Source organism: Amblyomma maculatum, chromosome 3 (assembly GCF_055883805.1).
Source record: "Amblyomma maculatum isolate TAMU_Amacu chromosome 3, ASM5588380v1, whole genome shotgun sequence".
NCBI lineage: Eukaryota > Metazoa > Arthropoda > Arachnida > Ixodida > Ixodidae > Amblyomma > Amblyomma maculatum.
Genome location: NC_139346.1, coordinates 148,209,015 through 148,281,103, shown reverse-complemented (window position 1 = coordinate 148,281,103; position 72,089 = coordinate 148,209,015). Strand labels below are relative to the sequence as shown.

Genomic DNA, 72,089 nt, shown 5'->3' with positions numbered 1-72,089 from the left:
CCAATCGGGCATCCGGTTGGCTAAAGCCAGACACGCTAACAAAGGCACAGAAGCTGAATGCGTGGATAAATTAAAGCAAATGTACATTGGAGACACCACCTCCTGTGCCCTCCCAGTGCAAACGGGAGCGGCGAACGATTTACTCGATATACGGAGGCTGAGGTAAGGGCAGAACATTTCAGCTTAAAAACTAAATCTTCCCCGGGCCCCGATGGTATCACAAACAACATCCTCAGGAACTTAGATGATGATTCCATCATCGCTCTTACAGAGTACATGAAGGAAGTTTGGACCAACGGGAAACTACCCCAGCAATGGAAGCAGGCGAACGTTGTACTAATCCCAAAGCCGGGCAAGCCCCCCAAACTTGAAAATCTCAGTCCAATGTCCCTAACTTCAAGGGTAGGGAAACTCATGGAGCGAGTTGTGCAGGCTAGGCTCACAAAGTACATAGAAAAAAATGACTTGTGGCCTCACGAAACGTTCAGCTTTGAGCCTGGACTGAGCACACAGGACGTGATGATCTGATTAAAACACGATATCTTGGACGCAAAGTCAAAAGATTGTAAAGTTATCTTGGGCGTTCGATAACGTTAAGCACGATATCCAGGGCTTAATCGACATAGGTGTAGGCAAGAAAACTTACAATTGCGTAAAAGACTTTTTGTCAGACAGAAACGTCTGTATAATATTGCAAGACATCGAGTCCCCCGCCGTGGAGCTAGGGAGCAAGGGCACGCCGCAAGGCTCTGTTCTATCGCCTTTCCTCTTCAACGTGGCCATCAGAGAACTCCCCATGACCCTCAAGAAAATTGAGGGTCTAAACTTCAGCATATACGCGGGTGGCGTAAACCACTAGATTAACCAGGGGAACGACGCGAGCATAGAAGAGCGTTTGCAGGAGGCAGCGAAAACGGTGGTTGCCTACGCCGCCGATAGGGGTTCTCGTGCTCACAGGAAAAATCTGAACTATTCGTCTACAATCCAAGATACCTTAGGAGAAACATAGACTCAAAATTCGAAATTCAGGTCGAGGGTAAAACCGTTTCTAAAGTAGAACAAATCAGAATCCTGGGCTTCTTTATCCTGGAAAGCGGATACAATGACGACGTCATAAAAAAGCTAGACGACTACGCATCGCAAGTTCTAGGAATCTTTAGGAGAATCTCCCTTAGGGGCAGAGGCCTTAAAGAGAGAAGCCTATTGAAGCTAGTACAGGCTTACATCTTTAGCTGAGTGTGCTACGCTACACCCTTCCTAAATCTTAGAGCGGATGAAAAGAGGAAATTAGACTCTCTCATCCGGATGTATCAAGAGAGCCCTAAGACTCCCGATGTGCACCTTTACGTAGAAACGCCTCTCCATGGGGGTGCATAATAACTGGGAAGAATACGAAAAGGTAGTTCGCATGTCTCAGCTAGAAAGACGTAGCAGCACCACCACTGGCAGAGCCATCTTGCAGGTGGCAGGCTTGCAGTATGGCCGCGGGCTGCACCCTAAACCTAACGTTCCCCCTAAATGTAGAGAGAAAATAGTGAAACCCCCACTCCTGAGAAATATGCATTCGGAGCATAATACCGAGAGGAAGAAGAAGAGAGCCGACGCGCGAACAAAACGCTTCGGAAAAATTGATCCTGAAGAGGTTACCTGCATGGAAGCAGCTCGTGGGAAGTCTGGCGCGGCAGTTGCCTCAGTAGTCAACGGACTAGGAGCCGCCAAGTCGGCAGCCACTATTTACAGCTGCAACAGAGACGGCCGAAGAAGTAGCTATAGCGCTCGCTTGCTTTGGAACGGAAGCAAAATATGTAGTCAGCGATAGTAAAACTGCTATCTGGAATTTCATGAAAGGCAGAATCTCGCCAGAAGCGGCGATGATACTGGCCGGCAAAGAGTTGACCCACAAAGTCAACCTAATATGGACCCCAGCGCTCGCGTCAGTTCCTGGCGATGAAGCGGCACACGAGTTAGCCCGAGCTATCTGCTTCCGGGCAACCGTAGAATCGCCGGATTGCCAGAACCTAGATGAACGTGAAAAAACATATTGCGAAATCGTTGAGAATTATAGATTAAACAGAAAACTGCTGCCACCACCGGATAAGACACTAAGCAATAGACAGGCGACCGCATGGCGGCGACTGCAAGCTGGACATTTCGTTAACCCAGTATTGGCCTTTCACATACTACCAGGGGAGCAGGAAAATGATCTTTGTAAAGCATGTGGGGAGAGGGGTACTCTCGATCACATTATATGAGGATGCGTCGACTCCCCTGGAGTTGAGGAAAATATCAATAGCAGAGAGAGCTGGGAAGCCCTGCTGCGGAGCGATGACCCCGCTCGGCAACAACAAGCCGTCCGCCTGGGGGCCGAGGCTGCGAAGAGACAAAATCTTTCTGTTGGTCTTTAGTCGCGGAGGCTCCAGCCCCCATCCCCTAGGGCCGCGTGCAGGGGTGGGGAGTAAGGGGCCTGTATTTAAGGTGGACAAAAGAAGTTGTCATCCATCCATCCACGCATTTACAAAGTTGCCCCGCCGGGCGTTCGATCCAAGCATCCGTTCATCATCATCATCAGCCTGATTATACCCACTGCAGGGCGAAGGCCTCTCCCATATCTCTCCACTTAACCCGGTTCTGTGCTAGCTGCATCCACTTGACCCCTGCGAACTTCTTAATCTCATCCGCCCACCTAACTTTCTGCCGCCCCCTGCTACGCTTTCCTTCCCTTGGAATCCAGTTTGTTACCCTCAGCGACCATCGGTTATCCTCTCTTCGCACTACATGTCCTGCCCATGTCCATTTCTTCTTCTTAATTTCCACTAGAATGTCGTTAACTTGAGTTATTTCTCTGACCCACTCTGCACGCTTTCTATCTCTTAATGTTACCCCTACCATTTTTCGTTCCATAGCCCTCTGGGTTGTCCTCAACTTCCGCATCCGTTCAGCGCCCTTAATTTCGCGCTTCCTCAAACGCCGCACCAAACATCATACAGAAGCAGACTCAGTGCAACAGGCATCAGCGGCGTTTCAAATTGGTTTACCGGAAAGAAAAGGCGAAGTCTGTCACAATTTGCCGCGGACGCCGGAACCGTACCATAAGGAAAAGAAGGAAGGTGGAAGTGAAAATATAGATAAAGAGCTGCCATAGTGGAAGGCTTCAGACCACCGCACAACAGACCCTTTCGCCTCACCGCAATTTAATAGTCGAAAGGGCCCCTATGACATTAATAAAGCTGCCTGGTTGCTAAACATGAATCACCATAACATGCTCAGCCAGGACACCGCAGCTCTCGCTACGTATATCCTGCATAGCTGAGCAAAGCCATTACCAATTTTTATAACTCACTAGGGTTTGATGTTTATCAAGGATTCTCTGGACAGCTTCAAGAGCACTGAAAACTTATGATGAACCTGTTTTAACGGAGTAGTGTCGTTTTGAGAACTTGATGCATACGAGTTTCAGCGAACTGTTCCTAAGATCAAATTTTGCGCTGCATGGCTCCATTTCATGTATTACAGGCACTTTATAAGACTCCTTCCCTTTTCCAGGCTTGATTTTGAATTTTGTAAACTGAGAAATTAGACAAATCACCAAATAATGTGGACAAGCTGCTGCTGATCGTATGGTATGCTACTGGCTATTATTACATTGTATCGCATCTCACTGCATGTCGTACCTTGTATAACGTGGCAGTGGATGGCAATTTTTCGAGGCGGCAGGTAGCCGTTTACACAGTCACTGCTGCAAGTGGCCAGGAAAGGGCGACAATGCACCCTGCGCAAATACGAAAGGCTAGAACTTCCCCTGTTGATCTACGGTTATCAATCAACACCAATGAATGTTATTGATTGCTTTCGCGCAGCGCCTGCGTCTCTTTCTCCCTTATCTTTCTTCCCCTCCCCCTTCTCCTACTATCTGCACTCGGCAGTGGCGGTGTCGACACCGTCGGCAGTCAACCGGCCAGTGCACTCCCCCCTTCCTCTTCCGAACAACCACCACCACCACCCATTCACTGACAGTATTCGTACTACATCCAAAACGCTATAAAATAAGACCCACTTTTCTGTGACCATTCAGCCTAATTTTCACAAGGCAGTATTCGCCGCGAGATCGACCTAGAGATGGCATCACCGTCGCTCCAATAGTGTTGATTGGCAACAGGGAGCGCTCGCAAAAACGCGTGCGGCGTAAGTCTGATTCGAAGTTTCAGACGGGTTTGTTGGCGTAGAAAACGTGCCTTCCGCAATGCATTAGCGATTTACTGCTTAGAGTGTTTCAACATTGCAGAACAAAATCCATAGATTTGGCCAATGCAGCAAAAGAAGCCGGTTTTTAGAAAAACAAGGCACGCAACCACCCGTATTTGAGCTTTACTGGCGTCGTTTTGCACGCTTTTGCATTGTACCGCGCTCATGGACCTGATTTTTTTTGTACCACTTGCGTAATGACAGCTTTGTTTTTCTTATCGTCTTTCAAACAGTGTGCGCGTGTCATACATGAGTTTCAGGCAGGCAGATTTAGTATGAAGCACACGTTGATGCAAGGTTCGTGCTCTGACTTGCAGTACTTTAGAACGAATCGTAACACAGCCTGGTTCATTATATCGTACATGACTCGAGGATTAAGCTGTTCAAATGTAGCAGTGACGGCTTACTGCCCGGCGGGTTGCTGATGCGTTCACTTCAATTCTGGAGAGAAAATCAAGCAGAAGTATTCCCCAAAAATGAGATTACCTCGACACTGTACAGGAAACCGCACCGCACAGTAAAGCTGACTGTTCACATGTACAGCGCTGAGTGGATTGTTTGCCAAGCTCACAACGAGGCCGATGCTTCTGGCGGCAAATGTCAGAAAATCTGATAGTGTATCACTATCCAATTACTCATTTCTGATGTGTGTGATGTTGAAGAATGGCAAATTAGTAATGCAAAATTATTTTTTGTACTGACAGTAAATTTCACTGTCTGAGAGAAGCTTCACACACTTTAAAAATTTAGGGCTATCAGCGATTAATTCGTAAGAACGTTAAAGTGCAAGCTACAAATAGGTCGGTGCGCCATCTTAAAGAACTGCACAAGGGCGCTGTCATGATCTGGAAAAGACTTTTGAGGACCGGGTGTTTCTTTATCAGTGTAATTATTGAGCAGTGACTCAACATTAGGCGAAAATATTAGGGTTACTTCTGAAATAGGAGCCGGATATAAAACTATCAAGAAAATAATTGAGTTTATCTAATCGTGCGACTATAAAGACTTATTTATTCCCGAAATGAACACAGATAATTAGCGCCTTGCGAAGCACCCGTGATTGAACCTCCCTTCTCGAGCTCAGCAGTCAAGCGTCCTACCACTGAGACAACACGACTCCGGCTTAATATCAAAGGAAAAAAAGAGTACTCAGACAAATCTATTGTGCAAGAGAAGGCAAAAACTTCCCTTTTCAAACTGCACTGCCAGTATGCTCCAATTGTAGCGCCTTTTCTTTACATCACGTTAGTTTGCTAACTAGTTGAGATGAAAGAAATAAAGTCATCGCGCCACTGTGCCAGTATGCTCCAATTGTAGCGCCATTTCTTCACATCACGTTAGTTTGTCAACTAGTTTAGATGAAAGAAATAAATTCATCGCGCCACTGAAGCACCACATCCTCTGTAGAGACAGAATTCCGCCCTACTGCCCCCCATCCCCTCCAAAAACAAACGAATGTGCTTGCCAACCAAGCAATGGGGTTTAACGCTCCATTACTCTCAGTTACTGAGATTATGCACCTAGCGTTTTTATGCAGCCTTTGTGAATTCGTGTTGAGCTCTGAGCTACGATGCTTCAATTTTTTTGTTCTTGAAAGAGATCAGCAATTCATTAAATTTTCCATTGGTATACAGGCCACTGCATCAAGTTATCTTTGCGTACGAGCAGCAGTACAGCAGCCTTAGCCATAAACATGGTTTCCCCCCCCCCCCCTTGTTGCATTAACGAGTTTTATCCTGGTGCACAAAACGTGGCACTGCTACATTTGGAAACTGTAATCAAAATAACATCTTAGAGCGGCACTAATAATAATGGATATCAGAAATTGTCACCCTGTAATCATGTGTGCCGTTCTATACTTCCCTTCCGGCTCACTTCCGAGTGCTTGTTGCCGGAATCACTGACAGATAAGGTCAGCGCCCGGTTCCCATCTATCAGCCAATCGCAGCTGAAAAAAAAGGGTGAAGGTAGGGCAAACCGCGCGGAAACCAGCTTACAAGCATCGCCTGGTCATTCTGTGCTTCAGCTCCGTTCGAGTAAGACGTTCTTTCACAGGCGACGACTTGTTGAACCTCGTGAGTAGAGTCTTTATTTTCGCTATGGAAATGAATACTAGGGTCTTTTTTCCGCAGCTGTCAGGAAGATCACGGCGATCGACTCGAGCCCGCGGGGTGAGGGGATGCTCAGGCGACTGCTGATGGTAAGGCTGGTGCGGCAGTGGGCATGGCTGCGGGACGCATCCAGCGATGACGACAGTAGCAGTAGTAGCGATGACGCCACAAGTAGCAGCCATGACGACACAAGTAGCAGCGATGACGACAGCTGCAGCAACACTAACGACGGCGGCAGCACCACGAACGACGGCGGCAGCACCACGAACGACGGCGGCAGCACCACGAACGACGGCGACAGCAACTCGAACGACGGCGACAGCACCTGGAACGACGGCGACAGCAACTCGAACGACGGCGACAGCAACACGAACGACGGCGACAGCAACTCGAACGACGGCGGCAGCAACACGAACGACGGCGGCAGGAACTCGAATGACGGCGACAGCAACTGGAACGACGGCGGCAGCAACTCGAACGACGACGACAGCAACACGAACGACGGCGACAGCAACACGAACGACGGCGACAGCAACACGAACGACGGCGACTGCAACACGAACGACGGCGACAGCAACTCGAACGACGGCGACAGCAACTCGAACGACGGCGACAGCAACTCGAACGACGGCGACAGCAGCTCGAACGACGGCGACAGCAACACGAACGACGGCGACAGCAACACGAACGACGGCGACAGCAACTGGAACGACGGCGACAGCAACTCGAACGACGGCGACAGCACCTGGAACGACGGCGGCCGCAACTCGAACGACGGCGGCAGCAACTGGAACGACGGCGACAGCAACTGGAACGACGGCGACAGCAACTGGAACGACGGCGACAGCAACTCGAACGACGGCGACAGCACCTGGAACGACGGCGACAGCAACTCGAACGACGGCGACAGCAACACGAACGACGGCGGCAGCAACACGAACGACGGCGACAGCAACTCGAATGACGGCGACCGCAACTGGAACGACGGCGACAGCAACTGGAACGACGGCGACAGCAACTCGAACGACGGCGACAGCAACACGAACGACGGCGACAGCAACACGAACGACGGCGACTGCAACACGAACGACGGCGACAGCAACTCGAACGACGGCGACAGCAATTCGAACGACGGCGACAGCAACACGAACGACGGCGACAGCAACTGGAACGACGGCGACAGCAACTGGAACGACGGCGACAGCAACTGGAACGACGGCGACAGCAACTCGAACGACGGCGACAGCAACTCGAACGACGGCGACAGCAACTCGAACGACGGCGACAGCAACACGAACGACGGCGACAGCAACTCCAACGACGGCAAAAGCAACACGAACGACGGCGACAGCAACACGAACGACGGCGACAGCAACACGAACGACGGCGGCAGCAACACGAACGACGGCGACAGCAACTCGAATGACGGCGACCGCAACTGGAACGACGGCGACAGCAACTGGAACGACGGCGACAGCAACTCGAGCGATGGCGACAGCACCTGGAACGACGGCGACAGCACCTGGAACGACGGCGACAGCAAAACGAACGACGGCGGCAGCAACACGAACAACGGCGACAGCAACTCGAACGACGGCGGCAGCAACTCGAACGACGGCGACAGCAACTCGAACGACGGCGACAGCAACTCGAACGACGGCGACAGGAACTCGAACGACGGCGACAGCAACTCGAACGACGGCGGCAGCAACTGGAACGACGGCGGCAGCAACTGGAACGACGGCGACAGCAACTGGAACGACGGCGACAGCAACTGGAACGACGGCGACAGCAACTGGAACGACGGCGACAGCAACTGGAACGACGGCGACAGCAACTGGAACGACGGCGACAGCAACTGGAACGACGGCGACAGCAACTGGAACGACGGCGGCAGCAACACGAACGACGGCGGCAGCAACACGAACGACGGCGGCAGCAACACGAACGACGGCGGCAGCAACACGAACGACGGCGGCAGCAACACGAACGACGGCGACAGCAACTCGAACGACGGCGACAGCAACTCGAACGACGGCGACAGCAACTCGAACGACGGCGACAGCAACTCGAACGACGGCGACAGCAACTCGAACGACGGCGACAGCAACTCGAACGACGGCGACAGCAACTCGAACGACGGCGACAGCAACTCGAACGACGGCGACAGCAACTCGAACGACGGCGACAGCAACTCGAACGACGGCGACAGCAACTCGAACGACGGCGACAGCAACTCGAACGACGGCGACAGCAACTCGAACGACGGCGACAGCAACTCGAACGACGGCGACAGCAACTCGAACGACGGCGACAGCAACTCGAACGACCGCGACAGCAGCTGGAATGACAGCGACCTGTCCGAAGGCACATCTAGGCCTGGCTGCGCCAATAAGCTGAAGCGATGATCTGCTGTTGCGGGACCCAACAGGTTCAGTCTGACACTCGAAAGAGGTAAGCCGCCATGCATGAATAGAATATGGAATTTCGGAATAGCAGGACCATGTTGGTTAAGGGCATGCGGGTTGACAATGCGCCTGCACAAAATTCTGCGCTGCAAGGGCGAGATGTGCGTCTTCAACGCCCCGCTATTCCGATGCTCTCCTAACCAACAGGAATCTCTCGCCTTGTCCTTGGACAAAATTAAAAGATTACGTGAATAACTAAATGACCGAATTTTTATTCCCGTGACTTTAATATCCCGAATATGCTCCGGTCTATGCTCTCGGTAAAAATAAGGATGGATCCTCGAAGTAATGCTCAATATTTCGTTCTAATATGATTTGTTACAAATTGTAAAAGCCTGTACAAGAATTGCAGGTTCCTCGCAATCAGATCTCGACCTTTCCTTTATAATAGAAAACCATTTGCAAAGCCTACTTGTCGGGTAATATCAAGAATATTTGACCATCAGGCTGCTTTGCTTGCTCTGCCGGATGTTTATGTTGATAACCTAAATCAAGGGAGTAATTACTCATCGATGGTAGGAATATAAGTGCGTCCCTTTTGAAACGTGTCGGTAGCTGTTGCTTGCCACAGTGCTCGAAATTTTTTTTCTGTCTTTACAACTTAATCATTGTTATTCGACAACTGCTTCATAATTTCGGTTGCGGTTTTTGTTTTAGTTCGACTCTTGTAACCTTATGTCATCTTGCTACTTTTCGTCTACCCATCTTCCAACCACTTTTTGCTAACTGGGGCTTTCAACTCTAGAGCCCCATGAAGGGTGACTGCGCTGGAATCCATATCCGGATGGTTACAGTCACATACAGTATAGATGTTAGATTCTTTATTCGGATCTACCGCATACTGAAAATCTGTCCTTTTCATCGAATTTCATTTTTACTGCGTGTTCTAAGGTAACCAGATGTAGCCTCAACAAGTAGAAGGAAGAAAGATACCTTCCAGACCTGCCTTGTCTAGTTCAAATACATTTCTACTCTGCTTATTTTGCATAGAAGTTGTCCATTTTTTATATTCTCTGTTTGTTACCTGCTGCTTAACGCTCTTTATTCCTCCTTCATTGAAACCCATTGCACTCGACTTAATTGCGCTAAACGTGAAGCCTTGAGTGTCTCTACAAGTATTAATAATGTTTGCACGTCTTCCTGGCTATCTGCATTATCTTTCCCTTAAATAAAACCGAAAGCACTGATCTACGACCTTTCCACCTAATCTCTAAGACGGATTAAATTCTAGATTACTCGCTTGTAGCCCCCTTTCTATCCTCTCCATATTAATCATGAACAGCAGTAGTCACAGAAGGCAAACTTGTCTTAATCATTTACATACCTCGACAGTTTCCGTACTCTTATTAATTCCCGTGTATTATCTACTTTATTATCCCTATATATTTCTAGAAGAAGCCTGTTACCTCATAAACTAAACCTTCCTCTTTTAGTCATTTCCTTAGGAGCTACGCAGCCTCTCTCTCTCTCTCTCTCTCTCTCTCTCATGCTATATATATATATATATATATATATATATATATATATATATATATATATATATATATATATATATATAGCATAAGTAAATACACGTACTTGGTTGCTAGAGGTTACATACAAGTGAAAAATTGCTTCATACTGTTTTCAAGTTTATTTGGAGTCGACGTTTCGGCAGGAGCCCTGCCTTTCTCAAGACTATTTATATATATATATATATATATATATATATATATATATAACAGATGTTATCGTAATTATCGTAATCGGCCTGTAGGATTTTATGTGCGTCGTATCTTCTTTCCATTTATAAATTAAATTCATTTTACTCTGCCACCAGCTTTGTGGAATTTGCTTATTTGTTAGGTTGGTATCCGAAGTCTTTAACATTTCCTGTACCCAGTTCCTTAATTGGCGTGTTTGGGATTTCGTCCATCCTGGAGGATATACATTTAGGGTGATTTGCTTCTGCCTTTTTCCTGTTAAAAATTTGTGAGTTCTACGCTTCGTTCTATTTCGTTGCTCTTCGTTGTTTCTTCATGTTAGGACATTGCTTTGCATTTTACACATAAATAACTCGGCTATAACTGATGTAATGAAGCTCAAAGTGTCTTCTCACTCTAAAAATTTTCCTTGGCATCTTGAATTCATCACTGATTTTGTTAGGTCCTTTTACTTGGTAAGCTTACATTGATTCAGAATTTTCTTCGTCCACCTTTAGTTGCACTGCAAAGATTTTTCATCCCACAATCGGTGGAGTACTTTGTTTTGCTTTGGACGACGACCATGCAAAGCCAATTTCTTCTCTCGATACGAATTTCATTTTGGTTCATTTTATTCTGAGATGGCTGCTCCTTTTTCACCTCTTGCTGTTCCTTTGAATCTACCCGTCGTTGTTCGATTTCTGCACAACTTATCTTATTCCACCGGCTTCGTGGCTTTATTTTTCCATACCAGCGGTTTGCTAAGTTTAAGTCCTTATTTTTTTACTTAAGTCTAGTTTTCGCGGGCGTTTTTCTATTGCTTCCTATATACGAGCTGCTATTAGCGTTAATTGTGTCTGGCTTAATTGTGTGCTTGCTTTATCTCTCTATCTCTCATGCATTTTGTTTTTCAACAGGGCGCCCAACTGCGTGCAGGCTAATTCGCTTATCTCTTTGGAGGCTGAACTCTCTTCATTAGTCTATTTCGGGAGCTTGGTATAAATTTGCCTGCGACATTACGCCGTAATCAATTATTGTCTGTTTGTTCTCGAATTCCAATGTATTTTGTCCATCAAATTAGCTGCAACAAATAGGTTTTGCCGCTCACATAAATCTATCCTTAAATTTCCATTACAATCAGTCTACCCATCCAGATCTATGATGTAGAAGTTGAAGTCTGCCAATAGTATAATATCGCTTCGCCTCCTATATCGACACAGAGGCACTTAAAGAGATCCTTATTTTCCTGCCTGCATTTCTCGCCTTCTCTAAATAAACTACCCCTAGACATGTCCGCCTGCCTGCAATTGTTTCCTAGACCCAGATATGTTCTTTTTCAGAACTATTTTATTACTTGCATTTTTTCCCCTTTGGTGTATACACACATACTGACACCTTCCTATTTCTTGTCGGTTGTTTTATTTCGCGCGCTTCCCAATGGTAGCTGTCAATAATAGTAGGTCCCTGAGATGTGTCTCTTTGGAGCGTACATACCTATTTCTTCGTCGTTTAACAGATGTTATATTTCTAACCACTCTCTATGTCATTTTACTATCGCTCACTCCCTACCCCCTTGAATATTTGTGCGTTTAAATTTCTTTTTGTACGTTTCTCTGCCCGGCCCGCCAGGCGCCAGCCGATTTCTACTTCCACCCTTTTATTGAAATTGATGCCATCTCATTAACCCTTTGTCAAATTCTGATCTACACACTTCCCTGTTTATATCCGCAACTTCGAAGCTTTCCTCAAGCCTTAGTTTCCTTATCTTTTGAGTGACCATCACTACACCCTGTTGAACCTGCCTGCTCTGTTCTAGCCCTTCTTGTACTGTGCGTACAGCAATTTACAGCTGCTTTGCTATCGCCCTAGAGTCATTCACTCCCTGAGACAACTTCTATTCGACTTGCGCGGCGTCAGCAGATAGGACAACATTTAGTCTCGGTGCTATTATCACTAGATTGCGCCCTGTAAGATTCTTCAAAAGCCTTGTCTTGTTTTCTTCAATACCGCGTTCATTGTTCTCCCCGGGAAAAATTCCCCAGACTCGCTCATCAACTTTTACGCGTTCGAATGTGGCTCGACTGCACTTTCTCATGTTAGAATCCCCGGCGATAAGCTTCCGGGCACTCTTTCCTTTCCTCCTAAATTGCTGTCCTCTTAATCCAGTTTTTCGTGGTCTCCTCTATAAGAAAATTATTGCTCATTTCTTTCAACTCCTTTCCCGACTTAAAACCCGGAGGGTCATCTACTCAAGCGCATGCCATGCGGCCACAAAGCAACGCTATCCACCTTTCTAATCAGCTTCGAGTTATTGATCAATTCGCTTTTGCCCAACCATCTGGTTGGATGACTGTCCTGGTTAGCTCTACTGGTAGAGAGACAGCACCGGTAAAGCAGTGGTTCCGGTTTTTTTCAGATCACGGTAGATGTTCTGGTGAGTTGGTTTATCGTCATGGAAATGCAGCGCTTTTGAGTAAAGGACAAAACGACAGCACGTGCGTTAACTTTCAACTAAGTTTTTATTCAGTGCAATACAGGCTTTTATACTCTGTAGGAGCAGTAAACAAACATGATACTAGCATGCCATACCGCGATGCACGTCACCACATTTGGCACATCATGTTTATAGTTTTCCAAGAACTCTATCTCCTTCTTCGAGAGTGATATTGCCGCGAAACCTTCAAAACTGTATGTGTTGTTTTTTTAACAGCCGCCGCCATACGGCCTTATCACTCTTATTCTGTATCGCGTATCAGTTCTGTATTCTATGTTTGTTAATGCTCGATGTCGCGAGTCACACCTTTATCAGTTTCTTTGTAGCGCAAGATGCACCGAGATCTGTCCCGAAGATTCCGGCCACTCGTGTGTGTCTACAATGTTCCAGCTTGTGCTGGTAGCTGTTTGCGACGTTATCTAGATTGTTCTGAGCAGCCTTTAAATTGAGCGTTGACGTGTGACGGGCATTCTTTGTTCGACGACCGGCGAGCGCGTTTGTTGCTATTGCCGCCGCCGAGATGCTTAGTTCTTTTGCGGGCGCAAGTCAGCCCCAATAAAGAGTTATTTCAGTGCCATCACCCCTGTGTCCTATTTTGGAGTGTACGGCCTTGTCACCACTACGTGACACCTGGTGGAGGTGCTGCCTTTCTTCAAGCGAAGACCCAAACCGTGTTCCTGTCGCCCTGGAAGACCAGCCTACAGGTCACCGAGCCAGCCGCCGACTTCAAGGCCTACAACCCGAACACGGTCTGCTGCCTGACCCCATTCGATCTCGGAAGGCAGCGACGCTGACAATGGCCCAGCCTACAGCACCGGTTGTTTTTGTCATACCCCGTGAGCCCCCCTGCTTCCATGGACGACCGGATGAAGATGCTGGAAACTGGATCGACCTTTTCGACCGTGTGGCAGAATACAACGGCTGGAACGACGCTGCGAAACTCAGGCAGGTCTACTTTGTTTTTCAAGGACATGCCCGAGTTTGGTTCAAAAATCATGAAGCAGCTATGAAGGATTGGGACATTTTCATGGAGGCGTTTTTGACTGCCTTTTCAAGCGTCGTCCGAAAGGAAAGAGCCCAGGCCCCCCTTCAGTCAAGAATTCAACTTACTAACGAGCCTGTCCTGGCGTACGTAGAGGAGATGAAGCGCCTCTTTCGCCGCGCCGACCCTAACATGACCGAAGCTGAGAGAGTCAAATTTTTAATGCGATGCGTTAAATAATCGCTTTTTTCAAGTCTTGTCCGAAATCCGCCAGAAACCGTGGCGGAATTTGAAACGGAGGCGTCTACTATCGAGAAGACGTTGGTCACCCGGATGCGCCACTACGAGCGACCACTTCAGCCGGACTGCTCAACCCAATACCCCAGCGCATCTGCAAGCGGAGAGAACCTTCGGGACCTCATCAGGGAGATCGGGCGAGAGGAGCTCCACTGATTGATGCCATCATCGCAACAACCCCAGGTGGCAACGCTCGCGGACGTCGTCCGTGAAGAAGTCCAGCAGGCGCTGGGCGTTCCTCAAGCGACGGCTGCGACTGTTCCAGCACAAGAGGTAACAGCGATGAACTACGCTGGTGCATTACGTCGCCCTGCGCCCCGACGTGAGGACTTTCCGAACCCTTCCCGCTACCATCCTGTTCCTGAAAACCGCCCCTTGGCCCCCGCCCGCCAATCCTACCAACGACCAAGAAGCCCCAGGAAGTGCGACGCATGGAAGACAGCGAACAACCGGCCAGTATGCTTCCACTGCGGTGAGGCCCGTCACATTCTGCGGCACTGCCCGTACCAATGAATCGGTCTCCGCGGATTTGCAGTCGACGCTCCACGACCACGCCCAGGTGAACGACCATAAGAAATCGACAGCTATCTGCGTAGCGGTGAGATTGCGCCACCAAGCCGTCGGTTCAGATCTCCATCGCCGTACAGGGCCCGCTTTGCGTCGCCAGGCCGTAACTATGATGGCAGTATGCGCGGAAGGTCCCCAAACCCGCGCAGGGGAAACTAAAGAAACAACCTTTGGAGGTGAGGTTGCTCAACGGCGAAAAGACGAAGATCATCCGTCGCCTACGACCACTAACGACGACGCAGCTATTTCATTGCCGCTACACACGACGACATCGACGACAACACGACCAGAGTGCAAGCCGAAACCGTCGCCCAGCGAAGTAACAACCGTATGCCCCGGCCATGACCTGAAGAAACGACGGAGCCGAGATCGGACACCAAGGCCCACGTTCAATGTGATGACGCGAACAAGTGATCTTGACGTTGATGTTGACGGCCGCAGAGTCACTGCCCTAGTAGACACTAGAGCTAACTATTCAGTCATCAGTGGACCGTTAGCCTCTCAGCTCAGGAAAGTTACCACCGCTTGGGATGGCCCGCTGATTCGCACCGCAGGTGGCAACCTGATACTCCATCGGGTCGATGCACTGCAAGAATAACCGTAAATGGGCGTACTTACCAGACCAGCTTTGTGGTCTTTCAGCAGTGCTCCCGCGAAGTGATTTTAGGCATGGATTTCCTAAATGAACATAGGGCTATCATCGACCTGCGATCCAAGCTCATCAAGCTCTCTGCAGACAAAGCCATTCCTGCTGCGATGACTTCGACGCTACACATCGCTCTAAACGTCCTCGATGGAGAACTGACCGTGCCGCCCCGATCAAGCGTCGCAGTCTGCGTAGGTAGCGCAAATATTGAAACCGCTGAAGGCATCATCGAAGGAAATATCCAATTGCTCTTAGAACGAGGTATCGGCATCGCAAGAGGCATCGCGAAATTCCGGAGAGGTCAAGCTCAGGTGCTGGTAACAAACTTCAGCGAAGAATACCGGCATCTCAACAAAGGCACGATGGTTGCTTTTCTCGACGAATTAGCCGACCTGAAAGATGTATTCGCCCTCCACGACCAAACGCTGGAAGACGCACCGGACCAATTACGTCAGCCCAAATTTGACATCAACCCGGCATTGACCCACAGCAGGAAATACCAGATTCTCAGTCTTCTTCGAAGCTACGGGGAGTGCTTCTCGTCATCATCGAAGGTACGACAAACACCGCTGGCCAAACACCGCATTATAACGAACGAACACGCCCGACCTCTGCGCCAAAGCCCCTATCGTGTATCGCCGCGAGAAAGCCAGGCCATACGAGATCAAGTTGAGGCAATGCTGCGTGATGACGTAATCCAGCCATCGAGGAGCCCCTGGGCGGCACCTGTCGTTTTGGTGAAGAAGACTGCACACTTCGCTTCTTCGTTGATTACCGCCGCTTGAATAGCTTTAGTAAGAAGGATGTCTACCCGCTTCCCCGCATCGACGACACTCTCGACCGGCTCTGCAATGCAAGGTACTTCTCATCGATGGACCTGAAGAGCGGATATTGGCAAATTGATGTCGACGATAGAGATCGCGAGAAAGCCGCATTCATCACACCGGACGGCCTTTATAAGTTCAAGGTGATGCCATTTGGCCTCTGCTCCGCACTTGCCACATTTTAACGAGTGATGGACACAGTCCTGGCCGGCTTGAAGTGGCAAATTTGTTTGGTATAATTTGGACGACGTTGTTGTCTTCTCGTCAAACTTTGAAGACCACCTAAAACGACTACAGACAGTGCTGGAAGCCATCAAGTCACCGGGACTAACGCTAAAAGCAGAGAAGTGTCACTTCGCCTACGCTGGCTAATTTGAAAGATCCATCCGGCCGCCTTGCCAGATGGACTTCAAGAATTCGACTTGACTGTAGTCTATAAGTCGGGCCGGAAGCATTGCGACGCAGGCTGCTTATTACGCGCTCCCGTCGACGCCCCCCCCCCCCCCCCGAAGGACGATGACGACGATGCCTTTTTGGGACCGATAAGCGCCAGCAGTTTCGCAGACCAACAGCGATCAGACCCCGAGCTGAAAGCGCTAGCCGATTACTTAGAAGGAAAGACCGCTTCCCCTCCTGGTGTGTTCAGGCGACATTTATCATCCTTCACGTTAAGCAATGGCCTCCTCGTGAAGAAGAACTTCGCACCCAACAAGACCGCGCAACTTCTTGTAGTGCCTAAAAACCTCCGGCAGGAAATTATGCAGGCGTTGCATGATGAGCCCACAGCAGGCCATCTCGGATTTGCACGCACGTTGCGTCGAATCCAAGAGTACTACTGGCCGCGACTGCCTGCCGAAGTTTCCCACAACGTGAAGACATGTCGTGAGTGCCAACGACGCAAGACGCCGCCTATCGGACCAGCAGGACTACTAAACCCGATTCCGCCCCCAGACCTGTCCTTTCAACAAATTGGAATGGATCTCCTCGGCCCCTTTCCAGCTTCGTCTATGGGTAACAAGTGGATCATCGTGGCGACTGACTACCTTACCCGTTACGCCGAAGCAAAAGCACTACCAAATGGTACCGCGGCAGAAGTCGCCAAATTTTTTGTCGAACAAATTCTTTTGCGACACGGCGCCCCAAACGTGCTCATCACGGACAGGGGAACGGCGTTTACGGCCGAGTTGACGCAAGCCATCCTTGAATACAGTCATACAAGCCATCCACGAACAACTGCGTACCATCCCGAGACCAATGGCCTTACGGGGCGCCTAAACAAAATGATCGCGGACATGATCGCCATGTACGTCGACGCTGAACACAAGACCTGGGACGCCATCTTGCCGTGCGTGATCTTCGCGTATAACACGGCAGTCCAGGAGACGACCAGAGCGACCCCGTTCAAGCTTGTGTACGGCAGGGAGCCCACTACAACGCTAGACGCAATGCTGCCGCACGTAACCAACGAGGACAACCTTGACGTCGCCGCCTACCTGCAACGTGCAGAGGAAGCCCGACGACTCGCACGTCTGCGTATTAAAGACCAACAGCGCACCTACAGCCGACGATACAACTTACGACGACGCCACGCAGAGTATAACCCAGGAGACCAAGTGTGGATTTGGACACCAATTCGCCGTCGCGGACTAAGTGAAAAGTTGTTTCGTCGATACTCCGGGCCATACAAAATCACTCGCCGCGTCGGACCACTGGATTATGAAGTCATTCCCGTCGGAACGTCAGCATCACAACGGCGACGCGCACGCCCAGAAATTGTACATGTTGTGCGAATGAAGCCATATCAAGGTCAATGTACAACTGGTCGCGCAACTCGGAAGAAAACGCGTGCAGCTGCCTACTGCCAGCGGCATCAACTCGATGATGAGGGCTCCTGCGAACTGTGAGGCAAATTACTAACACACAGAAAATAAGATCTGCCAGAACTCCAAAGAACTAGAAAGTAAACATAATATTTGCGCTCAGGAATGAATGCAGTTTTTGTTTCTTGCGTAAGAAAAACGTGTCACGTTTTTAATAATATTTTAACTTGTTTCTAACGGCCTCTCACGGCCACTTATTATCCGCTGCGTAGTTGCCCAAAGCTCAGATATGGTTCAGACTGTTCAGACCAAAGCTTTTTTCATCCGCGGAATGGGTACGTCGTCGGCCCCGGTTCAACGTTCATCGTTGCGTGCTGCGTACAGAGTGGGTTATCTGTAACAAACAGTCAGTATTTCATTCTGCTGGTTTTGGTAGAGCTTTACTGCAAGGCGAAGACTGTCTGTGCTCGAAGAGAAACTGATTGCCGCTGCATGTGCGCATTTCCGGACGATGGGACAATGCTGCGTCACAGCAGTCACAGCTCGGCGGCTCGGCTCGGCCTCCCAGGCACGTCGCAAAAGTGGTGGCTTGTTTTACGGATACACGTCTGCATGAGCGGCGTATCGCTGCATGTTTTAATTGAGCGGTGAAGGTGAGATTTTATTGCCCCCAAGAAGCGTGTCGCATTGCTCAAAGCCTTCCGTTCCGCTCCCCTTGCTGCGTGTTTTGCTTACTGCGTCGTATTACCGCACCAACGTTCGCTGAACGTGCTTTAGCTGTTATTACAGTGATGTTCCTATTGTCAATGGGATCTTTCTCATGAACTGTTAAATGCTTAAGTTGTAAATTTGTAACCTCACATTGACTCCTTTCAGTGGCAAATGAAGCGCGAGTAAAATATGGGAATCATGAACAGGGCAAGATTTATTGGAGCGAAGCTATATCGTAGATATTTTCACTTCTCAGACGCATTAACTTCTAAATACTAGCAATCCCAATTTGAATTGCTTACCTAAGCTCTCACAGGTTGGCGTTCTAGCGCTAGCGTTAGTTATTCCGTTCGTTTGTTTTTGTTGTTCTTTGACGCTGATATGTATACTTTGTTTGTTAGCAAGATCTTTTGCCCTTTTATAATCTCACCGCGTCTCGTTTGGAGACCTACGCTCAGGTCATTTTGTTATCACGAGGATTTCATGAAGACCGTGACGAATGAGCGGTGGTCGCTCTCCTACATTTAGATTTCATTGTCGTGAAGCGTCTATGTAAGTAATCGTGAATTAATAAAGCCTGGCTTTCTGTGCAGCGCAGCTTCACTCATTTATGCCCTTAGTGAAATGCCTCAAGCCATGTGGTTCTATCCATGTGCTTGCTGAATTCACTTGAAGGCCCTTGTTCACAAACGTGCCCGAAGAAATAAGCCCCAGAATGCGTTTACATGACGCGCGACGAAAGACTAGGCTAACGACGACGGAGGCAGAACGATGCTATGATAAGGTGGTTAAAGATGCCGTAACATTTCAGTTAACGTAAAACTTGACAGTAGTAATCCATGTTAAGTAAAGTTGGCTGAACAGTTACGGTGTCCATTTTTCTGCCTTATCCGAGCATCGTTCTGCCTCCGTCGTTGTTGGCCTTGTTTTTCGTTCATAAGTAAAAAGGCAATCAAATTCCCCGCCAAAAGTACGTCACTGTGACGTCACAAGCAACGTCACGCGTTTGTTGTGCCTCACAGTTCGCAGGGGGCGCTGGGAAACTAAAGCCTCGCTCAGAGTCGACACGCAGGCTTCTATGGGAGTTACGCTACCATTTGTTCTTCTACCATGACCATATTACGCGCGTTAAAGAATCTGTGGTGTTTAAACTTCGCAGTGTTTATGTCTATGTTGCTTTGTTTTTTTAAGGGGGGAGTAATGCCGCAAAATCTTCAAAACTGTATTTGTTGTTTTTTTAACAGCCGCCGCCACACGGCCTTATTACTCTTATTCTGGATCGCGTATCAGTTCTGTATTCTTTGTTTGCTAATGCTCGATGTCGCGAGTCACACCTTTATCAGTTTCGTTGTAGCGCAAGATGCACCGAGATCTGTCCCGAAGATTCCGGCCACTCGTGTGTCTTTCTACAATGTTCCAGCTTGTGCTGATAGCTGTTTGTGACGTTATCTAGATTGTTCTGAGCAGCCTTTAAATTGAGCGTTGACGAGTCTGACGGGCATTCTTTGTTCGACGACCGACGAGCGCGTTTGTTGCTATCGCCGCCGCCGAGTTGCTTAGTTCTTTTGCGGGCGCAAGTCAACCCCAATAAGGAGTTATTTCAGTACCATCCCGCCTGTGTCTTCTTTTGGCGTGTACGGCCTTGTCACCACTACGTGACGATATCGATGGATGGGCCTTAAACATTCTTCATCTCTCTTATTTGTCTGGCTTCTACGATCCAGAATGTCAGTTATTTATTTCTGGCTATGATTTTGCGGTATTTGAAAATGGGATGGCATCCACATTGCCGGCATTGTTTAACAGTGCTCGCCAATATTACCTTTCTTGTTCGCAACGTTTTTGTTGTGTTCACGAAGTCTTTCAATTAGGCACCTCCCGATCTGCCCTACGTACACCTTAGCACAAGACAACGGTAAGGAATACACAGCGCCCTTCGCACACCGAACATGCTATGTTGTGCAACCCTGTTTCCTGAGAGCAAACGCATCGGTCATATTACATAGTTTATCTAGTTTATTAGGTGCTGAAAACACAACTTGTACATCTGCTCGCTGACAAATTTTATTTTCTTTTTCAGATAGTGCGATATCCTCTGAAGATAGGGTAGTACTGCTACTTTTTGTACTTTTCTGCATGGCTTTTAACTCGCGATTGTTTTTTTTTTTTTTTCGCGAGCAGTGTTAAAAGTTCATTGGGATGTCCGGTTTCGTGCAATCGCTTGACCTGACTGACGACCACTTTGTGCTCACAGAACTTGTTTAATGCATTATTTAAACTCTTTTTTAAGATGCTTCGCATTGCCAGTTTGAATGCGAATAATTATACGCACGCGGAGGTTAGTTTGCTTGAGGGGCATAGCCCCAGCATGTGCGTTCTTCTAATGTTTTGGTGGTGTCAAGGAAGGAAATTTCCGTTTTTTTTTTTTAAATTTCAAACGTCCCCTGCAGTGGAAGAAGACATTCTTTAAAAATGGGTATGGCTTCTGAGCATGCTTCCTGTAAGCCTTTCTCGGGGGTGTTAACAATGATAACAGTTATCCACGTATCAAAAGGCTGTTTTTATACTTGAGCACATTATCCGCTCCTTGAGCTTCCTGTCGACTTGCGAAGTGGTCATAAGAATGATTTGACGGTGCTTTCGTCCTGCAGGTGCGAGAAAGGTATTTATTTTCTTTTTATGGCTGCTTTTCTCTGAATAAAATTGATTTGGTAGCCTGCGCCTGTTGTTCTCTAAACTGAGGTAAAACGCCCACAGAGGGGGATTGGCCTGATTAATGTTGTACCGCCTATCTGGGTTGAACAGCGAACCAACGTGACGCTAACACTTCCCATAAAATACTATAGGTTGAAATTAATATTTCCACTAAGACTGTAGTATATCAGCTCTATAAATTTGGGGATTGTGGCGCTAGTCGACAGTAACCTTAGGCACTTCTTTCTTTTTACACATGTGCTCATGCATCCCGCCCTATGTATCCCAAAATTCTTTGTTGCCTGAGCGGAGGCGGCTTGTGCCATTCATCATCCATGTTTGCACATATCCTGGAGTTGCCTGAGGTGAGCTCACACAGCTCGCTGCCCGTACTACCTTCGCACTTGTGTGCATTCGGCCACCTTATTCCTTGCTTCATCTTTGACACCGCATGCGCATTTATGTAAGTATTTCTGCTGTTTTGCTTCATATCCTACTTTATTTAGGTTGGTGTTGTGTGTGTTTTACCGGCATTTTGTCGCGTACCTTACGGTTTGTGTTAGTGGGAGTAGCTGTGAGAAAAATGAGAATGATTGTCGCGGGCTCCTCAAAACTTACATGACGGGAACATTATCACTTCCGCATTCAGATAGAAGAGTAAAAGCCAAAATAAAATACGACGCGCGTTACAGCCACCCGCCGAGAGCGCTGAAGCGATAGGTGGGTTCCAAGCCTCCTGGAACCCAAAACCTTGTTTCCAACTGAAGCTCAAGTCTACGCACTTTTATAATGTTGCGTTGTTTCGGGACCGAAAATGCAGTTGGAGCGATTTTGTGTACGCGACTGTAGTTGCCACGTGAAAAGTGGCGTTGTCCTATTTTATTCAATATTTTTCGTTTTTTTTTGCTGCATTAAGCATAATTCCGCCAATATTCACGTGCCTAGTGCTCATTATTAGACAAGTACTTTCGGAGCGCTCAGCTGCGTGAATGTTTGCAATGACCACGTGTGGAGTGGAGTGTTGAAAGGTTGCATGTGTGAAATTTTCTTCCGTGCTGTCCTCCTTGAAATTTATTTTTCTGTGCAGCATGCCGAAGAAATTTGCTATTGTCAGATTTCCGGATGCGAACAGTGTGGCAGCCGTGCCAGTCACATGGCTGTCCAGTCACCAGACGGAATGTCAGTGGCCACTGACTTGTGGCACTGATGTTCTTGCCTTGGCAGAGGTGGAGGCTAACCCAACCTCGGCTGGTGGGCAGTGACAATACGTCCCTGTCTGCATTGTCGCTAGGAGTTGTAATTTCGTTCATTACATTATGTAATGTAGGTATAACTGCCGATTTGCTGCTGTGAGAGGCGCAATGCCTACCAAAAAGTTGGATACCCTGCTGCCGCTTTGCCACATATCTAAAAAAGCAAGAGGATAACGCATTCACTAATTGCATATCTTATCTGATGACCTAGCATTATTTGCATTAACTATACACAGGGTGCGCAGATGTTGCATCTGCAAACCAGGCTGTAGAAAGCTGCTTAAGAGCAGTGGTGCTGAAGATCGTGATCTGGAAGTTTGAGACTATGAGATCTAAACACGTCGTAGGCTTCAGTATGGCTTTAGAGCTATTTTGGTTGTGGAATAAGAATAAAACCATCTGATAAAGACAAGGTAGAGTCAAACCTTGAAGTGTTTACTTTTCTTGCAATTTTCACATACCAGTGCACGCATAACCATGCTTTTGTACAGAATGCGGCAGAGTGTTTAGTAGTCTTTTATTTTTTCGGTCTATCACAGGAAAGGGTATTTTCAAGTTATGACAATATTTAACTCAATTACTAATGCATTTAAGCCATTTCTCCCATCTGATGTTATTGTTTACACACTGAAGTTCAGAAGATCTTCCATAGTTTCCAATTGTGAACTGTGCCTAACAATGCAATGAAAGTGTGCATGTCCTCTTTCAAAGGCAAGCATTCGCAGGTAATAGAACAAAAATTGGAGTATAATGCGGTCAGTAACGCAGCACCACCAGAAAATGTCGAACAGGGCACGGGTACCTAAGGGGGAAGCAAGTCTGGGAAGAATACAATTTTGAATCATACACGCAGCCAAGTTTTTCTGGCTATGGAGCCACGGCTACGGGGGGCGGAGCTTTCATCATGATGTTACTACACCATGTAGTTCTGGCATATCTGGCCTCAGTAACGGTTTCGGTTTCAGTTCCATCTTTGGTTGAAATAATGGCTTCTGAGCCTACAACGACGTAAAATGTCTTTCTTTACACTACTTAAAGGTCTAAGCGAACGTATATTCGTGGTTAATAAATATCACGGGCTACGTATGTTGCCGAAACAAGCGCATTACGCAAGCACACAGAAACCGACGGATAGACGCCGCACCAGCAGCCAACGTACGCTTGGGAGATTCCCGGCAGATGGCGTGGCCATCCTGTTTACATGGTGCGGAGTACTGATTTTAAAGTGCGTTACACTAACATTGTACAGGATTATGTGATACTACAAACTACATGTAATAACAACATAGGCATTTCTGTAATTAGATTATATTCCAGAGCACAATTGGCGTAATTTATTAAGGAACTATATTCTACATTGGAGTGAGCTGGTGCATTTCGGCTCGGCTGCTTTGGCTTCATAGCCACAAAAACTTGTCCGGGAGTGTACACATTTTCAAAATCTTCGAGAACATGTAGTTATGTGTGCTGATATCAAATCTAATTTAATTAGGCATAGTGTTTAAGGCGCTCGACTGCTATGCCCAAGGATTCAAGATTAAATTCTGCCATGGTGGCTACTCTTTATGGAGGCGAAAAGCAAGGTGCCTGTGTGCTGGGTGGTCAGAGTGCACGTTAAAGCATCTCAGGTGGTTCAAGTTTCTAGCGCCCTCGACTACAGTGTCTCTATCCTGAGTCACTTTGAACCTTCTTAAGCAAATGAATTTTGCATGACATCAGTTCTTGCACGGCCGCTCGATGGAAGCGCGCACTAGGTGCGGCCTGCTACATCGCCCGAAACCCGCGGGAGGCGCCTACTTCCCGTCGCCACCGCCGCGGCGCCACCGTTCAGGGACAGCCGCGCGCGGAGAGCTGCGCCTGGCTTCGCTTTGAGCGAGGCGTCGGTATGGTCGGAGCTTACCGTTTTAAGGATTTAAGAGCTCCGTTTCACACAATTTTGAAACATGAATTCCTATATACTGTCATGTCTAGTGTGAATATGTCAGCACTACCGCGTTTTCTTCGCAAGGATGTATATACCGGCGTGTACACCAAAAACTTATTGTGACGGTAGTTCAAAGCCGCTCGATAGTTCGCGCTTTACCTTGATGTGCATTCGGGTCAAATTGTTTGTCAGATGAAAATTTCACTCGTCTGTCAGCAATTGGAAGCTGTTCAGCGGCCAAGGTAGCACAATGCATTATCCTTTACATCACAATGTCGCGAATTCCTTGCGTGTCATTTTCACACCGTTTACTCATTCTTGCATAAAACGCGTATACAAAAGATTGATGTCAACCTGTTCTATGCTGCCAGCGCAATCCAATAAGAAAATGTGATCCTATTGTGACTGGGCGACTGTACTCTACTGTGCAACTTACAGCTAGCGTTCAACAATTTCTAGTCTCAAGATTGCGCATCCAGTCTGCCAGTTTGAAACTAACTTACCCGCGATCAGAAAAATTGCTTAATGCTTCGCTAATATTCAGCACATTTCTGTGGAACACCAAGGTTGTAAACTGTTGTAATTTAGAAAAACAAATACATTTAGTATAGTGAAGTTGTGAATTTTTCTAAGCGCAACTGGAGCCGAGGAAACCACAAACTTCTTCAGCGAGACTAGATACATTTATTGCACAGTTACACAAAAAGAGGAAGAAGACGTTCACAAACGGAGAACCTTCCTGGAGAGAGGTTTATGGCATAGCCTTAAAAGTCGCTCCACTGTTGCGCTGAGATTCCCGGCCCAGTTCGCTATCAGTGGGCGCAGCAACTTACTTAGGAATATCTTGCAAAGCTCCTCAGTGTGGGCACGGTTGTTTTTTTCGCAGATTAGCTGCGGGTACTGCGCAAAGTGCGGAAGCAATACTGAAATGAACAGTTCACACAGCTTGCTGCTTCGCCGGACCTCTTGAGACTTCATTATCCGGTTAATGAAGACGCACGTAAGCTGACAAAGCTTGATTGCTTCCATTTTGGGGTATACCAAGCCTTCGTTGTCCATGTTTTTCATTAGCCCGTAAACAGGGTCGGTTGGCTCTGGTTCCTGCAACAGGGTCTTGCACGACTCGCATGTCACCTGAAAACCATCAGAAAATATCACATAAACCAACAACTTGGTATAGTGGTAGACAAATTTGGAGCTTTCTCCCCTTACGGATCCTCGTTAGCATACATGCACTTGCTACCCGCTTATTAAACACATATCCCTTAATTACCGCCTCTATCCCTTTCATGCATACTCTTTAGCATACAGTCGGAGGCAATCACATTATGTTAAATATACCACCCGACACAGATATAAAGCCCCGCTTTAACTAAGTCATACGAACGTCCCTGTGTAGTCTCGGTGTAGCGTGCCTGACTCATGATCCAAGGATCCCGGTTTCCATTCCCATCTCACCCTCTCATCTTAATGAAGCTGCAGAGTTCGCAGCTCCTGCCAACTTTATCATGTCATGTGGTCTCGTTGCACCACACATCCCGCCGAACAATCAGGGTCCGGCCACATCACCTGTAAAAAACCTCCTGCCACAGACATTCTCACGGCGTTTTGCCGACAAGGCGGTCGCCATTGTTTCTGCGGATCGGGGCTTTTAACGCTATCGCATTGGCTCCTACTCAGACAATCTCAAGAGTATAAACAAATATTGTATGCACAGGTTTCTTTGCTTCCAAGGCCGTTCAGACAAGAGTAAAATTTATAACAATGTGTATGTTTATGCAAAAAAAGATCAGTTCATACCTTTTCCTGACATGTTCTCGCAACATAACCAGCGAGGAACGCTACTGGTGCCACCTCAAAGTGTTCCTCTGCTTCAGAACACAGCGTTAAAAATCCGAGTTCGCTGGCCAGCTCCCTGGTAGCAAATTCAATGGCAGTTGGCAGAGCATATGTTTCAGCATCTGGACTTGTTGCCCTCAGCGCTGCTTTCATTTCAGAAGAAGTGGGTGCATTGCCACTTCTCGCTGCTTGAAGGATGCCAACCTGAAGAAAAAAAAGAGAGGAATGTGACCTTGCATATTGTACCAGGGAAAGACACGGGGACACAAGAACTGGCCCAAGTGATCACCATGTTAATGTGACCTTGATGAGCACACTTTGAAATATTTTTAAGCAGTACCTTTAGCAGTTTCTCCGCTGTCAAAAGTGCAGTCCTGGCATCCACCCGGTCGTTGCCGCCGTTGAACTGCCGAAGACAGCTAAACAGCGATTCCACAGGGTCACTGTTTAGCCGTTTAGCCCGCGTGTTAAGACATAGTGGAAGCTGCAATTATGAAATTCATTTGAGTAACCTGTTGCAAACAACGTAAAACTGAGCCGAGAAAAAAAGAACCTACTTTAGGTGGTCAAGAAGATATTCAATCAGTGCCACTGTTGACCGTGTTGTCAGGAGTGTTGCTTCGTAGGTCTCTTTTGTGATTCGCCTCGACCGCCCAGCATTCATTTGGAGGTCTTCCAAGTAACAGATGAAATCTAGCTCCAGCCAGGAGAGTCGTTCATCATCTGTTAAAAAGAATGCTTTCTCATGCGTCCCGCTTGCCTTCACTGCACCGATATCATGTAGGGCATACCATTTCGCAACCATTCGCATGAAATATATTGTAGCCGAGCTGTCTTTGAAGTGGCATGCTTCTGGATGACATTCCGGGTTCTCTTGAAGAAATTGTAGCGTTGCTATTACTGCCGGAGAAAAGATTTGAGTGGCCCTGCAAACTTTCATTTTCTCCAGGTTGTTTGGTTCAACGTGTGCACGAGTAAGGAACCTGACTGGCTTAACCAGTAGCTGTGACTGAATTTCGAAGAGCTTCTTCAAGTAGAGACCACCTTGGATGAGTGCTTCGCCGTCCATCATCTCCCGCTCAAGAAAGTTAGTGCGAAGGTTCTTTATGAGGTGATTCGGGTCGAATGACAAGAACAGTGGGTGGTCTTTTCGCAGAGGGTGAGGCACTGCATGAATAAGCGTGCCATCTTCTGAAAGACCTTTGAAAAAAGCAACATTTGTCTGGTGGTTGTCGGTGACGATCCTTACTACACGAAAGCCCACATCTTCGACTGCTTTCATCACTTCCATAGCCATTATAGAAAGCTTGTCGTTCTTGAGGCACCGCGTGAAGAAATAACCAACAGGTATAACATAGGCTGTTGATAGTCCTCGCAAAACGAAGCACAACAAGCGGTTGGCCACTCTGGGCACTGTGCTTGACTCTTCCTCGGGGCCCATATCAACAAGACCAAATATCTTATCCACCTGACGGTCGTATATAACTTTCTGGGCAATAGCCATCTCATCGATGATAAGAGAACAGTACACCTCCTGCTCCACACTTAATCCTGCGTGTTCCACACGGAGCCGCTCCTTTATCAGTGAAGTCACACCAACTTCCCCGGCTGATTGTCCTACGTAGTTCTGGAGCGTAGCACGACATGGAAGCTTTAAAAGGCCCCTGCTTCGAACATGCTCATATCCTTTGTTTGAGCAGGCCTTCCACAAAACGCATTCCCGCAGGATGCCTTCACTGTAGGCTGGTCTTTTCTTGCTGAAACTTTGCACTTGGTTGCTGATAAAAAGAGCCGCTTTGTCACCCTTTTCCGCTGCTTCCAATACCTTTTCAAATGCCTGCAAATCTTTGTTGTCTTCGTAGATTTGGAGACGTTCTTTCAATTCATCACGATCCGTTTGTAATTTTTGGCGCTCGTTTCCTTGGCGTGCAACCTTTTTTTTCAGTCTGTTTTCCGTTTTCTTCGCCTTTTCCAACACATGCAAAATATCCAGTGTAGTTTGGCAGGCTTGATCAACCGGAAAACTACATTCCGCGTATGTCTCTACGGCATCCTGTGAAGAAAGGGCATCTGCAGCGTGGCTAGGAGAGTGCAGATGAATTTCACTATCGTGAAGGTTTTCTCCTGAGCCTCCACGCTCATCATCGTCTATCCCAACTACTATGCCATCAGTAGAGCTTATTCGACGGCGTTTTCTAGACAGGACATTGTTCTTTTGCATGTACTGGGGATATCTATGAAACACAAGTCGGGACTGCAGTGGGAAGCAGGAGCCTCACCTTGGTATTCTTTTTGTAGTCATTCTCTGTGAAATGTAAGGAACATACCAGAGACCTGTCACTAGGCGCCCAATTGCTGCTTTTTCCCGCTTTTCCTTGGCGGGAGATATTCTTGAGCCACGCTTCCCTACGCTGGAGGTCGCATGGGAACTCATGATAGCTCAAGGTAGGGTATTTTCTCGCGTTTGTGTCGCAGAGCGGCACACAGCAGTTTCACGGCATTGCGCCGCACGCGTGAGACTGACCACCGCACGTGCGCACAGCAAAAAGCACGAAGCGAGCCCAGCACACAACGTAAACGCGTCCCGTCTAGACGTGAACAAGCTCACACACGCGCACACAATAAAACTTGAGTTGATTACGCCGACCTGAGGCGAACGCGTCCAGAGACGAACAAAACCGCGCGCCCCGAGCCCGCAATCCCGACGGTGACGTGTCCCTGAACAGTGGCGCCCTCAGCAGAAACAGCGGGCGCAACTGTAAACTCCCCAAGGACACGCTCGCCCATTGACGGCGGCGCGAAGCAGCAGGCCGCACCTGCGCTTCCATCGAGCGGCCGTGGTTCTTGTATACTTTGTATAGTAAAACATTTCGTGCAGACAAACTTGCTAAAATGCATGACATTGGTTTCTCTTGATATCGAGGTATGGAGTAAGAGTTAAAAAATTGTTCTACCTATATTGTAGGATCTTAAACAGTCATAGTAGAAAAGGGGATAAAGTGTATTCCTCTTCCATAAGCTACAACTTTAAAAGCAGTAAATCAACGTATATGAAAGACAGAACTTTTTGAACTCAGATGAAAACACTGGGATGTATATTCACAAGTTCCCCCTGCAAAGTTTCTACAACACTCTGGGCAAAAGGTTATATAAGATACTACATAAATGCATACTACTTGTTTTCTCTTAAGTAACATATTTGGAATTCACTTGCAAAAGTACACATCTTTAAGATCCCATAAGTGTGATTTCTGAATGGGTTTCGCTAAGACCTTCTTTTGCCTTTAATATGGCGTGTGCGTGACCAGTGGATTAACGTTCTGCCCCAGTGTTGCCCAATTTTAACGTTCGTGCGTCGCTGCCTCATATTCTGCAGTTTTATGTGAAGTGCTGCTTCTGATATTGTCTGACACATCTGAGTCGTTTTCCTTTTCAGGCACTGTCCATAATGCAGAGAAGGTGCACAATCATCACTATAACTCCGCCGTGGAAAGTTCCGCAGTTTCTGGTATTTACAAGGATTTAAATTTATTACTAAAAGCAGGAATTTCGTCTAAGTGGATAAGAAAGTCTTCGTAGAGCTTCTGATGGTCACCTGAGCCTCGTCAAGCTGCCTCGAGCAGCTTTTAGCCCAGGTGATCCAACCAGCAAGCACCTGGTGAAAATAAACGATTTGATGTGATTTTGTATGATGGCCTGTTCCAATTATGCTATTTGTATTATGTAAAAAGTCCCTGTGGTATGTTCTGAGTTTTTATGGAGGGACCTCGATAAATGTTTTTGCTGCAAAGTAGCTAAAATGCACGCCACTGATTTGTTTTGTCATCAAAAAATGCAATACAGATGTCAATGTACAAAACATTAGTTACTTGGTTTTAAAGTTATGATTTCAGAAACGAGCGAAACCTTTTTTCCCACTTACTACTAGCCTTTTGAAACATGGCTTTAAATCTATGACAAGACAGCATGGTAATTTTACTTTCCTACATTCCTGGAGAGTGGTGTGCATTTCGACAAATTTTGTAAGCATATTTCTTTGAGGTCATTACAGAACACTGCATAACAATTAAGTGTGGAATGACACTTTTCATAAAGTGAATCACATCTTTTGAATTGGATCAAAAAATATATGTATCTTAAGATTTCCTAACTGTGACATAAGGTAAAAATTCATCCCCCCTCCACACTAATGATTGTGACATGCAGGCTTTTCTCTCCTCCTTCCTTTAGACAGTGAATCACCTGCCCATGCCCACACAACACCTCCCATGCAACTGCCTTCACCATTTGAGTATCGAAAATTGCTGTTTATTCATGACCCGACTTAAGAAGCGGCAGCTGCACAAGGGGGGTACCTCCTATCGCAATTCCGAGTTCCTGACATTGCTTGTGACTCAGTTGTCCTGCAATTTAGGAGAAGCAAGGCGCAGACCTCTTCGAGGCCATGGGGTTTATTCGGAGGTGGCTGCCGGGTTCAGTTGATCGAGGAGGTAGCAGGAAGAAATGTGCAGAACCATTTAGGCAGCAGTCTATTCAATGAGCTGTTCTGGCAGCCGTCGGCAATCCTGGAGCTTGCTCTCCCCCCTGCTCACCACGCACGGACCTTGCTGTGCACTCCACCCTGCCCCGGCCCACCTGGACTGGCATCCTATCTCAAGCCCTTCCCTGCACCGAATATTTCTTCTGCGGTACCCATAAACTGCCCTGCATCCCACCTAAATCCCTGCACCACACTACCTCAAGCCATGCACCGCCCCCCACCTACAATCCTGTCCCGAGCATTGTCCTGCACCTAAACTCAAGCGTCCCACAGAGCCATGCTTCGGTCCCGACTTTACGCTGTAGTGAAAGGAAATAAAAAAAAATTTATTTGAGTACTTTTGGTTGCCTCATTTGTTTACCCACACCTTGCTGGGTATACAGGTATATTCATGCCAGTTGGCTAGTGGATTGCCTTGTTGCATGTGCCAATATTTAAAGCATGGAGGCCAATTTTCAAAACTTGGGTAATGAATGCGTAAAAGCTGGATAACCCGTATACAAATGCTGAATACTCAATTCTTGAAAGCTGGGTGCCAATGCTTGAAATTTTTTGATGGAGGGCCAGTCTAAGACTTTAATGGCCCATGTCACTCAAACAATGCAAGACCAGTGCTGGCATCTCAAAAGACTGAACACTAGCCTAGCATTGGAACGGACGCTGGACAAATTTTAAAAACTTTTTCCTTAAATGCCAACGAAGTTCGGCCATTGGCGGTCCAGTGTTGGTGTGCTCCTTGGGTTGGGACGAAGAGTTCCAACCAAAGCAGTCCACATAGTGCATGATGCGCCTGTTAGGATCAAGCTTTGTGCTTATGTTCGATTAGATATAGCCGTGAGCCATTCAAAACTTTCTTTCTTGTTTTGAACAGACTATAGCATGTCGCCTTATCACTTAGAGCAAGGAAAACTTTTCCTCTCTTTGTTCATGTTCTTTGTCGTGTGAAGGGGTGTTGTCATTTTCTTTTTGCTCAAGATGTATCGAGAATGGTCCCAGCCAGGCGCATATGTGTCTACTATGTTCTTAGTTGTACTAGTCACATTTTGCCTTTTTATCAAGCTGTTTCATTAACGACTTTAATTTGAGCCCTGACCAGTGCACCGGGCATAGATCGACGACCGGCAAGCATGCTTGCTGCTATCGCCGCGGCTGGCTGTTATAGATCTTTTTCGGGCGCCACTCAACCCAATAAAGAGCTAATCTTTTCATTCGTTGCAAAAAGCATTGCTATCACTACGTGACATCTGGAGGAGGGGCTGAGCCGTTGTATATAAGTACAATGCGTAAAAAAATCAAAACAACGATCATTCATATGCCCATTGTTACCCTTCGTACTTCGAACAGCATTGCAGACAATTGGAGCAGTTAAAACCAAGACTTAACATTGATTTTTAGAGCCTTCAGTTGCGTATTATATTGCATCCCTAAGATAGAAATATTGTTGTTTAGTTAATTTTACTTAAATGATTACCTAATCTTCAATCTCTATGGGCCATCCACAAAACTGTGAAACTTAATTTATTTTAAATGTAGAAAGCTTTAACCGTAGCAGAAAAAAGTATTTTGGGGATAGAAATTAGGTACAACGCTGGAGACGTCCATTGTGAAAAAATGACGCACCTATTCCTATTAGTTTTGTGCCTCGGGATGCGGTCGCAATTAACGGATCAAGGGCAGCTCTGCCAAACCACTGTTCCGTGGGACGATTCACCCTCCCCTTCAGTGGCGTCACAACGATCTGTGGCAATTGGTGTTTTTGGGCAGTGCAACCCCCCTCACTTACCCCCTTACTACTGGCGCCAAGCCATTCCTTTCTTACTCTTCAAGGCTTGCTTCAAAGCGAGAGGCGAGTGTGCACATCCTACGACATGGTGCAAGACGAGGCAATTTTTTCTTTTTTGAGATCTGCATATAACCATACCTACGAATTATAGATGAGCAACACCTAATATCAGAAGAACAAAGTTACATATTTCCTAAAAAACGGACCCAAAATAAGGTGCTGTCAATTTGGTTCTGTAAAGAAAGATGCACTTTTGAAGAAATAAACATAGCAGGGGATTTTCGAGAGAATAATTTCTGGATCACAACCGCAAAACGAAAAGGGAACGTATAAACACTACACGTTCAAACATTTAGCGTGTAGAAGCGTTTGGACCAATATGGGCTCAAATGATAAAATTGTAAGTGGCAGATACCGCCATAATTATAACGTGGTGAAAATGTGTACTAATTTGTATACGTCTGGCATAGTATAACGAGTGAAAACTGTGATTAGTGACAGATGATTCCTGCCGTCGTTCATGTTATATTGATTGGTTGCACCATCTCAGCATTAAGATCACTTAATGTTTTGAACACGCATAGAACAACTGCACTTGCATTCGCAGGAATCAAAAAGAATGAGCAAATAGGGAACAACAACAGTGTCAGACCATTTGATCCAGCACGCAAGGTTATGTATGATAATGGTAGTTGCTAAACAGATAGGTAAATAGAATAAGAACAACTCGTACACACGTAAAAGTGCTGAAGTTAAGAAAGAAACAAGCACTCATTTGAAGCCTTGAATGGCCACCGCACAAAAAAAGAAATCTTGCTAAAGGGGCAAGCGCATAATTAGGTCCGCCGCAATATGTAATAATCCTTCCGCTTGATGCAACCATTAAAGGATCAAGCAGTGGCCGATGTGGGAGTGGGAAAGCACTAATGCCATTTTGCTTCGTGTAATTTATATACAGAAGATATCCGGCACCTTTTTGACGCAACGAGCGTACAGCAAAGATGAAACAACCCCAAACGTTCAAAATTTTCCTATTCTGGCCTTGAGAGTTGTAAAGCTGCTGGTTGTTTGATTCAAATTTATGCTTTCTGGTACCTCAAATATGATCAGAAAACATAGATTGAAAACATAGAAACATAGATAGAAAACAGTAGATGTCAAGTAATTTTTGATAAGCTTCAATTTGGAAGGTAGTGCTCCCACACGATGCCAAAGACACACTAATCCTTAGGAATAGCAGTCGCTTGGGAACGGACTCTAGAAAATACTTCTTCGTAATGAGTGTCAGGAAGTCCGATCATACTCAGCTGATTGTCTCTTTCAGGCGAAATCGGCCGCTTTGAGAAGTGTTCTCAAACTTAGGATTTCGATAATAAGTACGCTAGATATTGCAGAGCTTGTCGTTGGAGCATACCAGTTTCTGAATAGATATTTTTTACCTCCTCCTCGCTAGAATAAAAAGCATTTTCGTTTCAAAAAGCAAAAAATGGTTTTGCGGGTTCTAGATTCGCTTTTGGTATGACGCAGAGTACGGCATAATATCTACAAGTGCAGTCCAGCATCATTTTGTTATTTCCTTCCTCCAATGAAAATCCAGAGTTTTTGGCTAGTTTATTCCCAACTTGTTCTTTAACATGTGGCGCCTGTCTGGGCAATTTCGAGTTCATTTCATTTGGTCAGCTACTGCTCGGTATCGTCGTGAACTAGGTGTTCACGTTTTTCTTCAAAGAAGAGTTTTTGTGGTTACCAACTTTGTCACGCCTTTGCCAAAGGACAGGCTATTTCTCTGCAAATAAAGTTGTGCATAATTTACGGAGAAATTACGCCTTCGATGTCACTTCCTTAATAAGTGTTTCTATCTGAATTATGTGAATAATAAGGAAATGAAAAACAAATTTTCTTAAGTTAAAAGAAAATGACCTGTTCTTTTTTTTTTTTGAGGGTGAGGGAGGATCGGGGGAATAGAGGCTGTTTTATGCAACGGAACAAGTCACATTCACTGTCTTTGCCAAACATTAGCCCAATTCTACCATTTAAAGTATCGCATCCATCTAGCTCGTAATGCGCCATCCTAACAGCACCATACAGCGGAAAGAGTTCAATGAAAAAGCTGTGTTGCAGCAGCCGGTTTCGAATCGATTTTTTCCCTGTTTGCGACACCTCTGGGGTCTGTCCGTTACAGTCGCGTTTTTGGAATAAAAGTCGCCGTGGACTGACTTAATTCTTTTTAGCGACGAGATTGGGCGAACGTGCAGCAGAAAGCAAGTGCTTTTTTTATGAAGCGCATGAGTAGTCATCCCACTGCAGATGAACTGTACAGGTTATACCTGTTTTTCTTGCTTTTCATTGAGAGGTACTGCCGGCAGTAAATTTTATGGGTGGAGGTGCGTGAACAGAGGGCAGCTCAACTGCCCTTTTCGGTGATCAGATAGAATACCCTACAGCAATATCACTTCTTTTGCAAGGACCTCAAGATCTTTTTACTCGATCTTGCCTTTCAGTTTAAAATCGGATTGAAACGGCACATCCCTCGAATTCTCTCTCTGAGTAGCCGAGAAGCATCAATGGGGAGCGGCGTTTTATTCTTTTGGCCCAATACGCTAGGCTTACCGTTACGCGCACTCACGCGTTGATTAAATATATCAGATGTTATTGGGAATATATTTTATGTGTTGTGGTAAAACGTTTTCGAATTACGTTTTTATTGGGAACTCAATATTTCACGAGAGGTAAGCTGTCTTAATAGCCATAAAAACTATATGCTGCCGTTTTCATCACAAAACTGCACTCATTCGTATGACATGGATAATTTTGTTTGTTTATTATTGCTTAACTTCAGCCCAATCCATGTTTTATTCAGGATATATTATCACATATTCGAGTCTAGGGTTAGTTGTGTATCGAATATGTTCCTATGATCAAGAAAACATCGCTTCATTCAAACGGAAATATACGCATTTTATTTGAGCATGAAAGTATGCTGACGTTTTTCGTTTAAGATCCGCGCCTGCTTCCTCCTGGGTATTGCCACTGACGCCTTCGCCACCGCCTACGTCGGCAATGTCGGCTACGGCCTGGGCTTGGCTGCCGCTCCAGCTGTGGCCACAATCGACCACTCTGCTCTCATCGCCACCGTCATCCACGTCGCTCCAGTCGCCACCTACTCCCTCGATATCCACGCTGCACCAGCCGTCGTCACCTAGCCGCAGCCACAACTGTAGCCACCGTTCCCAATACCGCTCCAGTTGCCACTGTCGCCGCCATCAATGCTGATACAGCTGTTTCCACCCCCACACTACATCACGCCTCAGCTGTGGCCACCATTGCCCACGATGCCTCATGTCTTTGCTTCCTACCTCGCCGCCCCAGACTACGGCTACGGTATTGGCACCCTTTGCTACGGTGCTGGCCAGTACGGCTATGGCTATCGACTTGGCTCTTACGGTCTTAACTACGGCTATGGCCTCGGCACTCTATTCCACTTAAGAGCACTTCCTCGTAAGAAATGTGAGTATGCACTTCAGACATCCACCCCAGAGCAGCCGTACGGCTGCAAAGGAAAACTGTACAGCTCTCTCAGAACTTCGTTGTTAAAGAAAAAATCATCCCGGGGCTCTAATTTCGACACACACGGCTGCCGTCCAGCGCCATTTTTTTCTCTGATTGGTTCTCAGAACAGTCACGTGTTTGAAATCTGTGGCGCGAAATTTTGGTTTGTCGAAGTGGCTTTTTGCGGTGACGTAGAAATGGCATGAGCGGGAAAACGGATTTTTAGCAGCGGTATTTATGATGCATGGAGGGAATATATGATTAACTGTGGAGGGAAAACAGATGTATATTTGATAGAAAGGGAAGCACTTACACTTGTATAACGAATGACCTGAAATGAACCGCCCACTGTCAAGAGCTGACTCCTGAAATCTGATTGGCTGATGTTGTGTGGCGGGAAATACGTCATGCATAAACATTTATTGATGACGTCGAAATGACGTTTTCAGTACGCAAAGGATGTTCTACCATTGCTGTAAATGACCAATGTTGGGCGCCGTTTTTTGAACCACTTGAGGCGGCCGCGAAAAAAACATGGCGAATTCGACGTGCAGTGTAGGCGGCTGTCAGCTAACCGCAGTTTGGTAGAGAGTTTGGTGGGTGGTGAAGTAAGCTGACACATCTTGTTGAAATTGCAGTAAGCACTCAGACGATGTCATAACAGAACCTTTTATCTGCGTCATCTTTTAGAGGTATAATAATAAGACAGATTTACAGCCGCAAGAGGGTCGTAGCTGCCCTCTTGATGCAAATGCTTTGCTCTCATAGAGAAACCATCGATCCGCGCTGTCGTAGCCAAGCCCAGCTATATGCGGCTCGCTAACTCAAGCGGTTGACATGCGCGAGACGAGGCATTTCAGAGAGCAACAGAAGGGGAAGTTGGGCGAGTTGTAGAATGTTCATTATGGTTTCGTAGGCGCTCTTTAACACGGAGACAAAGATAAGAAGAGAAATAAAGGCGGCAGTCCCGTGTTTTATTCTCTTTGTATCTGTGTTAAACATTGCCCACCAAACCATCATGAATTCCAGGGAGCACTATGCTTTCTAATTATCCGTCTGATCGGTTCGTGAGTACAACCTGACGGGTCATATGGTTCGATGCCTGTGCAGGAACTTCGCGCGCACCACAGACTTTCTTAAAGGTCGCCCCTAAACACTGCCTTTTTTTGCCTTGCACTATGCACACAATGCAATTTTAATGAATTGAACAGCCTTTCCACGATGGGCAAAGAAAGCAAAAATGCTCAGAGCTTCTATTTTAATAAATCAATGTATGTTCCATGCACATGACACATGTTTGCTTGCCACATGTGATGTGCTTCATTTCTTTTAATATGCATGCGGGTTCACCATTTGCTTGTTGTTGAGAAAAAAATAAGTACTCCGGAACATGTTATGCCGGTACGTTCTAATCATATGATGTAGTTGAGTGACATTTTGTGTCGATTGCTTTTTTAATACAGCCTGAAAATAATCTCCCTTTATTGATTTGCATTTTGCCGCTTCGACAGTAAGGAATGCGCTCGCGTGGCGCCGCCCTAGCTTCATAGCACAATTTCCTCAGTCATCTTTCGCTTTCTTTCCTTATTGTCCGTGTACCGCCCCCCCCCCCCCCCCCTGCACGTGTACGGTAGCCTGAGAATCATCTAATGAACATTCCTGCTATTCTGTTCTGTTTATTTTGTTCGCTTTCTTGGATATCTTTTGCGTTTCGCAAGAGCTTTTCGCATGCCAGCGCATGAAAACTTTAACCGACTATAGATGTAAGGCCTAGCGAAGGCCTTCCACTTCGCACATGTGTTTGTGTGCGCGTGTATGTGTGCGTGTGTGCGTTTGTGTCTGGAAGACTCTCTCTCTCTCTCCCTCCATCTCACTCTCTGCGCTGCTTTCCGTGCTCTACACAACTCAAGCCGACAAAATATGTTAGAAACTTAAGCAGACTTGGTGACCTGTCGGTTACTGGTCATAACGCGGCTTTTCGAAAAATGTGGGTAGCGCAGCCAGTACTTAACACTAATTAATACATCAAGACTGCGAGCGTTGTCCTCAGAGATGCACATTACCGGCTGCGCTGGCGCCTTTTCGGCAGTGCTGGAGCTACTTTGGAAATCTGTCTATTCCTTCTGTTTACGACCAAGTCCTCAAACGTTTAGATCCTGCATTTAAAAGCCGCTGATAAGTGAACGTGATAGGCCATAGGCGCTTATGAACAGCAATGCTAGTTTCCGCTCCCATTTTGCACCAACCTACTGCGAATATTCCACTCCCGTTCTTGCTCTACAGCTGAAACTCGCACAGCCTTTCTGTGCGTAGCTGATGCCGAATGCTTGAACACAAGTATGTCATCACTAATACCGCTACGCCACAACATACTTCACTCGCCTCACTGCAACCCGAAGCTTACGAATGACTGAATGCACCGCAGAGTATCGGTTCCTGTAGGAGCGCCGTCGTTTTTCATACTTGGCGCCAATATATAGTAGCAGACGACAGCGCGCTTTTTTCTGTCACTTTATTTCCTTTATTCTTCAGAATGCGTAACCTGATTGCGTGCTTACGTAACCTAGCACCGTCATACTGCACACATCACGCGTACGTCACAATTTGAACAAAATGGCGAATTGTCGAGAATAGGGCCCCCGGAGCCCTATTTTCGACAATTCCCCATTTTGTTCAAATTGTGACGTATGCGTGACGTGTGCAGCTGGACTGCGCCAGTTTACGTAAGCACACAATCGGGTTACGCATTCTGAAGGAAAAGAGAAAAAAATTGAAGAGCACTGCTGAATCTGCATAGCAGTATTTCAAAAGCACGGATGCTGCCGTTGGTTGCTTCTAGTTGCTTAATTCACTTCTTGTTTACCCATTTCATCTTTAGTACTTTAAAAATGTGGCCAGTTCATTCATATGCCCTTTTTGGGCTCTACGTCCATTAGCATGACGTCACATCCTCTACGTCACAATAAATCACTTTTTGTTTACCCATTTTAGCCTTTGGAACTTTCAAATTGCGCGCCAATCTCTTCCTATGCCCTTTTTCGGCTCTACATACGGTTTCGTCCTTAGATCTGGTTACATATTTGACGTCACCTTAATTTACTGTTTTCATTAACTATTTTAGCATTCGATACATTCAAATATGGCGCCAAGCCAATGGCTCATGCGACCAGTTTCGCCTTTACTTTTATATTTTTTGCCTCTAAATATTTATCTAATTCACTGACTGACCTACATACGTTTTGGGACACAAATTACGGCACCTCTATAGATTGACACTACTCAATAACCTCTACCACTTCTCTATTACTCACAACTGGTGCAGACAAAATTTTTTGTGTTGTGCCTCTAAATAATTACCTAATTAGCTTATTGGCCTAACTATATTTTGGACACAACATTACGTCACCGTATACCGATTAACGCCACTCATTAACTTCTACCACCTCTCAATTAATCAACTGCTGCGGACAAAGCCTATATTTTTCTAATTAATTGCCTAATTAACTTATTGGACAAATATTTTCGGCGGCAGCAACATTACGTCACCCTCTATCGATTGCCACCACTCATTAACCTCAACCATTTCTCAATTCCAACTGCTGCGGACACTATTTTGCGGACGCATCCTGCCGCATAATTGACTGATTTATTAACTATTTTAGTATTTGATACATTCAAATGTGGCACTAGGCCATTCGCTAATGACACCATTTTCGCCTTTACTTTTACATTTTTGACAGCGATACTTTGTGACCATTCCGACTTAATTCCAAAAGACAGTATACCGCAGCGCATTATACTCTGCTACTCTTTCTACATATATGTTAATCATGACCCAGTGAGCGAATTTTGCGCGATCACTGTGTCAGTATGCTCAAATTGGAGCGCCATTTCTTTGAATTACGTTCGTTTATTTACTATTTGAGATGAAGGAAACAGATACATCGCGTCACCGATGCAACTCATGCTCTTAGGAGCCGAGCCACTCCTTGCCCCCCCCCCCCCCTCCCCCCAATGAAACGAATGGCAGCTTCCCAACAAGATTGCGTGGTTTAACGCTCCATTACATTAAGTTACTGGGATTACACATCTAGCGTTTTCATGCCAACTTGTTTAACGCGCGGTGAGTTCTGAGCTGCGACACTTAAATTTTTGTGCTGTTTTAGAAATCAGCACTTAATTAAAAATTTCCTGTGGGATACAGTATACTGAATCAAGTTCTCTTTTTCCACAAGCAGCAGTGCTGCAGACTTGGGCATGAACATAGTTATATTTCCACTTTTTGTTCCTATTAACACGCTTTATACTGGTGCAAAAAGCAATGTTTTACCACATTTGAAAAATGAAATCGAATTACCATATAAAAGCGGCACTGCTAATCATAGATATCGAAAGTTTTCTCCCTGAAATCACGTGCCCCATTTTGTATTTTCCTTCTCCCTCACTTCCGACTGCTTGTTGCCGAATTCACTGACAGACAAGGTCATTGCCCGGTGCGCATCAGCCAATCGCAGCTAAAAAGAGGGTGAGGGAAAGGCGAACCACGGGTAAACAAGCTAGCCCGCACGGCCATTCTGTGTTTGAGCGCCGCTCAAGTAAGACGTCCTGTCGTGAGTAGAGCCTCGTGAGTAGAGCCTTTCTTTTCGCTATGGAAATGAATATTATCTCTCTTCTTTCCGCAGCTGTCAGGAAGATCGCGGAGATCGACTCCAGCCGGCACGGCGAGGGGTTGCTCCGACGACTGCTGCTGAAGAGGCTGGTGCAGCAGTGGGCCTGGCTGCGAGACGCATCGAGTGATGACGACAGCAGCAGTAGCAGCGATGATGACAGCGGCACCAACACGGACAATGGCGACAGCAGCTCGGAAGGCAGCGACAGCAGCTCTGAAGACAGCGACAGCAGCTCGGACTGCAGCGCCAGTTGCTCCGACTCCAGCGCCAGTTGCTCCGACTGCAGCGCCAGTTGCTCCGACTGCAGCGACAGTTGCTCCGACTGCAGCGATAGCAGCTCGGACGACAGCGACAGGAGCTCGGGCGACAGCGACAGCAGCTCGGACGACAGCGACCTCTCCGAGGGTGCACCGAGGCCTGCCAAGCGAAGAAGGGTGTAAGCCTCGTCTGACTGTACCAGCAAACAGAAGCGATGATCTCCTGTTCCTGAACCCACCTGGCGTTCTAAGTCTGACTCTCGAAAGAGGTGAGCCCGCCATGCATGAATAGAGTAAAGAGTTTAGACCATGTCGGTTAAGGGCATAGCGTGTCGACAAAGCGCCTGCACAAAATGCTGCGCTGCAATGGTAAGGTGTGCGTTTTTGACTCTGGGCATGCGCACTGACGCCCCGCTATTCCGATGCCCTCCTAACCAACAGGACTCTTCCGCCTCTGGACAAATTAAAAGATTACGTGAATAACTAAATGACCGAATTATTTTTTCCCGTGGCTTCAATCTCCCGGATATACAGGTCTATAGCCTCTAGGCAAAAAATAAGGATGAATTCTCGGATTGATGTTCCACAATGAGTTCCAATACGATTTAATAAAAATTGTAAAAGCCCTTAGAAATTTAAGAGGTTACTCGCAGTCAATTCTCGACGGGCTAATTATAATAGGAAAAATATTGGCAAAGGCTTCTTGTAAATTAGTAACCAGAGTATCTGACCATCAGGCTGTTTTGATTTCTCTGATGGATGCTGATAACCCTAAATCAAGAAAGTGTTACTCATTGATGAATAGGATATCGTTGCGTCCCCTGTGAAACTGGTCGGTAGCCGTCTCTTGCCACCATGTTGGACCTTTATTTTTCTCTTTACAGCTTCACTGTTGTTTTCAGTCACTTGCTTCACAATTTCAGATGCCCTTTATTATTTTATTTTGACTATTCTAACCTTATGTCATCTTTGTAGATATTTTTCTACCTATCTTGCAATCATATTTTCTAACTTCCGCCGATTATTCATTAACGCGACCACTGGGGACTCTGGCCCCTTATGGTTCACGGGAAACGAAGGCGCAGTATCGGTCACACTTGTTCTGTGGACACCTGACCGCACCGTAAGGGAAGGCAGGATGGTGGGAGTGAAAGTGGAAAGAGAAACGAGTGCCCTAGTTGAGGGCTCCGGAGTAATTTCGACCACCTGAGGATTTTTAATGTGCACCTCCAGCACACGGACGCCACTTCATTTAACCTCCATCGAAATGCAGTAGCCGGCGGTCGGGATTGAACCCGGGTACTCCGGCACAGCACTCGGGCGTCTTACCACTAAAACGCCTCGGCGGGGCAGTACCTTTGGGCCCCATGAAGGGTGACTGTGCTGGAATCAATGTCATGATGGTTACCATCACAATCGGGTATAGATGTTCCTTCCGGTCTACAACACATCGACCCTCTTAATCAATTTTCTTTTTGCAGCTGCGTGTTTTAAGGTATCCGGATCAAGATTCAATAAATAGAAGGAAGTTTCCTTCTACACCTGCCCTGCCTGTTTAGATGTTTTTACGCTCTGCTTGTTTTACGTATAGGTTGTCCAAGTTTTAGATTCTGTTTGTTACCTGTTTAACGCTTTTTTATTGTGCCCTGCATATACTTAGTGGTTAGTTTCCTCGATTTTGTGTCAGCGCGCTTTTTATCGTATAGGCATTTGAATACTTTATCTCCCAAACTTTTACTCTACAATTTCCGCAGGCGTTCGTCACCTAATATTTTGCTCTTAGCTTTCAGTGATTCGAACGATATCAAGTTCATATTACCCTCTGCCGCCTCGTTCGTGGTTCTGCCGTCGGACCCTAGTGCGAATTGTCAAGATCTTTATAATTTATCTCTAATGTCCACTAAAACCGCATTTTTGAACGTAAGCTCTCGCATCATAATTCCTTTTCGAATATTCCTGAATACCTCATAGCTGTTGTATCCCTACAATTCGTTATGCTTCAGTATCCTGGCATCTTTTCAACCTTTTGCGATAACATTCTATTTTTGTTTCCTATGTATTTCCTCCACATACCCATACACCAAAATATATATAATCTGCCACTCCGGCTCGGCTTTCCTTGGCTTTGTATTTTAAGCGCTCATCGTTCGAGCAAAATTGAAAACCATTAGACCCCACCCAATTGCGCTAAATGTGAAGCCTATAGTGTCTCCTGCTCCACAAGTATTATTAAACGTTTGTTAGTCTTTCTGGTAATCTGCTATCAGTACATTATCATCGGCATAAACTAAGAAGGAGCTACTCCAGAGACACTTCAGCCTAATCTGTGACAGATTAAAGCCTAGGTTACTCCCTTGTAGCTCCTTGTCATACTCACCCGTGAACTGTCATGACACGTTATAAACGGAAGTGGTCACAGAGGCGAATCATGTCATTATCCTTTGTAAAATCGACAGTTTCCATACTCTTATTCATTCTCTTGCATTCTCTACTTTATTATCCTTACATATCTTCAATAAAAATCCTGCTACCTCATCAACTAAACCTTCCTCTTTTGGTAATTTTCATAGAAGCTGCCGAATCTATACAACATCGTATATATAACATATAGCCTACCTATAACAAACGTTATCGTAATCGGCCTGAAGGATTTTATGTGGATCGTATCTCATTTTCTTGTAACATTTCCTTGTTTCCTGCATCAAGTTCCTTAATCGGCGTGGTTGGGATTTCGTCCATCCTTGAGGATGTGCATTTAAGACGCTTTGCTTCCGCCTTTTCCCGGTTCAGATTGGTAAGGTCTACGCTACGTTTTATTTCCATGCCCTTTGTTGCTTCTGAACATCAAGAAATTACCCTTTCGTCAATTCTACTTGACTCGGCTATAACTGATGTATTGAAGTTCAAAGTGTCCTCTACCTCCAAAAATTTGTCCACCGCATCTTGATTTCATTACTGATTTCGTTTGTTCCTTTTACGTGAACAATTTACCTTTATCCATTATTTTCGTGGTCCACCTTTAATTGCATCTCGGGTTACAGCTTTCCAATAATCGGTGGGCTGATCTGTTTGGCTTTGGACGAGGGCCTGCAAAGGCAACTTTTTTCTTGAGATAGCTGCGCATTTTTTGTCTCTTGCTGCTTCCTTGAAGCTTCCCATCGCTGCTCAAATTCTTTTCTAATTTTCTTATTCTACAGGCTTCTTGGCTTCCTCTTTTCATACCAGCGGTTTGCCAATTTTTTTTTTCACTTTTGAGCATTTCTGCTTGATTATAATTCCATTTTGGCACGGTGCATTTTTCTATCTTTTCCTGTATACCTACACGCTGCTATTATATCTGTCTGTTGCTCGTTCAAGTGTGTGTTTTCGTTCTGTATTTCTTGCATTTCTATTTCGAATACGGAGCCCAACTACGTGCAGACTACTATGCTCATCGTCAATTGATATACTGTACTCTCTGTCCCATATATTTTTGAGCTTGCTAATATTTCCCTGCTAAATTAGGCCGTAATGAAGGATTGTCCACTTTTTTCCGGATTTCCCGCGTCATTTGGCACTCTCCTTTATATCCCCTGTTTGCAATAAATAGGTGGTGCCGCTCAAATTAATCTATTATTGACTTCTCGTTACAGTCCATCCTTTCATCCAGATCGTTGATGTGGCCGTTGAAGTCACTTGAAGTACAATATCGCTTTGCCTCCTATATCGTCCTTGAGGCACTTAACGAGATCCTTATTTTCCTGCCTGCATTTCTCGCCTGTCTCTGAATAAACTACCTCTAGCCGCGTCCCCCTACCAGCAATTGTACCCAGTACGCGGATATGGGCTTTGCAGAATAATTTTATTCCTTGCAATTTTTTCTTTCGTGTTTTCCAGACGTAGCTATCAATTAAAGGTAGATCTTCTAGGTTACTGAGATGTCATTCATGCCGCGGACATGCCTATTTCTTCGACCTTTAACTGGAGTTAAATCTCTAACCACTTTCACTGTCTTTCTACTTTCGCTCTCTTACTACCTCCTGGCTTATGTAAGTGATTATTTTTTTTTAGGTTTCTCTCGGGTCTTCATCTTTACTGGTCTGTTAGGTTCAGCCTTCGTTATTACCCTTTCTTTGCTTCGCCGACAACTACTCCTGTGCCAGGACCGCTAGCGGATCCTCTAAAAAAAAGAACTGGCCGTCCCACCAGGCGCCAGCCGATTTCTGCTTCCAACCTTTCATTGAAATTGGTGCCATTTCGTTTACCCTTAGCATGATCTACGCACGTCCCTGTTTATATCCGCAACCTCGAAGCCTTTCTCAAAGCTTAATTTCCTTATCTCTTGATTGTCCCTCACCACATCCTCTTCAACCTTCCTGCTCTCTCCTAGCACTTCCAGTACTGTAAAACAACATTTTGTACCTGCTTTGCTATTGCCCTGGCGTCATCCACACTCTGAGATAACCAAAAGGGCGATTTTATAATATGACTTACAACGCAAAATAATGGACAAAGAAGAAAATCACTCCCGCGGCTTACCTAAGCTTTTTTCACGGCTCCTGTGAAACTTTGGCGGCAAATATTTACCGGCTCTGAGATCATGCGATATTTTTGAGCATAGCGGTGCTCAAAGAAATAATGAACAAAAAATTGGGAATGCTTCCAACCAGGTTTCTAAATCAATTTTTGCGCAAGGCAATGACGCTGTTCCTAATGCCCTTTCAAACATTAACAATATACTGCGGAAATACCCCTCCCTGCTAACGTGTACAAAACGCGCGAGGAAAATATTGCCAGAGGCACCAAGGGTAACGAGATATTTATTACATTCTAAATTCGGCGACAAGCATCCAAAACAACTACATCATTGCTCTAGACCAAGATGTAAGACGTGCAGTCATATATAAAGAGAAAACACTGTTAAAAGTATTGCAAGCGATTTCACTCTTCACACAAAAATTCAGGCTTTAATTACACATCTTCAAACGTTGTCCGCCTTCTAGAATGCTCCTTCTGTCTTAAACAGTACATCGTAGAGATAGGGCAATCAATTAACATAAGGCTTAATGGCAATCGGGTAGAACCAGGCAGGAACCTCCCGAAAGCAGTTTCGCAGCATTTCAATTAGAAAGACCATAACTTCGAAAAAAATGAAATTGTGTATTCTCCAGTCAAGCTTTAAATCTACCAGGGACGGAACATATAAACAGGAATATCTTATCCATAATTTAGTATATTGGAACCAGCAGGAATATCTCTAAAGGAAAGTTAGAATCCCTTAAATATATTCTTAAAAGTTTGCTTTTGGTATGTCAGGTGTGGTTCACTGCCCTGTTATTATTCTGTTTCTTTGTCCTTTGCGGAAAGCTTCTGAGAATTGTTCCCCTTGCAAATATATTCCTTATCAAGACCCTTCGGAATGTCTCTCCCTTTTCAAGAATAGTATGTCTGCACCGAACCTGCATTGTGTGCTGACTAATCATCCACAGCGCACTGTAGTTGTTCTTGGTGCTGCCGCTTTTAATTCTTTTCAGGCCACCAGATAGCCGGTTCCAGGCTGAGATATAATACTGACGAAATTTTTTTTCATGATTTAATTTTTTTTCACTCCTTGATCTATTTTCTTTTCACCCACCCCTCCCACCCCAGCTTTTCTTCTTCGGAAGCAAAAGCGTATTCAAAACTCTGCATTTCTGGGTTGCTAACTGCTTGCCACTAGTTCATTTCCGAAACCTTTGGAAGCGAAACCGAAAGACTTGGGAACCGCTAAGATTAAACCCATTCACGAAACTACGAAGCAATGCTGTTCAAAACTACAGCTGAATATTGCTAACATCGAAAAGTCGGAAACTGTCAATATATCATTCTAGTCCCATCCTGAATTCTTCGGCGAAAATAACTTTTTTTTACAATATACAAACAATTTTTCTTCTTCTTCGGAAGCAGCTTTTCTTCTTCGGAAGCAAAAGCGTATTTAAAGCCCTGCATTTCTAGAGAGAAATGCAGCGCCGGTTGCTAACTGCTTGCCACTAGTTCATTTCAATAGGGCAGGTACCGAAAGACTTGGGAACCGCTAAGGTTAAACCCATTCACAAAGCTACGAAGCAATGCTGTTCAAAACTACAGCTGAATATTGCTAACATCGAAAAGTCGGAAACTGTCAATATATCATTCTAGTCCCATCCTGAATTCTTCGGCGAAAATAACTTTTTTTTACAATATACAAACAATTTTTCAAGAAATGAATTAACATGCACTTAACTTGTTCATATGGTTCCCGACATCTTTAGTTAATAAATAAATAAAGGAAAACTTTCGAATGTAATATTAATGAATGTGTTGACAGGATTTGTTAATGTTTGTCGGAAGAGGCTGATTTACAAATAAGACTCAATACTGAAAATAAGAAAAAAGTCAAAATCGATTTCAGCGTACCTCACAGATAGGAAACAGTATGTAATATTTAACGAACAATGTTCTGATAGTTTAGATGTAGATTCTGGCGTACTCCTGGGGTCAGTCCTCTTTCTGTTTGAATATGACAGAGTGCATGATGTGCCTATAAAATCAAACTTTGTGCTTATTTTCGACTTAATATAGCCGCGAGGTATTGAAAATGATTAATTCTCTCTTTTGAACAGACGCTAGCGTGTACGAAACTATGATCCATTCTTTGATAATATTTTTCGCGAGACGGTTTTTTTTTTTCATTTTCTTTTCGCGCAAGATGCGTTCAGATGTATCGCGAGTGGTCGCAGCCACGCGCGTCTGTGCCTACAATGTTTTCGGTTGCGCTGGCATGTATTGCGCCTTTATCTAGATATTTATGTGACGACTAAAACTGAGCCCTGACCAGACCACCGGGAAGTCGCCGCCGTCGATTGCTTATACGTCTTCTGCCAGCGCAAGTCAGCCCAATAAATGGTTAATCTTTTCATTTGTTGACAGCGAAATTCACACCACTATGGGATATTTGGCGGAGGGGCTCAAGCTGGCTAAGAGGACAATGCCCTTGAAGACACAGCCAGCCGATGAGGCAAAGCATCTCGTGTTCATGCGGACTTCTGCATGAACACGAGATCATGCGAACACGTGTTCATGCGAGGGTGACCCTACGTCGCTTTCGCCATTTCTCGGCAGCCAGCGGCGTAACTTCTCAACGGAGGAGGAGCGGGGTAGACGGCCGCGGAGCTGCCGGGTACAGGAGGCTATGCTTGTACGCAGCGGCGTCACCTTCTTTCTCATCACTCGGCGAAGACTCACTCAACCGGCCGGAATGTGCTCGGCCTAACTAGATTTTTTGACGGCGCCTAGCCAATGACGACGCGCGGCTCGACTCGACGGGAGAAAAAGGAAACGCTTCCACAAGCGAAGCTAAGTGTGTGTGCGTGCTATCCTTGGCGCGCTTTAACAGACAGACGCAGCGCGCCCTATTTATGGAGGTCGCGTCGCTTGAGTGAGTCGGTGAGTGCGGCGTGTTCGCAAGTGCTACAGCTGGACTCCTGGGGATCACCCGCAGCTGGCAAGCCCACAGATCTCCGAGGGAACGGCGCTCGTCTTACATGGCGGCCACAACGTGACTCTTGAGGGGTCGGACTGCAACAGTGCCCGGTGAACAATTTGGTGTTTATGTAACTCTCTCCTGTTTCATCTGTCTTGTAAAGCCGCTATGTTATTGAATACCTCTTTAGTTGCATGCTTAGCGTTTGTTATTCTGTGAAACTCTCGCCTGTGCAATTTTAGAGTGTGTGTTTTCCTCTGTATCGTCTCTTGCTATGTATAAAGCTTGTTTGTTTGTTACTTCTGACTCCCACCCTTACTCTGGCTTGAACCGGCGAAAGCTGGGCACTAAACGGCCACCCCCTCCTGTCACTACAAGTTAGTTGAATTCCGGCTGAGCTTTCCACACAAGTCGAGGGCACCTCATTTGAGACAGGAACAGCTACCCTCCCCCCCCCCTTCCTCTAAAAGGGGAGTGTGCGCGCCATTGAGGGCGCATAGTTAATAATCTTCTAATTATTAACGGGTGGCAGACTAGCATTGTACTAATGCTTCTTTGCTCAACCCTGCACGAAAATGCCCCTAAATTCAAATGCCATTTTGCTTCCCATTTCGCAGCCATCTGCTATTAATGTTGGATGCAAGTTAGCGATAGGAATTTGAACTGGCGACATATGTACCTCTATTCCATGCCGGTTAATTATAAAAGTGAAAGACGTTTAACACTTGCATCATCCACCGAGAAGTGAGAGCGATAATGCCCCTTCTATTTACCAGAAACCTTCAACTTTCATTTCTTGAAGGCACAGTTTGCCAGTTTCATTGGTAACCCGACCAGCAAGATCGTGCCAAACAGTGCTTCCGCACATATTAAACTATTTACGTGGAGTACTACCCTGAGTTATTTTAGATTAACGAAAAGTATAAAGTTTGTTGGCATTCAGACTAATAAACATACCCGATGCTATGACGCATGGAAACAAAGGGATGCCTGGTCGCTTTTCATTGCTCTTAGCAGTCAGGTGCTCCTGAAATTCCATAAAAATGGTAATTATTAGCAATTTACGGTAGACAATTGGAAGTAGCAGGGAAGTCATGCATCCCTATCTGCAGATTGCACAGCAGGTATCGTGCAGAACGCCCCTTTTCAGCTGACATTAATGCTTATCAGTATTAAAAGGACTCTATATATGCTTACCAGGCCAACGTCTCTCCTCAGCAGCAGCCTTTCCTGCGCTTCCATATACCATGCTATGATTAAGAGCGACATGCATAGGATGCTAAGTGAATTCCATGGCGAGAAGCGAAAGCTTGTCACCTGCTTTAGGGTAACACACTTTATCCTAGTATCACCAAGCGTTTCATCTCATGCCAATCGCGAAACGCAATCCGCCATGGGTTGGTGCACAGCTGAAAGAACAGTCGAGGCCGAAGCCACATGAGGCACACTTTGGTGCCGTCAACGCTACAGGGGTATATGAAGCCAAAGCTGCTTTCCACAGAAATGCGGCAACGGTACCACGACTAGTCTCAAAATGGCGTTAGGATATTAACAATGGCACTTACCTACTCGTGTATTAGACGGGGAAGCTTTCTTCAATTGCCCACGGCCACGACACTCTTGGCAGCTGCAATACTCGGAACAACCGGCGCCAGCGCTGCCCTCCCGCCAAATCGCGAACGCGATAATTTATTTATTATCTTTTTTTTTGTGGGAGGGGGAGGGGGGGGGGGTGACTCGAGCGAGCCGAGTTGCACTGCCGCGACGAGATGCGCATGCGCGTTCTTCAAGTTGACAGGTGCGAAAAGCCGCGGCGGCACTCTCTCACCCTCCAGCCCTTTATTTTTTTTCCTTCCTTCCCCCACAGGGTATCTCGCGCGACGGACACATACAGGAAAGCGACAGTTTTCTTGGATTGGACTACAATCGTAACGACGTAATTTTTACATTGTGCAGCGCGTAGAAAACACAGTACCTGCTACAATGATCGTGGCTTGCGTGGGCAACGCAAACATCGAAACCACCGCAGGCGTTGTCTACGAAAGCGCCCAGGTGCTCTTGGAACGAGGGCTCGGCATCGCAAGAATTATCACCCATTTGCGGCATGGACAAGCGCAAGTGCTGGTCACCAACTTCACCGAAAAATACTGGCACTTAACAACGATTGCTTTCCTCGTTGACCTAGAACACAATCGAGACTTCTTCGCCGTCACGATAATAATATGAGGCAACGCGGACAGGGATCAACACTAGAAAAATAGGACTGGCATTGAACTGCCAAGAGTTTAGCCCACCTGACATCAAGAAACAATAAGAGATGTTTATTAAAATTATAAAACAGGCCGTCATCTATCTATTGCCGACAACCTTTATCTAAGAAAATTTGCAAGCTTCGTACAGCCACCGTACCCAGTGCCGAAGAACAGCAACAAGCAAAGAACGAAAAAAGACACCTGAAAGGAAGGAAGAAAAAAAAAAAAACTGCAGTCGACGCAATAGCAGACTGAAAAGTAAAAGATGAAAACATTACCAATAAAAAAATTCGGAGCAAAAGCCGAGTGCAACCTGAGGCCACCGGATCAGTGCACACGAGGTGGATCTAATCAAAGAAACTAAAAACGATAACAACCATTAAAGGAAAAAGTGGTACCGTAACTTCGAAGCAAAAGCAGAGTCACATTAAAACCATTCTGACACCAAAAAATTAAAATAACCTTAGCGTGAAATCAGTATCAAAACTTCGAAGCGTAAGCAAAGGCAGTTTTATAACAATACTGAAAAGACAACCCATAATGCAAAAGCAGTGTGAATACATCACAGCAAAAGAAGAGTCATATAAAACCGGTCTAAAAACCCTCGTTCTTTGCCTGTCAGTAAAACTAGGGGGGTGCTAACACATGGGTCTCTGGCTTCTGCAATCAGCGGTGGCTCGATAATGACCTTCTCGACTTCGGTCTGATCCCATGCTCTGATTGCCGTAAGTGCAAAGAGTGACTAGCACTTATTCTTATTTACTTCGCACGTTTTCCAGTGTTCATCCAGATGGCCGCCGGCTTTGTTACGTGCGAACCATCGGTGTTCGAGCAAGCTCTCATTGAGGCACCTTCCAGATTTGCCGACGTCCACATGACCACAGGCTGGCATAACTACGTTTATCGTACATGGGGCACATTCAGTGAAAGGCTCGAGTTTATTAACATAACAAAAGTCGTTTCTTGATTTCGTCCACAAGGTACATACACTAGCAAGAATGCAAGGGGCTGGAAAATTCACATCATTGCGCTTCGCTACCTACTTTAGGTTGTGGAAAAGCTTATGGATGTACATGATTACAGGGAGACGCCGCCTATTGGATTGCTTTTGGTTGTAGCCAACTTTCTCTATGACCTTTCAAGCAGGGCCTACGAGACACTACGCACAAGTTCTGCAGGGTAGCATGCTCTATGAATTCATCGAGCTTGGGTTCCCACACTGTTCAGCATGTTGTGCGGAGAACGTTTATTTAGCTTAGCTTAAATAGTCGACACAATGCCGCGCTTGATCAGTTCATGGTGCAAAAGGGAAGCAAGCCATTCTTAGAACGAGGATGTTACATCCATCACGGATAATCAGATTCAAAGCATATTAAAAGACCAATAAGCTGCACCAAATTCCTGTCTGCGGTTCCCACGTGAAGGTAAATCCTCCGGGTTGGTATTTGAAGAGAGCAGTGACCTTATATATCACCCTGCCTAACTTACAATTAAGGAACGAGCTTTTTCGAACCTTTTTAAATTCCCCTACTCTTGCTTTTTACGGTTTTACACTGCTTTTGCATTATTGGTTGTCTTTTTAAAACGGTTTTAAATGTGGACTTCACTTTGGCTCCGATGTTTTGACACTGCTGTCGCGCTAATGGTCGTAATGTTTTTTCTTTATTTCAATGCGAATGCATTACTTCGCTATGTACACAGATTTCTGTCCGCAGACCACGTCTGCAGATCGCGTCAGCAAAATCGTGTCCGTCGCAGTTGTGAGTGACAGAGGAATGGTACAGGTTAATGAGTTGTGTCAATCGGTAGATGGTGACATAATGTTGTATCCGCGAAAATAAGTAGGACTATAAGCTATTTAGGTAATTAATTACAGGCAAACAATGTAAAAATTGTCCGCAGCAGTTGTGAGTAATTGAGAAGAGGTAGAGGCTAATGAGTGTTGTCAATCGATAGAGGGTGATGTAATTTGTCCGAAAATCTAATTAGGCCAATCAGTTCTTTACATAATTAATTAAAGGAGAAAATATAAAAGTAAAGGCGAAAATGGTCTTATCAGCCAATGGATTGGCGCCACATTTGAATGCATCAAATACAAAATTAGTTAATAAATCACTCAATTAAGGTGATGTCAAGGATGTCACATCGCGCAACTTGAAGTCGAGCCAGAAAAGAGCATAGGAAGGGATTGCTGCGCATTTGAAAGTACCAAAGACTAAACTAGTTAATTAGGGTAGTCAATTGAGGTGACGTCAAGGACGTGACACCTCAGAACTGTGTGCAGATCAATGCCCGCAATATTATAGCCTTTATTGCCACTTCCTTAATAAGAGAGTTGTTTTATCTGAACTATATGAATAATAAACAAAATGGGAAAAATGGCGCAATGTAGAGGGCAATGATCTTTTTTTGCTTAGTGGATGCTCTGCTGTGCAACTGAAGAAACAATGATCCTTACTTTTGGCAAAAGTTAGCATTGGTCTGCCAGCTAACGTATCGCAACCATCTAGGTTGTAATGCGCCACCCTAACCGCGACAAGTACAGCGGAAAGAGTGCAATGTTGTAGAAGTCTGCTTCTAGTCGAGTAATTCCCTGCTTGCGGTACAATAGCGCTCTGTCCATTTCAGTTGCTTTTTCAAATGAAAGCTTCCCTAGCCCTCAAGTATGCACCGATTGCGCTTTCAATTCACCTTGGTATTTACTACCCTTTTCCTTATAAACCAATTTACATTGTATTTGAGCATGAAAAGCGGGTTCAGTTTCTTCATTACAGATCCGCGCCTGCATCCACTTGGCTGTCGCCATGGCGCCTTCACCACTGTATACGTCGGCAATACCGGCTACGGCCTGGGCTTGGCTGCCGCTCCACCTATGGCCGCGGTCGCCCACGCTGCTCCCATTGCCATCTATTTTACTGCTAACCACGCCGCACCAGCCGTCGCCACTTACGCCGCTGCCCAAGTTGTGGCCACCGTCGCCCACGCCGCTTTAGGCACAACTTAGGTCGCAGCTCCAGCTGTTGCCACCACTACGCCCCACGCCCCAGCTGCGGTCACCATTGCCCACGCCGCGCCAGGCCTTGAGTCCTACCACGCTATACGGCTGTGGTGTTGGCACCGTCGGCTACGGTGCTGGAAACTAGGGCTATGCCTTGACTGTTACGGTCTGAACTACGACTTCGGCCCGGCACTCCATTCCATTATGGATGCCTTCCCGCGAGAAGTGTGAGTATGCACTTCAGTTGCTGATTTTTAGATTATTTCTACATCCATCCGTTTATAATTTCCAAGCCGCAATACAATATTCTGAAATTTTGGCATATACGCATTCATGGTGGTCATAACAGCGCATCGAAAGCGGGATCTTTTGTCTTTGCAGTGCTGCTGACGCACCATGAAAGTATTTTCCTAGCTTTTCCCATTAGTAATGAAGGCTTGCATGAGTTGATTGCATTTGATGAGGCAGTTAAGTTGATAAAATAAGTGCTCAACAAGCTTATTTAGGTTGCATGTTCGAACTCTTAAGGCGAAAGCCTTTACAGCCTCATCGCTGTCGTCAGTAAAAGTGTCACGCTTTTGCGGCGGCTCAGTTTGGTCGAGACGAGATAATCTCATGGAGGTCTAGACCAATCGCAGAGCACCACCACAGTATGCGAGATTGCGTGCCTTATATGGCCACATGCCAATCATTATTTACTACTATTTAATGTCTAGTTAATTATTAATTGCTCATTAGTGGTAGGTGCGCATTAAATCTTAAATGAATTCTTAAAACTGAACACTGATTACTACTTGCCGATTGCTGAATAATTACTTATTTTTAAAAAGTTGCGCAACAAGCTAAATATTTCCTCATGAATGACTAATAAAATAAACGATTACATAGTACGAATGACTAATTAATTATTAATGCATTTTTAATCAATATATAAATAATTTTAGTTCATTACTGATATTGTAATTACGAATTGATGACAAATCAATTCATAATTACTAATAATGTGACCGTTGCATAATGAGTTAATTGAAAATTAACGCCGCCTTACAGGTCATATGGCAAGCAATAAGCAGTTACTTATGAATGACTAATTAAAATAAATAAATGATTACTGATTATGGCAAACTATTACTAATTAGTCATAACTGCGTAAAATAATTAATTACTGCCGCCTTAAATGGCCATATGGCTATCAGCATCCACTTACTAATTTTTGACTAAGTAATCAATGTATAAATAAATAATTACCAATAATTAGGTAATTAAAATAATTACAAATCAGTGAGATTTGAGTAATGTACTGATTAAATACTCATTACTGCCGCGCATCCGATAAAATCTAGTAGCAGAATTCAGCATCAAGCTTTCGTCATTTGCCACTTTAGTCGCCACAGTGTCCTCGAATATTTATTACATATTCGTGGACTCACCGTAACAAATCGGGCCTGCATTGAAGTGCATCTTTTGTATTAACTCTATTTCATCGCCGAAGGAATGTTTAAGCAAGATTACCTCTCGAATTATTTATTTCTAACAACTGAATATAAAGCCGTGCATTTTTTTTTACATTAGTGACGCCTGGTGTCCTAGTCAGAGATAAATGTATTAATGTTTTTCAGTGACCGAATGTGTCTTTCTTCCCTATATTTACGCATCTTCATGCTGCCTCTGCTTTGTGCCTCAGGCCTTTCGCGTCCCTTCTCTAGGCTCTCAACGGATGAGCTGAGGAGATATTGTTGCTGTAGATAGCCTTACCAGTTTACTTCCTTAAAGGGGGAGCATGTATTTCTACCACATTTTAGGCTTTTCTATCCATAATGCCATGCCAAAATTCACTATATGAAGTACAAATTTGACAACATGTATTTAAGATATGTTTCGGCCAAACATTTATGCGTATATATGTGAAACCTTTGAAGTTCCTGAAAGAATATTCTTAAAGAAAACGATGCAACCATGGGTTTAAGTTCAAAGTTTGCGGAAGATAGGATAATTAATCTTTTAGGGGCCCAAGGTGTCCCCGAAAGGATGCAGGACTCGAATCCGCATCTTTGGGCGCAGTAGGCGAGCGCCCTAACGACTGCACCACCATGGCGGGGCTGTATCTGCCTTCGTCGATGTGGTGCCTTGCTTTTTAGCACGAATAGATAACTCTTAAGGAAAGTTAGAATCCCTTGAACATATTCCCTCTGCACCATAACTATTCGGGAAAACAGTACCATATAGCGTTATTTTAGTTTATTCACAGCACGTGTACACTCTATCCCCCTCTGCAATAGCAGAAGCTGCACGTGTTTCTCAAACCTGTTTCCTTCTTTACATTTCCTACTTCATTTGGGCCTTGAATTTTTTTTTTCGTGATAGGTGTGGTTTCCTGTCCTGTTATTATTCCGCTTGGTTTTCCTTCCCCCTCCCTTGGCGGAAAGCTTTTGAGAAATGTTCCCCTGCAGATGTATTCCTTATGAGGACCTTTCGGAATGCCTGTTTCTTTTCAAGAAAGATGTTTCTGCACAAAATCTGCTTTAGGTACTGACTGGTCCTCCACTCCCGCATTTAGTTTCTCCTGCTGCCTTCGCTTTTATTGCTTTTTCAGACCACAGTATCACCGGTTCCAGGCTGAGAAATACAAAGGAAACAGTTTTTATTTTATTGTTCGCTCCTTGACCTACTTTCTTCTCGCCCGCCCTCCACTCCCTAGCTTTTCTTATTCAGACATTCCTTTGCGCCTTATTGTTTAGCTGAATTGAAATAAAATGTTAATTTAATCATCAAATACTAGAATCTCTCTTAATGCAAAGGTCACAGTCAAAAAGATTATATCCATTCTTATATTGATGGAAGAATAACTGCAACTTACATGAATATATACATGACGAATATCGCGCAAGAAAGAAGAGAGTTAATAAAGTGGATGAGTATTGGCATAGCTTGTTCCATGTAATTATTGCGGTAAGATGGCGCGTTCGGAATGCTCAATAAGGCGGAAGATCTTGGAAAGCCTATGCTGCGAAGATAGTATTCCAGCTTGTAATTTAGACAAATTACCCTTTAGAGCTGCGCTTTGGGAAAAACTTCACTTCACTGGCGGTTCTTTAACCGCAGTTTCGGGCTCGTTTGTTTTTGTATAAGGTATATGTAAGTACTGAAATGCAATCTGTACTCATTTCTGAGCAGGCTTTTAGCACCCTTTCAGCACCTTTGCTACAGCCTACATAAAATCAAGGGTGCTTAGAGCAAAAAAAACCTTTTGAACCGAAATGAAGGGAGTATATATGAAAATTAGGGTGCTAGAAATGTGCTCCAGTGGGTGTATCCTGCAGTAGGACCCTTTTAGAACCCATAACGGTGTAAATTGCTTTACTGTGTGCGTCATAGTGTGCGTCACTCAATTCCGACTACGTAGTCGGAGGGCACAGTTTGAATTCCACCGGCGGGAACAAGAAAAAACTTCAACTTCTTATCGCAATATCTCAGTAATTATTCGATTTTTTGCTGCCGGATATGCGGCGACAGTGTCACCAAAAGTAGTTTATTAGATTTTCATAGCATCTTTGGATGTCTTTAGTGTCCCTTTAACACGACCACTGGGGCTTTGAACTCTAGAGCCCCATGGAGGGTGACAGCGCTGGCATCAATATCCGGATGGTTACAAGTATATACAGTATAGATGTTAGATTCTTTATTCGGATTTACCGCACACTGAAAATCTGTCCTTTTAATCGAATTTGATTTTTACAGTGTGTTCTAAGGTAACTAGATCTAGCCTCAACAAGTAGAAGGAAGAAAGATACCTTCCAGACCTGCCTTGTCTAGTTCAGATACATTTCTACTCTGCTTCTTTTGCATAGAATTTGTCCATTTTTTATATTCTGTGTTTGTTACCTGCTGCTTAACGCTCTTTATTCCTCCTTCATTGTAACCCATTGCACTCGACCTTATTGAGCTAAACTTGAAGCCTTGAGAGTCTCCGCAAGTATTAATAAATGTTTGCACATCTTCCTGGCTATCTGCATTATCTTTCCCATAAATAAAACCGAAAGCACTGCTCTACGACCTTTCCACCTAATCTATAAGACGGATTAAATTTTAGATTACTCGCTTGTAGCACCCTTTCTATACTCTCCACATTATTCATGAACAGTAGCAGTCACAGAAGGCAAACTTGTCTTAATCATTTGCATACCTCGACAGTTTCCGTTATCTCATATTCATTCCCATGTATTATCTACTTTATTATCCCTATATATTTCCATAAGAAGCCTTTTACCTAATATACTATACCTTCCTCTTTTAGTAATTTCCATAGCAGCTACGCAGCCTATATAGCAGATGTTATCGTAATTATTGTAATCGGCCTGTAGGATTTTATGGGCGTCGTATCTCCTTTCCCTTTATAAATTGAATTCATTTTACTCTGCCACCAGCTTTGTGGAATTTGCTTATTTGTTAAGTTGGTTTTCGAAGTCTTTAACATTTCCTGTACCCAGTTCCTTAATTGGCGTGTTTGGGATTTCGTCCATCCTGGAGGATTTACATTTTTGGGTGATTTGCTTCTGCCTTTTTCCTGTTCAAATTTGTGAGTTCTACGCTTCGTTCTATCTCGTTGCCCTTTGTTGTTTCTTCATGTTAGGACATTGCCTTGCCTTTACACATATATAACTCAGCTATAACTCATGTAATGAAGTTCAAAGTGTCTTCTCCCTCTAAGCATTTTTCCTTGAAATCTTGAATTCATCATTGATTTTGTTAGGTCCTTTTACGTGGGAAGCTTACATTGATCCAGAATTTTTTTCGTCCACCTTTTGTTCCACTGCAAAGCTTAGTCATCAACAATCGGTGGAGTGCTTTGTTTTGTTTTGGACGACGATCATGCAAAGCCAATTTTTTCTCTCGATAGGAATTTTATTTTGGTCCATTTTATTCTGAGATGGCTGCTCCTTTTTCACCTCTTGCTGTTCCTTTGAATCTACCCGTCGTTGTTCGATTTCTGCACGAATGTTCTTATTTTACCGGCTTCGTGGCTTCCTTTTCCATACCAGCGGTTTGCTAAGCTTAAGTCCTTATTTTTTTTAAGTCTAGTTTTCTTGGACGTTTTTCTATTGCTTCCTATATACGAGCTGCTATTAGGGTTAATTGTGTCTGGCTTAATTGTGTGTTTTCTTTATCTCTCCTGCATCTTGTTTTTAAACAGGACGCCCAACTGCGTGCAGGCTAATTTGCTTTTCTCTTCAGAGGCTGTACTCTCTTCATTAGTCTATTTCGGGAACTTGGTATAAATTTGCCTGCGACAATATGCCGTAATCAGTTATTGTCTCTTTGTTCCCGAATTCCAATGTATTTTGTCCATCAAATTAGCTGCAACAAATAGGTTTTGCCGCTCACATAAATCTATCATTAAATTTCCATTACAATCAGTCTACCCGTCCAGATCTATGATGTAGAAGTTGAAGTCTGCCAATAGTATAATAAGGCTCCGCCTCCTATATAGACACTGAGGCACTTAAAGAGATCCTTATTTTCCTGCCTGAACTTCTCGTCTTCTCTAAATAAACTACCCCTAGCCATGTCCCCCTGCCTGCAATTGTTTCCTAGACCCAGATATGTTTTTTTTTTCAGAACGATTTTATTCATTGGATTTTTTTTTCCCTTTGGTGTATACACACATACGTGCACATCCCTATTTCTTCCGGTGGTTTTATTTCCCGCCCTTACCAGGGGGTAGCTGTCAATAATAGTAGGTCTTCTAGGTCCCGGAGATGAGTATCTTTAGAGCGTACATACCTATTCCTTCGTCGTTCAACTGATGTTATATTTCTAACCACTCTCTATGTCATTCTACTATCGCCCACTTCCTACCCCCTTGAATATTTGTGCGTTAAATTTTTTTTTTGTACGTTTCTCTGCCCGGCCCGCCAGGCGCTAGCCGATTTCCACTTCCACCCTTTTATTGAAATTGATTCCATCTCACTAATCCTTTGGCAAAGTCTGATTTACACACTTCCCTGTTTATATCAGCAACTTCGAAGCTATGCTCAAGCCTTAGTTTCCTTATCTTTTGAGTGACCATCACTACACCCTGTTGAACCTTCCTGCTCTGTTCTAGCACTTCTTGTACTGTGCGTACAGCAATTTACAGCTGCTTTGCTATCGCCCTAGTGTCATCCACTCCCTGAGACAACTTCTATGCGACTTGCGCGGCGTCAGCGGATAGGACAACATTCAGTCTCAATGCTATCATCACTAGATTGCGCCCTGCAAGATTCTTCAAAAGCCTTGTCTTGTTTAATTCAATACCGCGTTCATTGTTCTCCCTAGGAAAAATTCCTCTGACTCGCTTATCAACTTTTACGCGTTCGAATGTGGCTCGACTGCACTTGCTCATGTTAGAATCCCCGGCGATAAGCTTCCGGGCACTCTTTCCTTTCCTCCTAAATTTCTGTCCTCTTAATCCAGTTTTCCGTGGTCTCCTCTATAGGAAAATTATTGCTCCTTTCTTCCAACTCCTTCCTTGACTTAGACCCCGGAGGTTCATCTATTCAAGCGCATGCCATTCGGCTACAAAGCAACGCTATCCACCTTTCTAATCAACTTCCAGTTATTGATCAATTCGCTTTTGCCCAACCATCTGGTCTGATGACTGTCCTGGTTAGCTTTACTGGTAGAGAGACTGCGCCGGAAAAGCAGTGGTTCCGGTTTTTATTAGATCTGGGTAGATGTTCTGGTGAGTTTGTTTACCGTCAAGGAAATACAGTGCTTTTGAGACACTTTCAACCAAGTTTTTATTCAGTGCAATGCAGGTTTTTATACACTGTAGGAGCAGTAAACAAACATGATACTAGCATGCTATACCGCGGTGCATGTCACCACATTTGGCACAAAATGTTTATAGTTTTCCAAGAACTCTATCTCCTTCTTCGAGAGTTATATCGATGGATGGGCCTTAAACATTCTTCTTCGTTTCTCTTATTTGTCTGGCTTCTACGATCCCGAATGTCAGTTGTTATTTATTTCTGGCTATGATTTTGCGGTATTTGAAAATGGGATGGCATCCACACAGCCGGCATTGTTTAACAGTGCTCGCCAATATTACCTTTTTTGTTCGCAACGTTTCTGCTGTGTTCACGAAGTCTTTCATTTAGGCACCTGCCGATCTGCCCTACGTACACCTTAGCACAAGGCAACGGTAAGGAATACACAGCGCCCTTCGCACACCGAACATGCCATGTTGTGCAACCTTTTTTCCTGGGAGCAAACGGATCGGTCATCTTACAGTTTCTCTAGTTTATCAGGTGCTGAAAACACAACTTGTACATCTGCTCGCTGACAAATTTTATTTTCTTTTTCAGATTGTGCGATATCCTTTCAAGATAGGGTAGTACTGCTACTTTTTGTACTTTTCTGCATGACTTTTAACTCGCGATTGTTTTTTTTTTCACGAGCAGTGTTAAAAGTTCATTCGGAAGTCCGGTTTCGTGCAATCGCTTGACCTGACTGGCGACCACTTTGTGCTCACAGAACTTGTTTAATGCATTATTTAAACTCTTTTTTAAGATGCTTCGCATTGCCAGTTTGGAATGCGATTATTTATACGCACGCGGAGGTTGGTTTACTTGACGGGCATAGCTCCAGCCTGTGCGTTCTTCTAATGTTTGGGTGGTGTCAAGGAAGCAAATTTCCGTTTTCTTTTTTTTTAATTTCTAATGTCCCCTGCCGTGGATGACGACATTCTTTAAAAATGGATATTGCTTCTGAGCATGCTTCCTGTAAGCCGTTCTTGGGGGTCTTAACAATGATAACAGTTATCCACGTATCAAAAGACTGTTTTTATACTTGAGCACATTATCTGCTCCTTGAGCTTCCTGTCGACTTGCGAAGTGGTCATAAGAATGATTTCACGGTGCTTTCGTCCTGCAGCTGCGAGAAAGATATTCAGGTTTTTAAATGGGGTTATGGCTGCTTTTCTCTGAATAAAATTAATTTGGTAGCCTGCGCCTGTTGTTCTCTAGACTAAGAGAAAACGCCCACAGAGGGGGATTGGTCTGATTAATGTTGCACCGCCTATCTGGGTCAAACAGCAAACCAACGTGATGCTCACACTTCCCATAAAATACTACAGGTTGAAATTATTAATTCTACAAAGGCGGTAGTATATCAGCTCTATAAATTTGGGGATTGTGGCGCTAGTCGACAGTATCCTTCGGCACTTCTTTCTTTTTACACATGTGCTCATGCATCTCGCCCTATGTATCGCAAAATTCTTTGTTGCCTGAGCTGAGGTGGCTTGTACCATCCATCATCCATGTTTGCACATATCCTGGAGTTGCCTGAGGTGAGCTCACTTAGCTCGCTGCCCGTACTACCTTCGCACTTGTGTGCATTCGGCCACCTTATTCCTTGCTTCATCTTTGACACCGCATGCGCATTTATGTAAGTATGTCTGGTGTTTTGCCTCATATCCTACTTTATTTAGGTTGGTGTTGTGTGTGTTTTACCGAAATTTTGTCTCATACCTTAGTCCCTTTTGTCGTACCTTTTGTCGCGTACCGGCATTTTGTCGCGTGTTAGTGGGAGTAGCTGTGAGAAAAATGAGAATGATTTTCGCGGGCTCCTCAAAACTTACATGACGGGAACATTCCGCATTCAGATAGAAGAGCAAAAGTCAAAATAAATTACGACGCGCATTACAGCCACCCGCCGAGAGCGCTGAAGCGATAGGTGGGTTCCAAGCCTCCTGGAACCCAAATCCTTGTTTCCAACTGAAGCTCAAGACTACGCACTTTTATACTGCTGCATTGTTTCGGGACCGAAAATGCAGTTGGAGCGATTTTGTGTACGCGACTGTAGTTGCCACGTGAAAAGTGGCGTTGTCCTATTTTATTCCATATTTTTCGTTTTTTGCTGCATTAAGCATAATTCCGTCAATATTCACGTGCCTGGTGCTCATTATTAGACAAGTATTTTCGGAGCGCTCAGCTAGTAGCGTGAATGTTTGCAAGGACCACGTGTGGAGTGAAGTGTTGAAAGGTTGCATGTGTGAAATTTTCTTCCGTGCTGTCCTCCTTGAAATTTGTTCTTCTGTGCAGCCTGCCGAAGAAATTCGCTATTGTCAGATTTCCGGATGATAACAGTGTGGCGGCCGTGCCAGTCACATGGCCGTCCAGTCACCAGACGGAATGTCAGTGACCACTGACTCGTGGCACTGATATTCTTGCCTTGGCAGAGGTGGAGGCTAACCCAGCCTCGGCTGGTGGGCAGTTGCAGTACTTCCCTGTCTGCGTTGTCGCTAGGAGTTGTAATTTTATTATTTACATTATGTAATGTAGGTATAACTGCCGATTTGCTGCTGTGAGAGGCGCAATGCCTACCAAAAAGTTGGATACCCTGCTGCCGCATTGCCACATATCTAAAAAAGCAAGAGGATAACGCATTCACTAATTGCATATCTTATCTGATGACCTAGCATTATTTGCATTAACTATACACAGGGTGCGCAGATGTTGCATCTGCAAACCAGGCTGTAGAAAGCTGCTTAAGAGAAGTGGTGCTGAAGATCGTGATCTGGAAGCTTGAGATTATGAGATCTAAACACGTCGTAGGCTTCACTATGGTTTTAGAGCTGTTTTGGCTGTAGAGCAAGAATAAAACTATATGATAAAGACAAGGCAGAGTCAAACCTTGAAGTGTTTAGTTTTCTTGCAATTCTCACATACCAGTGCACGCATAATCATGCTTTTGTACAGAATGCGGCAGAGTGTTTAGTAGTCGGCAGTTACCTAAATACCTCAAAATTAAAAAAATATAATTTTTCAGTCTATCGCGGGAAAGGGTATTTTCAAGTTATGACAATGTTTAACTCAATTACTAATGCATTTAAGCCATTTCTCCCATCTGATGTTATTGTTTACACACTGAAGTTGAGAAGATCTTCCATAGTTTCCAATTGTGAACTGTGTCTAACAATGCAATGAAAGTGCGCGTGTCCTCTTTCAAAGGCAAGCATTCGCAGATAATTGAACAAAAATCGGAGTATAATGCGGTCAGTAACGCAGCACCACCAGAAAATGTCGAACAGGGCACGGGTATCTAAGCAAGTCTGGGAAGAATACAATTTTGAATTATACACGCAGACAAGTTTTCTGGCTATGGAGCCACGGCTACGGGGGGCGGAGCTTTCATCATGATGTTACTACACCATGTACTTCTTTCATATCTGGCCTCAGTTACGGTTTCGGTTTCAGTTCCATCTTTCCTTGAAATAATGGCTATAATGGCTTCTGAGCCTCCAACGACGTGAAATGTCTTTCTTTACACTACTTAAAGGTCTAAGCGAACGTATATTCGTGGTTAATAAATATCACGGGCTACGTATGTCGCCGAAACAAGCGCATTACGCAAGCACACAGAAACCGACGGATGGACGCCGCAACAGCAGCCAACGTACGCTTGGGAGATTCCCGGCAGAGGGCGTGGCCATCCTGTTTACATGGTGCGGAGTACTGATTTTAAAGTGCGTTACACTAACATTGTACAGGATTATGTGATACTACAAACTACATGTAATAACAACATAGGCATTTCTGTAATGAGATTGTATTCCAGAGCACAATTGGCGTAATTTATTAAGGAACTATATTCTACATTGGAGTGAGCTGGTGCATTTCGGCTCGGCTGCTTTGGCTTCATAGCCACAAAAACTTGTCCGGGAGTGTAGACCCCTTTACAAAATCTTCGAGAACATGTAGTTATGTGTGCTGATATCAAATCTAATTTAATTAGGCATAGTGTTTAAGGCGCTCGACTGCTATGCCCAAGGATTCAAGATTAAATTCTGCCATGGCGGCTACTATTTATGGAGGCGGAAAGCAAGGTGCCTGTGTGCTGGGTGGTCAAAGTGCACGTTAAAGCATCTCAGGTGGTTCATGTTTCTAGCGCCCTCGACTAGTGTCTCTATCCTGAGTCACTTTGAACCTTCTTAAGCAAATTCATTTTGCATGAGATCAGTTCTTGTATACTTTGTATAGTAAAACGTTTGGTGTAGAAAAGCTTGCTAAAATGCATGCCATTGGTTTCTCTTGATATCGAGGTGTGGAGTAAGAGTTATAAAATTGTTCTACTTATATTGCAGGATCTTGAAGCAGTCATAATAGAAGAGGGGATAAAGTGTATTCCTCTTCCATAAGCTACAACTTTAAAAACAGTAAATCAACATATATGAAAGACAGAATTTTTTTGAACTCAGATGAAAACACTGGCATGTATATTTGCGAGTGCCCCTGCAAATTTTCTACAAAACTATTGGCAAAAGGTTATATAAGATACTAGATAAATGCAAAATACTTGTTTTCTCTTAAGTAACATATTTGGAATTCACTTGCAAAAGTACACATATTTAAGATCCCTTAAGTGTGATCTCTGAATGGGTTTCGCTAAGACCTTCTTTTACCTTCAATATGCATTGTGTACGTGACCAGTGTATTGACGTTCTGTACCAGTGTTGCCCAATTTTAACGTTCGTGCGTCGCTGCCTCATATTCTGCAGTTTTATGTGAAGTCCTGCTTCTGATATTGTCTGACACATCTGAGTCGTTTTTCTTTTCAGGCATTGTCCATAATGCAGAGAAGGTGCACAACCATCACTATAACTCCGCCTTGGAAAGTTCCGCAGTTTCTGGTATTTACAAGGATTTAAATTTATTACTCAAAGCACGAATTTTATCTAAGTGGATAACAAAAATCTTCGTAGAGCTTTTGATGGTCACCTGGGCCTCGTCAAGCTGCCTCGAGCAGCTTTTAGCCCAGGTGCTCCAACCAGCGAGCACCTGGTGAAAATAAACAATTTGATGCGATTTTGTATGATGTCCTATTCCAATTATTCTATCTTTATTATGTAAAAAGTCCTTGCGGTATGTTCTGAGTTTTTATGGAGGGACCTCCATAAATGTTTTCGCTGTAAAGTAGCTAAAATGCACGTCACTGATTTGTCTTGTTATCAAAAAATGCAATAAAAATTTCAATGTACACAACATTAGTTTCTTGGTTTTAAAGTTATGATTTCAGAAACAAGCCAAACCTTTTTTCCCACTTACTACTAGCCATTTTAAACAAGGCTTTAAATCTATGACAAGCCAGCATAGTAATTTTACATTCCTGGAGAGTGGTGTGCATTTCGGCAAATTTTGTAAGCATATTTCTTTGAGGTCATTACAGAACACTGCATAGCATATAAGTGTGGAATTACACTTTTCATAAAGTGAATCACATGTTTGGAATTGGCTCACAAATATATGTATCTTAAGATTTCCTAACTGTGACATAAGGTCAAAATCCATCCCCCCTCCACACTAATGATTGTGACATGCAGGCTTTTCTCTCCTCCTTCCTTTAGGCAGTGAATCACCTGCCCATGCCCACACAACACCTCCTATGCAACTGCCTTGACCATTTGAGTATCGAGTATTGCTGTTTAATCATGGCCTGACTTAAGAAGCGGCAGCTGCACAAGGGGGGTACCGCCTATCGCAATGTCGAGTTCCTGCCATTGCTTGTGACTCAGTTGTCCTGCAATTTAGGAGAAGCAGGGCGCAGATATCTTCGAGGCCATAGGGTTTATTCGGAGGTGGCTGCCGGGTTCAGTTGATCGAAGAGGTAGCAGGAAGAAATGTGCAGAAGCATTTAGGCAGCAGTCTCTTCAATGAGCTGTTCAGGCAGCCGTCGCCAATCCTGGAGCTTGCTCTCCCCCTGCTCACCCCGCACGGACCCTGCTGTGCACTCCACCCTTCCCCGGCCCACCTGGACTCGCATCCTATCTCAAGCCCTTCCCTGCATCGAATATTTCTTCCGCAGCACCATATACTGCCCTGCATCCCACCTAAATCCCTGCACCACACTACCTCAAGCCATGCACCGCCCCCTACCTACAACCCTGTCCCGAGCACTGTCCTGCACCTAAACTCAAGCGTCCCTCAGAGCCATGCTTCTGTCCCGACCTTACGCTGTAGTGAAAGGAAATAAAAAATTTTTATTTCAGTACTTTTGGCTGCCTCATTTGTTTACCCACACCTTGCTGGGTATACAGGTATATTCATGCCAGTTGGCTAGTGGATTGCCTTGTTTCATGTGCCAATTTTCAAAATTGGGTAATGACTGCATAAAAGCTGGATAACCAATATACAAATGCTGAATACTCAATGCTTGAAAGCTGGGTGCCAATGCTTGAATTTTTTCGATGAAGGGCCAGTCTAAAACTTTAATGGCCCATGTCACTCAAACAATGTAAGACCAGTGGTGGCATCTCATATGGCTGAACACTACCCTAGCATTGGCACTGACGCTGGGCCAATTTAAAAAAAAAACTCATTTTCCTTAAATGGCAACGAAGTTCGGCCATTGGCGGTCCAGTGTTGGTGTGCTGATTAGGTTGGGACTCTAGCTGTTTGTAAATGTCATAGCGCATGATGCGCCTGTTAGGATCAAACTTTGTGTTTATGTTCGATTATATATAGCAGTGAGCCATTCAAAACTTTATTTCTTGTTTTCAACAGACTATAGCATGTGGCCTTATCACTTAGAGCAAGGAAAAATTTTACTTTCTTTATTCATATTCTTTGTCGGTGTTGTCATTTTCTTTTTGCTCGAGATGTATCGAGAATGGTCCCAGCCAGGCGCGTCTGTGTCTACTATATATGTTCTTAGTTGCACTAGTCACATTTTGCCTTTTTATCAAGCTGTTTCTGTAACGACTTTAATTTGAGCCCTGACCTGTGCTCCGGGCATAGATCGACGACCGCCAAGCACGCTTGCTGCTATCGCCGCCGCTGGCTGTTATAGGTCTTTTTTCCGGCGCCAGTCAACCCAATAAAGAACTAATCTTTTCATTGGTTGCCAACAACATTGTTACCAGGACGTGACATCTGGAGGAGGGGCTGAGCCGTTGTATATAAGTACAATGCGTAAAAAAACCAAAACAACGATCATTCATATGCCCATTGTTACCGTTCGTACTTCAAACAGCATTGCAGACAATTAGAGCAGTTAAAATCAAGACTTAACATTGACGTTTACAGCCTTCAGTTGCGCATTATATTGCATCCCTAGGATAGAAATATTGTTGTTTAGTTAATTTTACTTAAATGATTACCTAATCTTGAATCTCTATAGGCCATCCACAAAACTGTGGAACTTAATGTATTTTAAAAGTAGAAACCTTTAACGATTACGGCAAAAATTATTTTGGGGATAGAAATTAGGTACAACGCTGGAGACGTCTATTGTGAAAAAATGACGCACCTATTCCTCTAAGTTTTGTGCCTCGTGATGCAGTCGCAATTATCGGATCAAGAGCAGCTCTGCCAAGCCACTGTTCCCAAGGACGATTCACCCTTCCCCTCAGTGGCGTCACAACGATCTGTGGCAATTGGTGCTGTGGGGCAGTGCAACCCCCCTCTCTTACCCCCGTACACCTGGCGCCAAGCCATTCCTTTCTTACTCTTCAAGGCTTGCTTCAAAGCGAGAGGCGATTGTGCACATCCTACGACATGGTGCAAGACGAGGCAATATTTTCTTTTTTAAGATCTGCATATAACCATACCTACGAATTATAGATGAGCAACACCTAATATCAGAAGAACCAAATTACATATTTATTTCCTAAAAAACGAACCCAAAATAAGGTGCTATCGTTTTCGTTCTGTAAATAAAGATGCACTTTTGAAGAAATAAACATGGCAGGCGATTTTCGAGAGAATAATTTCTGGATCATAATCGCAAAACGAGAAGCGAACATAAAAACACTACACGTTCAAACATTTAGCGTGTAGAAGCGCTTGGACCAATATGGGCTCAAATGACAAAATTGTAAGTGGCAAATGCCGCCATAATTATAACGCGGTGAAAATGTGTACTAATTTGTATACGTCTGGCATAGTATAACGAGCGAAAAGTGTGATTAATGACAGATGATTCGTGTCGTTGTTCATGTTATTTTCATTGGTTGCACCATCTCAGCTTTAGGATCACTTAATCTTTTGAACACGCATAGAACAACTGCACTTGCATTCGCAGGAATCAAAAAGAATGAGCAAATAGGGAACAACAACAGTGTCAGACCATTTGATCCAGCACGCAAGGTTATGTATGATAATGGTAGTTGCTAAACAGATAGGTAAATAGAATAAGAACAACTCGTACACACGTAAAAGTGCTGAAGTTAAGAAAGAAACAAGCACTCATTTGAAGCTTTCATTGGCCACCGCGTCAGAAAGCTTGCTAAAGGGGCAAGCGCATAATTAGGTCCGCCACAATATTTATAATCCTTCAGCTTGATGCAACCATTAAATGATCAAACAGTGGCCGATGTGGGAGTGGGAACCCACTAAGGCCATTTTGCTTCGCGTAATTTATAACAGAAAATATCAGGCACCTTTTGACGCAACGAGCGTACAGCAAAGATGAAACAACCCAAATGACAAAATTTTCCTATTCTGGCCATGAGAGTTGTAAAGCTGCTGATTGCTTGATCGAAATTTATGCTTTCTGGTACCTCACATAAGATCAGAAAACATACATTGACCCACCGTAGATGTCAAGTAATTTTTGATAAGCTTCAATTTGGAAGGTACTGCTCCCACACGATGCCAAAGACACACTAATCCTTAGGAAACGCAGTAGCTTGGGAACAGACTCTAGAAAATACTTCTTTGTAATGAGTGTCAGGAAGTCCGATCATATACTCAACTGTTTGCCTCTTTTAGGCGAAATCGGCCGCTTTGAGAAGTCTTCTCAAACTTAGGATTTCGATCAAAAATACGCTAGCTATTTCAGAGCTTGTCATAGGGGCATACCAGTTTCTGAATAGATATTTTGAACTCCTCCTCGCTAGAATAAACAGCATTTTCGCTTCAAAAAACAAAAATGGTTTTGCAGGTACTATATTCACTTTTTGTATGACGCAGAGTACGGCACAATGTCTACAAGTGCAGTCCAGCATCATTTTGTTATTTCCTTCCTCCAATGAAAATCCAGAGTTTTTGGCTAGTTTATTTCCAGCCTGTTCTTTAACATGTGGCGCCTGTCCGGGCAATTTCGAGTTCATTTCATTTGGTCAGCTACTGCTCGATATCGTCGTGAACTAGGTGATCACGCTTTTATTCAAAGAAGAGTTTTTTGGGCTACCAACTTTGTCACGCCTTTGCCAAAGGGCAGGCTATTTCTCTTGAAATAAAGTTGTGCATCATTTGCGGAGAAATTACACCTTCGTTGTCACTTCCTTAATAAGTGCTTCTATCTGAATTATGTGAACAATAAGGAAATGAAAAACAAATTTTCTTAAGTTAAAACAAAATGGCCTGCTTTTTTTTTTTTTGCGGGGGAGGGGAGATGGGAGGAATAGAGAATGTTTTATGCAACGGAACAAGTCACATTCGCTGTCTTTGCCAAACATTAGCACAATTCTACCATGTAAGGTATCGCATCCATCTAGCTCGTATTGCGCCATCCTAACAGCATCATACAGCGGAAAGAGTTCAATCTAATAGCTGTGTTGCAGCAGCCGGTTTCGAATCCATTTGATCCCTGTTTGCGACACCTCTGGGGTCTGTCCGTTTCAGTCGCTTTTTTGTAATAAAAGTCGCCGGGGACTGTCCTAATTTTTTTATAACGACGAGATTGGTAGAACGTGCAGCAGAAAGCAAGTGCTTTTTTATGAAACGCATCAAAAGTCATCCCACTGCAGATGAACTGTACTGGTTACACCTGTTTTCATTGCTTTGTATTGCGAGGTACTGCCGGCAGTAAATTTTATGGGTGGAGGTGCGTGAAACAGAGGGCAGCTCAATTATCCTTTTCGGTGATAAGATAGGATACCCTACAGCAATATCACTTCTCTTGCAAGGACCTCAAGATCCTTTTACTCGATCTTGCCTTTCAGTTTAAAATCGGATTGAACGGCACACCCCTAGAATTCTCTCTCTGAATAGCCGAGAAGCATCAATGGGGAGCGGCATTTTATTCTTTTGGCCCAATACGCTAGGTTTACCGTTACCCGCACTCACGCATTGATTAAATATATCAGATGTTATTGGGAATATATTTTATGTGTTGTGGTAAAACGTTTTCAAATTACGTTTTTATTGGGAACTGAATATTTCACAAGAGAGGTAAGCTGTCTTAATAGCCATAAAATATATATGCTGCCGTTTTCATCACAAAACTGCACTCATTCATATGACATCGATTATTTTGTTTTTTTATTATTGCTTAACTTCAGCCTAATCCATGTTTTATTCAGGATATATTATCACATATTCGAATCTAGGGTTAGTTGTGTATCGAATATGTCCCTATATTCAAGAAAACATCGCTTCATTCAAAAGGAAATATACACATTTTATTTGAGCGTTAAAGTATGCTGACGTTTTCCGTTTAAGATCCGCTCCTGCTTCCTCCTGGGTATGGCCACTGACGCCTTCGCCACCGCCTACGTCGGCATCGTCGGCTACGGCTGGGCTTGGCAGCCGCTCCAGCTGTGGCCACAATCGCCCACTCTGCTCTCATCGCCACCGTCGTCCACCAGTCGCCACCTACTCTCTCGATATCCACGCGGCACCAGCCGTCGTCACCTAGCCGCAGCCACAACTGTAGCCACCGTTCCCAGTACCTCTCCAATTGCCACTATCGCCGCCATCTATGCTGATACAGCTGTTTCCACCACCACACTACACCACGCCCCAGCTGTGGCCACCAGAACTCTCAGAACTTCGTTGTTAAAGAAAAAATCATGCCGGGGCTCTATTCTCGACACACACGGCTGCCGTCCGGCGCCATTTTTTCCTCTGATTGGTTCTCAGAACAGTCACGTTTTTCAAATTTGTGGCGCGAAATTTTGGTGCGTCGAAATGGCTTTTTGCGGTGACGTAAAAATGGCATGAGCGTGAAAACGGATTTTTAGCAGCTGTATTTATGATGCATGTGGGGTATATATGAGTAACTGTGGAGGGACAACAGAGGTAT

General features: G+C 44.8%; 2 protein-coding genes across 2 annotated transcripts; both read right to left on the bottom strand.

The window, feature by feature from the left end:
• Positions 1-23,593: 23,593 nt before the first annotated feature.
• Positions 23,594-28,515, bottom strand: LOC146196360 (uncharacterized). Its single transcript, XM_084596973.1, has 5 exons — positions 27,112-28,515; positions 26,895-27,038; positions 26,516-26,758; positions 25,549-25,849; positions 23,594-23,610 (listed from the first exon to the last, which is right to left on the bottom strand). Exons 3-5 carry the CDS (start codon positions 26,705-26,707, stop codon positions 23,594-23,596), a joined length of 510 nt encoding a protein of 169 aa, XP_084453099.1. The 5' UTR covers positions 26,708-26,758; positions 26,895-27,038; positions 27,112-28,515.
• Positions 28,516-39,109: 10,594 nt separating this feature from the next.
• LOC146196359 (uncharacterized) lies at positions 39,110-50,075 on the bottom strand. The gene is made up of 3 exons (XM_084596972.1): positions 50,031-50,075; positions 49,791-49,860; positions 39,110-41,513 (listed from the first exon to the last, which is right to left on the bottom strand). The coding sequence occupies exons 1-3, from the start codon at positions 50,073-50,075 to the stop codon at positions 40,927-40,929; spliced, it is 702 nt and encodes a 233-aa protein (XP_084453098.1). The 3' UTR covers positions 39,110-40,926.
• Between the last annotated feature and the right edge of the window lie 22,014 nt (positions 50,076-72,089).

Bases quoted from the DNA above. Each gene is read 5' to 3' on its own strand.
- LOC146196360 (XM_084596973.1), bottom strand. From the start codon at position 26,707: ATGAAAGCAGCGCTGAGGGCAACAAGTCCAGATGCTGAAACATATGCT. The intron at 25,850-26,515 runs GTATGAACTGAT...GATGGTTTTCAG, and splicing joins CGAGAACATGTCAGGAAAAG to GTGACATGCGAGTCGTGCAA.
- LOC146196359 (XM_084596972.1), bottom strand. From the start codon at position 50,075: ATGGAAGCGCAGGAAAGGCTGCTGCTGAGGAGAGACGTTGGCCTG. The intron at 49,861-50,030 runs GTAAGCATATAT...ATGGAATTTCAG, and splicing joins TGAGGAGAGACGTTGGCCTG to GAGCACCTGACTGCTAAGAG. The intron at 41,514-49,790 runs GTATGTTTATTA...TTCGCTTGGCAG, and splicing joins TCCATGCGTCATAGCATCGG to GCCTCGGTGCACCCTCGGAG.